This window comes from Arachis stenosperma, chromosome 10 (genome assembly GCF_014773155.1).
Source record: "Arachis stenosperma cultivar V10309 chromosome 10, arast.V10309.gnm1.PFL2, whole genome shotgun sequence".
Taxonomy (NCBI): Eukaryota; Viridiplantae; Streptophyta; class Magnoliopsida; order Fabales; family Fabaceae; genus Arachis; species Arachis stenosperma.
Window position 1 is genome coordinate 19,734,858 of NC_080386.1, and position 72,089 is coordinate 19,806,946.

The window sequence follows — 72,089 nt, forward strand, 5'->3', positions numbered from 1 at the left end:
TAAGTGCCACTTGGCATGATGATGTGGCAGATTAATGCCACATGTCACAAGATAATTGGTTGATGTATCAGGTCAGTGACACCTAGCACGCCACGTGTCACTTGACATGTAAAACAGGTATTTATAATCAAAATAGTCTTTGAAAGTCCAAACGTAAATCACTTTCATCCTTAAAGTTTTAAAAGTTAATCAAATTAGTCCTTATATAAATTTTTTTCTTCATAATATTAAATTTGAAATAGTTTTTTATACTATTAATTTTAATAGAAACATAGTTGACAAACAAAAAATTAGTAGTTGTATTTTTTTTCTTAAAAATTCTTTCAATAGAGTTATCTCCCTCCTTTAATTTGTCTTAAAATCTCTCTTATTCTTTTCTATTCTAAAATTTTTCTCTTACATTATTACATTTTGTTTATATATATATATATATATATATATATATATATATATATATATATATATATATATATATACTCAAAATTAAAATGTATGTATTTGCTAACCTAAACAAAGTTATATGCTCAAAATTAAAATTGATGTATGTTAACCTAAACAAAGTTATACTACTATTTTTTTTCTACTACATTTTTTTTTCATTACGGTATTACTTATATATAGGATCCAATTGTAATGATACTTAGAGTCAAAATTTAAGAAAATCCACAGATTTGACTCCAATTCTAAACTTTACAAAATATTAAAAATTTGTTGCTTAATTATTATTATTATTATTATTATTATTATTATTATTATTATTATTATTATTATATGCTAAATGAATTGCTTCTTAAGCATAATACGTGCAAAGATCATAATAATTTTGTGTGTGTTTTATATGTTTGAGATATATTATATAATTTTTCTTTTTATTTCATAAATCAATGAGATAATATGAAATAGGAAATATTATATCTATGCATAGAAGAGGCTACTCCGCACTGATACATTATATAAATAGATATGTTTCCTATTAAAATAAAATTCTGTGTTTTAAATGAAATATTTAAAAAACTATATTAGAATATTAAAATAAATATAGTAGTTATTTTAAATATTTTAATCTTTTAGATCTTACTAAATATGTAAACCCCGCAAAATTAGCGAATAATTAATCAATAAATTAATTTTTAATAAAAGAAATTAGAAATGTAAATTTTATAGCAAAATAGGATAGAGCTCATTAAAACAAGAATTTTGACACTAATTTCAAAGAATTCGGCTCAACATTGGGCCGAACGGATTGAACCGATCGAATCGAACCCAAACCTATGGCCCGTGGGCCCAACAACCCATCAAGTTAAATGAGCTTCAGCTCATTCTTCCACCCTTGCATGCAAAGAACGCTGAGTGCTCAGCCAAGGGGAAGAACATTCCCAACTTTCATAAACCCTTGATTCCATTTAAATTCACGTAATTTTTGATATGAAACTCCAATCGTCGCACCGTTTGTGGCCACGCGACCGTGGCGTCGAGCTCTACAAAGCCTAAAACATTGTGAGGTAAGAAAGTCATGTTTTCTTCCTTAATTTTCCCATTTACAGTTTCGACAATCATTGGACTTTGGTATTGAGATTTTGTGTAATTTCGGTGTTTAGGATCGAATTAACTTGGTAAACTTGGCGAGTCTTGTTCTAATTTTCCGTTGGTGTGGTGAGAACCCTTAAATCCTATTGGATTTTCTTGATTATATGTGTTTAGGTATTGAAAATTTAGTATATGGATGTGGTAATGTGAATTAGGTGGGTATATATATGAATTAGAGCTTAATTACAAATAATGTTGGATGCTTGGTGAAACTTTGGAGGTTAAATTTTGGTGGTTGCACTTGTGAGCTTACTTTGTGTGGGTTGTCTCGGGTAACACGTGGAAATCAAGCAAGGTATACTTTAGCTTTCGCGTATTTAATATATAATGTTCTGTGAAAACTTAGGTTAGACTATAGGATATGTTGGAACGTAAAGGAATGATTAATACTTAGTATCTTTGTGATGATTTGTAATATGAGTTGTGTATTTGATTGGGTGGCTATTGCTGTTGATAATATTAGAATGTGAATTGATGAATTGATTATTAATGGCTTGATGACATGAATGTATATGTTTAGGATGGGTGAATTATGATTTTGTTGATGTATTTGAGAGATTGATGCATGACATTGTTGATTTGAGATATGGTAAGATATGGTGGTTGTTGTGGTGTTGAGGAAAATGTGTTGTGTTGGGGATTTATGGGTATGGCAAGTTAAATTGAAGTTGGATTTTTAAGAAAGTAGAGGTTTTGAAGTTTTGTGTAACTTTGGTTTTTGACCAAAATTCAGCGAGCCATAACTTGATTTTCGGACCCTCAAATGATTTCAAATTTATTTTATATGAAAATTGGGTCCATGAAATTTACGTCGTTCGAAGAACGAAAGAAAAATGATTTAAAACGAAAAAGTGATGCGCGTCGGAAGTTTGGGTTTTAAAATTGAAATTCTGCAGCTTTTTAGACTTGGTTAAAATTTTTGACAAAATGTACGCCCACGCGTACGTGTGACTTGGGATTTGCGTACGCGACCACTCGCTCGCAACATGACCAACCCTTTCGGGTTAGGATTCACGCGTACGTGTGGCCCCTGTTTCAGCAATCTGGGTTATTGTGTTTTAAACCTAATTTCAAACTTCTAAACCTCTATTTTCGTTCTTTCAATCATAAATCATAGTAGTAAGCCTAGTAAAAAGATAGAGTTAGGAAAGAGTGGTAAATTGGGGGTGAAGTAAGGTTGAAAAATGATGAATTATGTATGAAAAATGCAGAGAAGAGAGAACTAAAGTATGTATGATGATATGATTGTAAAGGATGATTATGCATTGGTTATAGATGATTATGAATGAATTATAATGATAATGAAATTGAAATTGATTGTGATGTGCAGAGGTAAGACGCAGTGGTGTTAACCACTTACTCCGGGTAAGAGGCAAGATTGTTGGGTAAGATGCAGTGGTGTATCCACTTGCTCCGGTTAAGAGTTTGAAGCTCTTGCTAAGATGCAATGGTCGAATTTTGTCGTCGTTTGCTCTGGGTTGAGAACTATATGCCACCTGGGTGTGAGGCAGGGTGAAGTTATCCCCTGCTCCAAGTACGTGGATAAGATGCAAGGGTTGCAGCGTTGTCCCATTTGCTCCGTGTTTGGTGTACTGCCTACGGTTAGCTACCAGGACATGTCAGGCTGGCTAAGTAACCGACAGTTGATATCAATAGCCATAGGTAGACATACATCATAAGCATATTACTTGAATTGCTTGTTCATGCTCTAATTGGGAATGCCTATGTGACTTTCATATGCTTACTTGTATACGTGCTACTTGCCTTACTTATATCCTAATTGTGTTTGTTATTGTCTGCTTGCTTGTATGTGTGATTATACTGGTGATGGAGGTTTTGGAGGAAAGAGGATGATCGAGGGTTATGTTAAAGTATTTGGTTAAGTTCAGTAATCCTTAGAAAACCATCCTTATTTATGGTTTCAGTTTTAATTCTAAAGTTTTATAAACTGAATGTCGGCATTCTAGGATTGCCTCTGGCATTCCCAAGACCTTATATCTTATGTGCGTGGCACATTTATCATGTTGAGAACCTCCGGTTCTCATTCCATACTGTGTTGTCATTTTTCAGATGCAGGTCGAGAGGCACCTCGGTAGGCGTCTGGAGTTTTTGCAGCGAAGTGGTTTACTTTGGGGTTTCCTTTTGTTATTTTGATATTATTATGTATAAATTTATAGTTTCTCCTCTTGTGTATAAGAATGCTTTGTTTATGTACCTCTTAGAGGTTTTATGGAGAACTAGGGTTTATGTATGTGCATTTTGGGACTTGGGGCTATGTATATATATACGTAAATATTCTCCGGCCAGCCTTAACTTCGCAGGCTAAGTTAGGAGTTTGTTATTTTATACCCTTTATCTTCTACTCTTATCATTTGTACAATTATGTAGTGGACTTTAGATTTCTTCGTACGCAAGTAATCTCTTTCCTGAATGTTGCGCTTTTAATTTTGCGATTTTGTTTTACCCATCCTTCAAGACTCCTCGTATATTAAATCCTTCAAATTATTATACTATATATATATATATATATATATATATATATATTATTTTAGAGGTCGTAGCGCCTCGCCACCTCTGTTTTACATCCTAAGTGTGAAGCTCTATGTGGTAGGATGTTACAAAATAAATATAGTAATTATTTTAAAAAAATTATATTAAAATATTAAGATTCAAAAAGTGATCTCACAAATTAGTTTTTCAATTATTGAGTTCTACTATATAAATTAAACAATAATAAAAATTATTATTTTAAAAAATTTAAAACATTTAAATTTTAAAATAATTACTATATTAATAAGTGAAATTTAAAATATTAAATATAATTTGATAAACTCATTTAAATAAAAAATCACTATAAAAAATTACAATTTAAAAATATAAAATTTTAAAATACAAATGACAAAACAACTTTATAACAATTTATTATTTTTATTATTTTATGTAAAGAGATTTTTTTATTAAGTTTTAAAAAATAATATTAAAATTAATAGTATCAAAAAATATTTTAAATTTAATATTATAAAAAAATGTATATAAGTACTAATTTGATTAATTTTAAAATTTTAGGGATAAAAATGACTTACCTTTGAATTTTTAAAAATTATTTTGATTATAAATAACTTTTTTAATTGTCATGTGACACATGACGTGGTAGGTGTCACTGACCTGACACGTCAACCAATCATCTTGTGATATATGGTATTAACCTACCACGTTATCATCCAACTGACAGAAGGACTAATTTGACTTACGTTTTATCTTTCAGGAACTAATATAACTAAAACAATTATTTGAAAACTAATTTAAGAAATGAGTAATCTTTTAGGAACGAATTTGATTATTAATTCTTACTAAAAATGAACATTAAATATTATATTACACCAATCATATATATATAAAACTAATTAGCACATTAATTTTAATTTTTTTTCTACGGTTATTTTTAATCGACAAATCAAAAATTAATTTATAAGACATAATTTAAATCATCGATATTCATAGAAATGGATGAGTGAATTGACTATTTAACAATTCAAGTTGGTTACATTAATTTTAATTTAACAAATTGTAAATTTCAATTTTATCATATGGATGACACACGTATTTTTTTTTTGGAGTCATGAAACACGGATTATTAAACTTGTTGCATTATATTTTTGAGCCCCTGTCCCAAGAGACTTCGTTTTATTATATTATTATTATTATCATTTGTTTGGCACATTTGACAATCGTTGGGCCAAAAGATCCATAGCTCATATTAGTTAGTTAATTAGTATACAAGCCCTCTCTTACAAAGAAAAGAAATAACGCTAAAGCCCTCTCTCATAGGCTCAAGCTCTCAAATGTAAAATGTGGGGGTTTAGTTTTAGTACCTATTTCACTGGAGATGTTAAAAATATTTTTTCATGAAGATTTTATTTAAACGTATGATTTATTTATTTAGCTAACTTTAAATAAACACAATATTTTTATAATATATTAAAATTAAATTCTATAATTTACTATCTAATAATCAAAATAAAATATCTTCACATGAAGATAATTATATAATTTTTTTGAAGTATGTAACTTAGTTTTAACTTAGACAAATATAAAATATTTAAATATAGCAACAAATATAAATTTATTTAGTTATATGTTATGAGCTTTTTTTTCACATCAATGAAATCGATTAAGAAAAAGAGAATCAAACATGAGTTCTTAAATTAAGTCCTAGTTGTTTAAAAAACATTGAAATTGAGAAGAAAAATATGTTTCCAAGAGTTGATACTAGCTAGTTTAAGGTTGATGAGCGGATATTTTATACGCTTTTTGGGGGTAATTTCATGTAGATTTTAGTATGTTTTAATTAGTTTTTAGTATAATTTTATTAGTTTTTAGGCAAAATTTCATATTTCTGGACTTTACTATGAGTTTGTGTGTTTTTCTATAATTTCAGGTATTTTCTGGCTGAAATTAAGGGAGCTGAGCAAAAATCTGATTTAGGCTGAAAAAGGACTGCTGATGCTGTTGGATTCTGACCTCTCTGCACTCGGAATAGATTTTTTGGAGCTACAGAAGTCCAATTGGCACGCTCTCAATTGGGTTGGAAAGTAGACATCCCGGGCTTTCCAGCAATATATAATAGTCCATACTTTACGTGAAGATAGACGACGTAAACTGGCGTTTAACGCCAGTTCTATGCTGCAGTCCGGCGTTCAGTGCCAAAAACAGGCTGCAAGTTAGAGTTCAACGCCAGAAACAGGTTACAACCTGGCGTTCAACTCCAGAAACAGCCCAGGCACGTGAGAAGCTTAAGTCTCAACCCCAGCACACACCAAGTGGGCCCCATAAGTAGATTTTTGCACTATCCATCTTAGTTTACTCATTTTCTGTAAACCTAGGTCACTAGTTTAGTATTTAAACAACTTTTAGAGACTTATTTTATATCTCATGACATTTTTAGATCTGAACTTTGTACCTTTTGACGGCATGAGTCTCTAAACTCCATTGTTGGGGGTGAGGAGCTCTGCAGCGTCTCGATGAATTAATGCAATGATTTCTATTTTCCATTCAAACACGCTTGTTCCTATCTAAGATGTTCATTCGCGCTTCACTATGAAGAAGGTGATGATCCGTGACACTCATCACCTTCCTCAATCCATGAACGTGTGTCTGACAACCACCTCCGTTCTACATTAGATTGAATGAGTATCTCTTAGATGCCTTAATCAGAATCTTCGTGGTATAAGCTAGAATCCATTGGCAGCATCCTTGAGAATCCGGAAAGTCTAAACCTTGTCTGTGGTATTTCGAGTAGGATTTTGGGATTGGATGACTGTGACGAGCTTCAAACTCGCGAGTGTTGGGCGTAGTGACAGACGCAAAAGGATCAAGGGATCTTATTCCGACATGATCGAGAACCGACAGATGATTAGCCGTGTTGTGACAGAGCATTTGGACCATTTTCACTGAGAGGATGGGAAATAGCCATTGACAACGGTGATGCCCTACATACAGCTTGCATTGGAAGGAGCCTTGCATTTATGAAAGTGAGAAAGCATTATGTTACAGGAATTCATAGGACAAAGCATCTCCAAAACTCTAACATATTCTCCATTACTGCATAATAAGAATTATTTCATGCTCTTTTACTTTTTACAATTAAAACTAAAAATTATTATTGATATTATATCCTGACTAAGAATAATAAGATAACCATAGCTTGCTTCAAGCCAACAATCTCCGTGGGATTCGACCCTTACTCACGTAAGGTATTACTTGGACGACCCAGTGCACTTGCTGGTTAGTTGTGCGAAATTACATAGTGTGAAGTAATTTTCGTGCACCAAGTTTTTGGCGCCGTTGCCGGGGATTGTTTGAGTTTGAATAACTGACGGTGATTCTTGTTACTTAGATTAGGAAAAAATTTGTCTTTTTGTTTTAGAGTCACTAAGATTGCATCTGCTATTATTCCTTTTAAAAATTTTTCAAAAATATTATTTTTCTTTAATTGAATTTTCGTTTTTTTTATGAGTTTAGTGTCATGTTCTAAGTTTGGTGTCAATTGCATGCTTTTCTTTGTCTCTCAATTTTTCGAATTGCATGTTCTTGTTTTTCCTTGATCTTCAAATTGTTCTTGTCAATTTTTCTTGTTTGATCTTTGGTTTGTCTTGTTCTGTGTGTTTTCGTATTTTCCTTGTGCTTTTTCAAAATATTAGTTTTCAAAAATATTTTTTTTATACAATATTAAAACACGTTACATTTATAGCTCAGTTGGCTAGAGTGTTGGCTTATGTTCTTGGCAATTGAGTATCTTCCTTTTAAAACTTTTTTCAAAAATAATTTTTCTTTGATTAAATCTTGTGCCAAACTTTAAGTTTGGTGTTCTCTTGTTAATTTTCTTTAATTTTCAAAAATTTATATTTGCTTTTCTAAAAATTTTAAATTTGGTGTTCTTTCTTTTGTTCTTGTTGTTCTTGTGAGTCTTCAAAAGTGTTCTTGAGTCTTCTTTGTGTTTTGATCTTAAAATTTTTAAGTTTGGTGTTCCTTGTTGTTTTCCCTCCAAAATTTTCGAAAACAAGGAGCATTAGATCTAAAAATTTTAAGTCTTGGGTCTTTTGTATGTTTTTCTCTTTCATCATAAAATTCAAAATTCAAAAAAATAAATATATTTTTTTTCTAACCATTTTTAAAGCAATTATTTCGAGTTTTTTTTCTAAATTTTTTTTTTCAGATTTTATTTTTAAATTTTTAAATTTATAGCTTTTTCAAAAATATTCTAACCACTTTCTTTCTCCTCACTTTTTCGAAATTCTTCATAAAACATTTTCAAATTCTTTTTTTTTCTTTTTATTTTAGTTTTTATTTTATTTTATTTTATTATTTCGAAACCTCCTCTATAATAATAAAATAAATAAAATAAATTCACATTATCTTCCTTTCTCTATTATGGACCTAAGTGGAAATGAACAGTCCAGAAGGACTCTGGGGTCATATGCTAACCCCACTACTGCTTCATACGGGAGTAGTATCTGTATACCCTCCATCGGAGTCAGTAGCTTTGAGTTGAACCCTCAACTCATTATCATGGTGCAGCAAAGTTGCCAGTATTCCGGTCTTTCACAGGAAGAATCTACAGAGTTTCTGGCATAGTTTTTACAAATTGCTGACACAGTACATGATAAGGAAGTAGATCAGGATGTCTACAGATTGTTACTGTTTCTATTTGCTGTAAAAGACCAAGCTAAGAGGTGGTTAAATAACCAACCTAAGGACAGCATAAAGACATGGAAACAGCTGTCAAAAAATTTCTGAATCACTATTTTCCTCCAAAACAGATGACACAGCTAAGGCTGAGCATCCAAGGCTTTAAACAAGGAGATAATGAATCCCTTTATGATGCCTGGGAGAGATACAGAGAGATGCTAAGAAAATGCCCCTCTGAAATATTTTCAGAGTGGGTGCAGTTAGACATCTTCTATTATGGGCTTACAAAAAGAGCTCAGACTTCTCTAGACCACTCAGCTAGTGGATCTATACACATGAGAAAGACAATAGAAGAAGCTCAAGAGCTTATTGATACAGTTGCCAGAAATCAGCATCTGTACCTAAGTAGTGAATCTTCCATCATCGAAGAGGCTAAAACAGCAACTGCTGAACTCAGTCCTGCAGATCAAGCTACTGAATTCAATCAGCAATTAGATTTTCTAACAAAACAGTTAGCCGAATTCAAGGAGATATTGCAAGAAACAAGAATGGCTAATATGAATATGGAAGTGCAGTTGAAGCAAACAGAACAACAGTTATCAAAACAAATAACAGTTGAGTGCCAAGTAGTTCAATTAAGAAGTGGGAAAACATTAAATACCTCACTTCAAGGTAGCAGGAAGCCAAGAAATGAACAGACTACTACCCAAAATCCCTCTGAGGACAGTCAGAGCCTAGAGAGGAATAATTCTAGCGCTAAAACACCAGAAAATGGGTGAGAAGTTGGCATTAAACGCCCAACCCATGCTCAGTCCTGGCGTTCAACGCTAGAAACAGGCAAGGAATTGGTGTTGAACGCCCAAAGGAAGCACAGTTCTGGCGTTCAGACGCCAGAAATAGGTAAGGAGTTGGCATCTAACGCCACTCCAGCTTCCACCCCTGGCATTCGAACGCCAATGGGAGATCAGACACATACAAGTGCTGATAGCAACCCCTCTAAAAAGGCTTCTCAACCCACATCTATAGGCAATAAACCTACAGCAACTAAGGTTGAGGAATACAAAGCCAAAATGCCTTATCCTCAGAAACTCCGCCAAGCAGAATAGGATAAGCAATTTGCCCGCTTTGCAGACTATCTCAAGACTCTTGAAATAAAGATTCCGTTTGCAGAAGAACTTGAGCAAATACCTTCTTATGCTAAGTTCATGAAAGAGATCTTAAGTCATAAGAAGGATTGGAGGGAAACTGAAAAAGTTTACCTCACTGAAGAATGCAGTGCAGTCATTCTGAAAAGCTTACCTGAGAAGCTTAAAGATCCCGGAAGCTTTATGATACCATGCACATTAGAAGGTACTTGTACCAAGCAAGCTCTATGTGATCTTGGGGCAAATATCAACCTAATACCTGCATCTACTTGGGTTGACTGATGAAGTCAAACCAACCCGGATATGTCTCCAACTTGCTGATGGTTCTATTAAACACCCATCAGGCATGATTGAAGACATGATTGTCAAGGTTGGGCCATTTGCCTTTCCCACTGACTTTGTGGTGCTGGAAATGGAGGAGCACAAGAGTACAACTCTCATTCTAGAAAGACCTTTCCTAGTAACTAGTCGAACCCTTATTGATGTCCAAAAAGGGGAAGTAACCCTGAGAGTCAATAAGGATGAGTTTAAGTTGAATGTTGTCAAAGCTATGCAGCATCCAGACACCCCAAATGACTGCATGAGCATTGATATTATTGACTCTCTGGTAAAAGAGATCAATATGACTGAGAGTCTTGAATCAGAGCTAGAGGATATCTTTAAAGATGTTCAGCCTGATCTGGAGGAACCAGATAGAATAATAGAACCTTTGAAAATCCCTCAGGAAGATGAGAAACCTCCCAAACCTGAGCTCAAACCATTACCACCATCCCTGAAATATGCATTTCTGGGAGAAGGTGATACCTTTCCTGTAATCATAAGCTCTACCTTAGAGCCACATGAAGAGGAAGCACTAATTCAAGTGCTAAGGACACACAAGACAGCTCTTGGGTGGTCCATCAGTGATCTTAAGGGCATTAGCCCAGCCAGATGCATGCATAAGATCCTATTGAAGGGTGACACTAAGCTAGTGGTTCAACCACAGAGGCGGCTGAATCCAGCCATGAAGGAGGTGATACAGAAGGAGGTCACTAAATTACTAGAGGCTAGGATTATTTATCCCATTTCTGATAGCCCCTAGGTAAGCCCTGTCCAAGTCGTCCATAAGAAGGGTGGTATGACAGTGGTTCATAATGAAAAAAATGAACTGGTTTCTACAAGAACAGTTACAGGGTGGCGTATGTGTATTGATTACAGAAGGCTCAATACAACTACTAGAAAGGATCATTTTTCTTTACCATTCATAGACCAAATGTTAGAAAGACTGGCAGGTCATGAATACTACTGCTTCCTGGATGGATATTCAGGTTATAATCAAATTGTAGTAAACCCCCAGGATCAAGAAAAAACAGCATTCACATGTCCATCCGGAGTATTTGCATACAGAAGGATACCATTTGGCCTGTGCAATGCACCTGCAATATTTCAAAGGTGCATGCTCTCTATTTTCTCTGATATGGTGGAAAATTTTCTGGAAGTCTTCATGGATGACTTTTCAGTATTTGGAGACTCGTTCAGCTCCTGTCTTGACCATCTAGCACTTGTTCTAAAGAGGTGCCAAGAGACTAACCTGGTTTTAAACTGGGAGAAATGTCACTTTATGGTGACTGAAGAAATTGTCCTTGGGCACAAAATTTCGAACAAGGGAATAGAAGTGGATCAAGCTAAGGTAGAGGTAATTGAAAAATTACCACCACCTGCCAATGTTAAGGCAATCAGAAGCTTTCTGGGGCATGCAGGATTCTATAGGAGGTTTATAAAAGATTTTTCAAAAATCACCAAACCCCTTAGTAATGTGCTAGCTGCTGACACGCCATTTATCTTTGATAAGGAGTGTCTGCAGGCGTTTGAGACTCTGAAAGCGTCACAGCACCAGTCATCTCTGCACCAGACTGGACATTATCATTTGAACTAATGTGTGATGCCAGTGACCATGCCATTGGTGCAGTGTTGGGACAAATGCATGACAAGCTTCTGCACGTCATTTACTATGCCAGTCGTGTTTTAAATGACGCACAGAAGAACTACACAACCACAGAAAAAGAGTTACTTGCAGTGGTTTACGTCATTGACAAGTTTAGATCCTATTTAGTAGGATCAAAAGTGCTTGTGTACACTGACCATGCTGCTCTTAAATATCTACTCACAAAGCAGGATTCAAAACCCAGACTCATCAGATGGGTGTTGCTTCTGCAAGAGTTTGATATAAAAATAAGAGACAGAAAAGGGACAGAGAACCAAGTAGCAGATCACCTGTCCCGAATAGAACCAGTAGAAGGGGTGTCCCTCCCTCTTACTGAGATCTCTGAAAATTTTTCAAATGAGAAACTCTTTGCCATCCAGGAAGTGCCATGGTTTGCAGACATTGCAAACTACAAAGCAGTGAGATACATTCCCAAAGAGTACAGTAGGCAGCAATAAAAAAAATTGATTACTGATGCAAAGTACTATCTTTGGGATGAACTATATCTCTTCAAGAGATGTGCAGACGGAGTAATCCATAGATGTGTGCCTAAAGAAGAAGCATAGAAGATCCTCTGGCACTGCCATGGATCATAGTATGGAGGACATTTTGGAAGTGAGCGAACAGCCACAAGAGTTCTCCAATATGGCTTCTACTGGCCTACTCTCTATAAAGACTCCCGAGTGTTTGTACTTAATTGTGACAGTTGCCAAAGATCTGGCAATCTGCCTCACAGTTATGCCATGCCTCAACAAGGGATCTTGGAGATTGAATTGTTTGATGTATGGGGCATTGACTTCATGGGGCCTTTCCCACCATCATACTCAAATACTTATATTCTGGTGGCGGTGGATTATGTATCCAAATGGGTAGAAGCTATTGTAACACCCACTAATGATACTAAGACAGTGCTAAAATTCCTCCAGAAATACATCTTCAGCAGATTTGATATCCCTAGAGTACTAATCAGTGATGGGGGCACTCATTTCTGCAATAAATAGCTTTACTCTGCTTTGGTTCAATATGGAGTTAGCCACAGGGTGGCCACTCCATATCATCCACAGACAAATGGGCAAGCTGAAGTCTCTAATAAAGAACTTAAAAGAATTCTGGAATGGACTGTGATTAACCGTAGAAAGGATTGGACAAGAAGCTTGGATGATGCTCTGTGGGCAAACAGAACAGCATTCAAGACTCCTATAGGGACCTCTCCATACCAGCTTGTGTATGAAAAAGCCTGTCACTTGCCAGTGGAACTGGAACATAAGGCCTACTAGGCAGCCAGATTCCTAAACCTTGATGCCAAGTTAGCCGGACAAAAATGATTGCTGCAGTTAAATGAGCTAGAGGAGTTCAGACTCAATGCTTTCGAGAATGCAAAAATTTACAAAGAGAAAGCAAAAAGATGGCATGATAAGAAACTGTCATCCAGAGTCTTTGAGCCAGGATAGAAAGTTCTGCTGTTTAATTCTAGGCTCAGATTATTCCCTGAAAAATTGAAATCCTGGTGGAGAGGTCCATATGTGATTACAAGTGTATCACCATATGGATACGTGGAGCTTTAGGATAATGATTCTAACAAAAAGTTCATTGTTAATAGACAAAGAGTTAAACATTATCTTGAAAGTAATTTTGAGCAAGAATGCTCAAAATTGAGACTTGATTAAAGCTCAGTAATAGTCCAGCTAAAGACAATAAAGAAGTGCTTGCTGGGAGGCAACCCAGCCATTTACAAAGCTTATTTATTAATTAATTGATTTTTACAGGTTTATGTCAATTATCTTCAAGGTAAAATAGCAATTGCTTGAGTTCACAAAGTTACAAAAGGATTCGCAGGATAAAACAGCAAAAAGGAAGCTCACTGGTGCGAAAAAGCCAATAAGAGCTGTTTTGGGCGTTGAATGCCCAAAAGAAGCATCTACTGGGCGTTCAACGCCAGTAAGGATAGCCATCTGGGCGTTGAACGCCAGAAAGAAGCACCTTCTGGGCGTTTAACGCTAGATTTACAGCGTCCTGGGCGTTTAGAAAAACGCCCAGTGACAAAGGAGTTCCTGGCGTTCAACGCCAGCTAGAAGCAACAGCTGGGCGTTGAACGCCCAGGAGAAGCTGCAAATGGGCGTTAAACGCCCAAAACATGCTAGGATTGTGGGGAGAAGGTAAATTCGTTTTCAATTCACATTTTTCCAAATTTTTATGTTCCAATTCATGATTTCTTGCATAAACATGTTACAAACTCTCATCCTTCAATTCCAAAAATTTTAATCCTAATTTCTAAAATCCCTTTTTCAAAAGACATCAAATGTATCTTAATTCATAAACACAAATCCTTTTCAAATCCTCTCGAACTTCTTCTCAAATCTTTTTCAAAACTCGTTTATCTTTTCAAATTAATCCCAAATTTTTTTTCTAAAATTCAGATTTATCTTTTTCAAATATCTTCTATATCTTTTCAATTTTCAATTGTATCTTTTTCCTATCATATTTATCTTTTACAAATCATATCTTCTATCTTATCTTTCTTCAAAATTTTCGAAAACCCACCCCTCCCTTTAAATCCACATTCGGCCTCTCTCCTCTCCTCAACAATTCGAAAACTAGCTCTCCTTCTATCCCTCTCCTTTCTTTTCTTTTGCTTGAGGACAAGCAAACCTCTAAGTTTGGTGTGTTTATCCGTGATCACTAAACCATACCCACTAAGATCATGGCTCCTAAAGGAAAACAACCCACTCCAAGAGGCAAGAAAGAGAGTATTCCAAAATCACTTTGGAATCAAAGGAAGTTCTTAACCAAAGAACATTCAGACCATTACTACAAAATAATGGGTCTAAGGTCAGTGACCCCGGAAGTTAAATTCGATATGAAAGAAGACGAATATCCGGAGATCCAAGAGCAAATTCAAAACATGAATTGGGAAATCCTAGCTAATCCTGAAACAAAGGTGGGAAGAAATATGGTTCAGGAATTCTACACTAATATGTGGCAAACAGACAGGCAGAGAATATCTGGAACTGCCCTCTATGACTATCGGACCTTGGTCAGAGGAAAGATTGTTCACATCTACCCTGACAAAATCAGGGAGATCTTTAAGCTACCTTAGCTGAAAGATGATTCAGACTCCTTTAATAGGACAATGATGAGAACAAATAAGGGTCTGGACAAGATTCTAGAGGACATATGCATGCCTGGAACCAGGTGGACCACCAGCACCAAGGGCGTCCCAAATCAACTCAAGAGAGAAGATCTCAAACCAGTCGCCATAGGCTGGCTGGACTTTATTGGGCATTCTATACTGCCCACTAGCAACCACTCTGAAGTCACCATTAAAAGAGTAGTGATGATCCACTACATTATGTTAGGAAGAGAAGTGGAAGTTCATCAGCTAATTTCGTGTGAACTTTACATAATTGCAAACAAGAACTCCAAAGATGCCAAATTGGCTTATCCTAGCTTAATATCTATGCTATGTAAAGATGCTGGAGTGAAGATGGGAATAACTGAGTATATCTCAGTTGAGCGACCAATCACCAAAATATCAATGAAAAAACAACAAGTGCAGGATGACCCCATCAAGAGGAGAGCACAGGAATTCCTCTCAGAAATCCCTCAAATTGAATACTGGGAGCATCTTGAAGCATCTGTTACCAAGTTGCAAGAAGCTATGGACCAAATAAAGGAAGAACAGAATAATCAAAATAGCATGCTTTGCAAATTGCTTGGGGAACAAGAAGAGCAAAGGCGTGACTTGAAGGAACTGAAGCATCAGAAATTATCTCTTGAAGGACCAAGCACCCCACAGACTAGAGGAACATCCACTTCCCAAAATAAAGGTTGTTGAGTCCTAATCTTAGCTTTACTTCTGTGATAGTTGTTCTTATAGGAATTTACCTTAAAAGTTATATAGGAGTAGTAGTAATTAGTATATCTATTTTGATTTTATTTCTAATTAAGCTATAAGTTATTTTTCTCATCATCATCAAACATGAATAAAATAGTAGATTTTTAGAATAAAGAGGCAATATTTTTTTCGAGTTCTTAATAAGGAAAATTCTAATTATTTATATGTGGTGGAATACTTTTTATCTTCTGAATGAATGCCTGAACAGTGCATATTTTTTATATTGAATTTTATGAATGTTAAAATTGTTGGCTCCTAAAAGAATGATGAACAAGAGAAATGTTATTGATGATCTGAAAAATCATGAAATTGATTCTTGAAGCAAGAAAAAGTAGTGAAAAAAAAAGTAAAAGAGGTAGAAAAAGCCAATAGCCCTTTAAACCAAAAGGCAAGGGTGAAAAGGATCCAAGGCTTTGAGCATCAATGGATAGGAGGGCCCAAGGAAATAAATCCAGGCCTAAGCGGCTAAATCAAGCTGTCCCTAACCATGTGCTTGTGGCATGCAGGTCCAAGTGAAAAGCTTGAGACTGAGTGGTTAAAGTCGTGATCCAAGGCAAAGGAGTGTGCTTAAGAACTCTGGACACCTCTAATTAGGGACTTTAGCAAAGCTAAGTCATAATCTGAAAAGGTTCACCCGATTATGTGTCTGTGGCATTTATGTATCCGGTGGTAATACTGGAAAACAAAGTGCTTAGGGCCATGACCAAGACTCATAAAGTAACTGTGTTCAAGAATCAACATACTACAATAGGAGAATCAATAATACTATCTGAATTTTGAGTTCCTATGGATGCCAATCATTCTGAATTTCAAAGGAGAAAGTGAGATGCCAAAACTGTTCAAAAGCAAAAAGCTACTAGTCCCGCTCATCTAATTAGAATCTGAGCTTCACTTGAAACTCTGAGATATTATTGCTTCTTAATTTTTTTTATCCTATTTTATTTATCTAGTTGCTTGGGGGCAAGCAACAGTTTAAGTTTGGTGTTGTGATGAGCGGATATTTTATACATTTTTTGGGGGTAATTTCATGTAGATTTTAGTATGTTTTAATTAGTTTTTAGTATAATTTTATTAGTTTTTAGGCAAAATTCATATTTCTAGACTTTACTATGAGTTTGTGTATTTTTTTATAATTTCAGGTATTTTCTGGCTGAAATTGAGGGAGCTAAGCAAAAATCTGATTTAGGCTGAAAAAGGACTGCTGATGCTGTTGGATTCTGACCTCCCTGCACTCGGAATAGATTTTTTGGAGCTACAGGAGTCCAGTTGGCGCACTCTCAATTGGGTTGGAAAGTAGACATCCAGGGCTTTCCAGCAATATATAATAGTCCATACTTTGCACGAAGATAGACGACGTAAACTGGCGTTTAACGCCAGTTCCATGCTGCAGTCTGGCGTTCAGCGCCAGAAATAGGTTGCAAGTTAGAGTTTAACGCCAGAAACAGGTTACAACCTGGCGTGCTGTGATTAGAGTATTTGGACCATTTTCACTGAGAGGATGGGAAGTAGCCATTGACAACGGTGATGCCCTACATACAGCTTGCCATGGAAGGAGCCTTGCATTTATGAAAGTGAGAAAGCATTGCGTTACAGGAATTCAAAGGACAAAGCATCTCCAAAACTCCAACATATTCTCCATTACTGCATGCATAATAAGTAATTATTTCATGCTCTTTTACTTTTTACAATTAAAACTAAAAATTATTATTAATATTATATCCTGACTAAGAATAATAAGATAACCATAGCTTGCTTCAAGCCAACAATCTCTGTAGGATTCGACCCTTACTCACGTAAGGTATTACTTGGACGACCCAGTGCACTTGCTGGGTAATTGTGCGGAATTAGATAGTGTGAAGTAATTTTCGTGCACCAAAGGTCAATCCTCGCACGCTACTCATTTTTCGATTTTGATTTTTGAACACGTAAATTATTAAGTTGTGCAAGTAAAAAATGTCTAAAAAATAAGATGTCTACATATATACATGATGAATACTCCAATCGTAGAAAAAAAATGTTTCTAATGAAAATAATTTCTAAAAAAAAAAATTAGAGCGCTAAATATAATTATTTCTAATCTTAATTGTCATCGAATAATCTTGAAATATAACACTAATTATATACACACTTGCACACCATTAATTACTTCATACTTTTTATCTTATGTTACATTATTATATTGATACATTGTTTATGGCTAAGTTGGAGACTTTACTAATAACAAAATCAAACTCATGCAACAAACAAACCAATCCCAATGAAGCTAATAAGAACACTGTGACAGGACCAATCATCCACAGCATCAAAGGAACACTAACACAAAAAAAATCTATTCCCAATTAGAGCCAATGTGAACCCTCTTTCTAGAATTGTTTGTGTGTAATTCCAAGACAAAAATTCTCCATTAGTGTTCATAAGAAAATTTGCATCAATTAAGAACCCTATGGCCAGCTGAATAAGAAGCTAAGAACAAGGCATAGTGATGCTGAGCCATATTTTAGTGTTGATTTTGAACCTAAGAATTTGCTGATGAAGACTGAGTGCCTTGCACTATAGGCATTGTTGGTTAGAGCTGCCAAAGCCATGTTTATTAGAATGGTTATGGAAGCTATGAATATGGCTTCCATCAGAGTGTTTCTCATGCTTTGCACTGTTAGCATGTTCTTCTTATCATCACCCTGTACCAATTAATAACATCATAATTATTATCCCAATCTAATAATCAAAATTTTATTATTATTATTAGGAGTTCAACTCAAGTAACTATGTTTGTTTCTTATAACAAAAAATTTATTTATCTCCAAAAATAATCAAGTGGTTAATTCACTCATCCACTTAAATAAATGCTAAAAGTTCGAATTTTACCTTATGCATGTGCAATTATTCATTGGCCAACGACAAACACTAAATTGAACTAAGATTCGCGACGAATTAATTCTTAATTTGGCGGATTGAAAGTTATCGGGAATAAAAAAATTTATCCAAAAAATTTCATAAAAAAAATTTCTCCAAAATTTTATTCAGACATTTAGTCCTTAAAAAATGTCAACAACTAGTTTTGAAGTAGACTTGAATTAAGTCATTCAATTCAATGTTTATTTTACCAATTAATTTAGTTTTAAACATTGATGGTTATTTTACATTAGGAAAAACCAAATTAATGCGAGAAAAATTTGTGATCGACTAAAATGATGTTCATTTTATATCTACTTCAAACATACATGCAATAATAATTATTGACACACAAATTAATAATAATACCTGGTTTAAGTTGAGACCCCAAGAAGTCCTCCTAAGCTTATTGAGTCCAAAAGTTGTACGTGAAGGTGATGAGCGGATAATTTATACGCTTTTTGGCATTGTTTTTAGGTAGTTTTTAGTAAGTTCAAGCTACTTTTAGGGATGTTTTCATTAGTTTTTATGATAAATTCATATTTCTGGACTTTACTATGAGTTTGTGTGTTTTTCTGTGATTTCAGGTAATTTCTGGCTGAAATTGAGGGACTTGAGCAAAATTCTGATAGGAGGCTGACAAAGGACTGCTGATGCTGTTGGAATCTGACCTCCCTGCACTCGAAATGAATTTTATGGAGCTACCAAACTTCAAATGGCGCGCTCTCAACGGTGTTGGAAAGTAGACATCCAGAGCTTTCCAGCAATATATAATAATCTATACTTTATTTGGGAATTGACGACGTAAACTGGCGCTCAACGCTAGTTCCATGTTGCTGTCTGGAGTAAAACGCCAGAAACACGTCACGACCCGGAGTTGAACGCCCAAAACACGTTACAACTTGGCGTTCAACTCCAAAAGAAGCCTCCGCTCATGGATAGATCAAGCTCAGCCCAAACACACACCAAGTGGGTCCCGGAAGTGAATTTATGCATCAATTACTTACCTTTGTAAACCATAGTAGCTAGTTTAGTATAAATAGAACATTTCACTATTGTATTCAGTGTCTTTTGACCACGTTACATCTTTGGTCTCAATTTTGTTTTATTCTTCATCTTAGGAGGCCATTGATCACGTTTTGGGGGCTGGCCATTCGGCCATGCCTGAACCTTTTACTTATGTATTTTCAACGGTGGAGTTTCTACACACCATTAAGGGTGTGGAGCTCTGCTGTACCTCGAGCTTTAATACAATTACTACTCTTTTCCTATAAATTTCATTTATTCCTGTTCTAAGATATTCCCTGCACTTCAACTTGATGAATGTGATGATCCGTGACACTCATCATCATTCTCACCTATGAACGCGCGTGACTGACAACCACTTCCGTTCTACCTTAGGCCGGGCGCATATCTCTTGGATTCCTTAATCAGAATCTTCGTGGTATAAGATAGAATTGATGGCGGCATTCATGGGAATCCGGAAAGTCTAACCTTGTCTGTGGTATTCCGAGTAGGATTCCGGGATTGAATGACTGTGACGAGCTTCAAACTCCTGAAGGCTGGGCGTTAGTGACAGACGCAAAAGAATCAATTGATTCTATTCCAACCTGATTGAGAACCGACAGATGATTAGCCGTGCTGTGACAGAGCATTTGGACTTTTTTCACTAAAAGGATGGGATGTAGCCATTGACAACGATGATGCCCTACATACAGCTTGCCATGGAAAGGAGTAAGAGGGATTGAAGGAAGAAGTAGAAAAGTAGAAAAAGAAAGGGCACAGTATCTCCATACGCTTATCTGAAATTCCCACTATTAATTTACATAAGTATTTCTATCCCTTTATTTTATTTATCTTTTAAATATCTAATCCAATTACATTTGACTCTACCTGACTGGGATTCACAAGATGACCATAGCTTGCTTCATACCAACAATCTCTGTGGGACCGACCCTTACTCACGTAAGGTTTATTACTTGGACAACCCAGTACACTTGCTGGTTAGTTGAACGGAATTGTGTCCACACATAGTAAAGAGCTATTATCTCGAATTAAATTTCATACAAGTACAAAAAGTACGAATCACAATTTCGTCCACCAAGTTTTTGGTGCCGTTGTCGGGGATTGTTCGAGTTTGGACAACTGACGGTTCATCTTGTTGCTCAGATTAGGAACAAGGAAAAAGGCACTCTTGTTGAAATTGATCCAGAACCTGAAAGGACTCTGAAGAGGAAACTAAGAGAAGCTAAATTACAACAATCCAGAAATAACCTTTCAGAAATTTTCGAACAAGAGAAGGAGATGGCAGCCGAACCCAACAACAATAATGCAAGGAGAATGCTTGGTGACTTCACAAAACCAACGTCCAAATTTGATGGAAGAAGCATCTCCATTCCTGCCATTGGAGTAAACAATTTTGAGCTTAAGTCTCAACTAGTTGCTTTAATGCAACAGAACTGCAAGTTTTATGGACTTCCATCTGAAGATCCTTACCAGTTTTTAACTGAGTTCTTGCAAATTTGTGAGACTGTTAAGACAAATGGAGTAGATCCTGAAGTCTACAAGCTCATGCTTTTCCCTTTTGCTGTAAGAGACAGAGCTAGAACATGGTTGGACTCACAACCTAAAGATAGCCTGGACTCCTGGGATAAGCTGGTCATGGCTTTCTTGGATAAATTCTTTCCTCCTCAAAAGCTGAGCAAGCTTAGAGTGGATGTTCAAACCTTCAAGCAAAAGGATGGTGAATCCCTCTATGAAGCTTGGGAAAGATACAAGCAGCTGACCAAAAGGTGTCCATCTGACATGTTTTCAGAATGGGCCATATTAGATAAATTCTATTATGGTCTATCTGAGTTTTCGAAAATGTCACTGGACCATTCTGCAGGTGGATCCATTCACCTAAAGAAAACACCTGCAGAAGCTCAAGAACTTATCGACATGGTTGCAAATAACCAATTCATGTAAACTTCTGAGAGGAATTCCGTGAATAATGGGACGCCTTAGAGGAAGGGAGTTCTTAAAATTGATGCTCTGAATGCCATATTGGCTCAGAACAAAGTGTTGACTCAGCAAGTCAACATGATTTCTCAAAGTTTGAATGGATGGCAAAATGCATCCAACAGTACTAAAGAGGCAGCTTCTGAAGAAGCTTATGATCCTGAGAACCCTGCAATGGCAGAGGTTAATTACATGGGTGAACCTTATGGAAACACCTATAACTCATCATGGAGAAATCACCCAAATTTCTCATGGAAGGATCAACAAAAGCCTCAACAAAGCTTTAATAATGGTGGAAGAAATAGGCTCAGTAATAACAAGCCTTTTCCATCATCTTCTCACCAACAGACAGAAAATTCTGAACAAAGCCCCTCTAATTTAGCAAACTTAGTCTCTGATCTGTCAAAAGCCACTTTCAGTTTCATGAGTGAAACAAGATCCTCCATCAGAAATCTGGAGGCACAAGTGGGCCAGCTGAGTAAGAAAGTCATTGAAACTCCTCCCAGTATTCTCCCAAGCAATACAGAAGAGAATCCAAAAGGAGAGTGCAAGGCCATTGATGTGATCAATATGGCCGAATGCACAAGGGAGGAGAATGACGAAAATCCTAGTGAGGAGGACCTCCTGGGACGTCTCTCAAGTAAGAAGGAGTTTCCTATTAAGGATCCAAAGGAATCTGAGGCTCATATAGAGACCATAGAGATTCTATTAAATCTCCTTCTGCCATTCATGAGCTCTGAAGACTATTCTTCCTCTGAAGAGGATGAAGATGTGACTGGAGAGCAAGTTGCTCAATATTTAGGAGCTATCATGAAGCTGAATGCCAAGTTGTTTGGTAATGAGACTTGGGAAAGTGAACCTCCCTTACTCATTAGTGAACTAGATACCTGGATTCAGCAAATTTTACCTCAAAAGAGACAAGATCCTGGCAAATTCCTAATACCTTGTACCATAGGCACCATGATCTTTGAAAAAGCTCTATGTGATCTGGGGTCAGGGATAAATCTTATGCCACTCTCTGTAATGGAGAAGCTGGGAATCATTGAGGTACAACCTGCCTTGTTCTCATTACAATTGGCAGACAAGTCATTAAGACAAGCTTATGGATTAGTAGAGGACGTGTTAGGAAAGGTTGAAGGCCTTTACATCCCTACTGGTTTCATAATCTTAGACACTAGGAAGAAAGAGAATGAGTGCATCATCCTTGGAAGACCTTTCCTAGCCACAGCAGGAGCTGTGATAGATGTCAACAGAGGTGAATTAGTCCTTCAATTGAATGGGGACTACCTTGTGTTTAAGGCACATGGCCATCCCTCTGTGACAAAGGAGAGTAAGCATGAAGAGCTTCTCTCAGTACAGAGTCAAACAGAACCCCACAGTCAAACTCTAAGTTTGGTGTTGGGAGACCACAACCAAACACTAAGTTTGGTGTTAAAACCCCATATCCAAACTCTAAGTTTGGTGTTGGGAGTTTTACAACATTGACCTGATCACCTTTGTGGCTCCATGAGAGCCCACTGTCAAGCTATTGACATTAAAGAAGTACTTATTAGGAGGCAACCCAATTTTTATTTATCTAATTTTTATTTTATTTTATTTTATTGTTATTTTGTGTTTTATTAGGTACACGATCATGTGGAGTCACGAAAAAAAATATAAAAATTAAAAACAGAATCAAAAACAGCAAAAGAAAAATCACACCCTGGAGGGAGGACATACTGGCGTTCAACGCCGGTAAAGAGCATCTGGCTGGCGTTCAACGCCAGAACAGAGCAGAATCTGGCGCTAAACGCCAGAAACAAGCAACATCCGGGCGTTTGAACGCCAGGAATGTGCCTTGAGGAAAGCTGGCACTGAACGCCAGTAACAAGCATGGAACTGGCGTTCAACGCCAGAAACATGCTACACATGGGCGTTGAACGCCCAGAGTGTTGATGAGCGGATAATTTGTACGCTTTTTGGCACTGTTTTTAGTATGTTTTTAGTATATTTTAGTTAGTTTTAGTATATTTTTATTAGTTTTTAGTTAAAATTCACTTTTCTGGACTTTACTATGAGTTTGTGTGTTTTTCTGTGATTTCAGGTATTTTCTGGCTGAAATTGAGGGACTTGAGCAAAAATCTGATTCAGAGACTGAAAAGGACTGCAGATGCTGTTGGATTCTGACCTCCCTGCACTCGAAGTGGATTTTCTGGAGCTACAGAAGCCCAATTGGCACGCTCTCAACAGCGTTGGAAAGTAGACATTCTGGGCTTTCCAGAAATATATGATAGTCCATACTTTGCCCAAGATTTGATGGCCCAAACTGGCGTTCAAAGTCACCTTCAGAATTCCCAGCGTTAAACGCCGGAACTGGCACCAAAGTGGGAGTTAAACGCCCAAACTGGCACAAAAGCTGGCGTTTAACTCCAAGAAGAGTCTCTACACAAAAATGCCTCATTGCTCAGCCCAAGCACACACCAAGTGGGCCCGGAAGTGGATTTTTATGTCTTTTACTCATCTTTGTAATTCTTAAGCTACTAGTTCCCTATAAGTAGGACCTTTTACTATTGTATTTTCATCTTGGTTCTTCTGGTTCCCTCTTTGGGGCCGAAGCCAATGATCACTCTTGTTCTTATGTATTTTCAACGGTGGAGTTTCTACACACCATAGATTAGGGTGTGGAGCTCTGCTGTACCTTGAGTATTAATGCAATTACTATTGTTCTTCTATTCAATTCAGCTTGTTCTTGTTCCAAGATATCACTTGTTCTTCAACTTGATGAATGTGATGATCCGTGACACTCATCATCATTCTCACCTATGAACGTGTGCCTGACAACCACCTCGTTCTACCTTAGATTGGGTGGATATCTCTTGGATTCCTGATACACGACGCATGGTTGCTGCTCGCCTGACAACCGAGCGCTCGCCTGACAACCGAGCCATCCATTCCGTGAGATCAGAGTCTTCGTGGCATAAGCTAGAATTGATGGTGACATTCAAGAGAATTCGGAAGGTCTAAACCTTGTCTGTGGTATTCTAAGTAGGATTCAATGATTGAATGACTGTGACGAGCTTCAAACTCGCGATTGTGGGGCGTTAGTGACAGACGCAAAAGAATCACTGGATTCTATTCCGACATGATCGAGAACCGACAGCTGGATAGCCGTGCCGTGACAGGGTGCGTTGAACATTTCCACTGAGAGGATGGGAGGTAGCCACTGACAACGGTGAAACCCTACATACAGCTTGCCATGGAAAGGAGTAAGAAGGATTGGATGAAGACAGTAGGAAAGCAGAGAGACGGAAGGGACAAAGCATCTTCATACGCTTATCTGAAGTTCTCACCAATGAATTGCATAAGTATCTCTATCCTTATCTTTATGTTTTATTCATATATCATCCATAACCATTTGAGTCTGCCTGACTAAGATTTACAAGGTGACCATAGCTTGCTTCATACCAACAATCTCCGTGGGATCGACCCTTACTCGCGTAAGGTTTATTACTTGGACGACCCAATGCACTTGCTGGTTAGTTGTGCGAAGTTGTGTTTATGCCATGGTATTGAGCACCAAGTCTTTGGGGCCAGTACTAGGGATTATTTGAGTTGTGAAAAGTAGTGATCACAATTTCGTGCACCAAGTTTTTGGCGCCGTTGCCGGGGAATGTTTCGAGTATGGACAACTGACGGCTCATCTTGTTGCTTAGATTAGGTATTTTATTTTTTTTCAGAATTTCTTTAATAATGAATTCTAGAGTTTCATGATGATCTGTTGAAGTCTGGATGGCTGTGAAGCCATGTCTAATCTTATTGGACCGAGGTTTCAACCTATCATCACAAGAGCTTGTTGATTTCTATCAATCTTGCTGTTGGAGCAATGATCTGCTGAGGCTTGGCTGGCCATTGACCATGTCTAGTGTTTTGGACCGGAGCTTTCTTTGAAAGCTTGGCTGGCTGTGAAGCCATGTCTAATTCCTGGACTGGAGTCTTAGACTAGCATTGCAATGATTCCTGGAATTCTCATTAAGAATTCTGAAACCTTTATTTTCTTTTTTTTTCATATAATTTTCAAAAAAGCACAAAAAAATTACAAAATCATAAAAACCAAAAAAATATTTTATGTTTCTTGTTTGAGTCTAGTGTCTTATTTTAAGTTTGGTGTCTTGCATGCATTGTTTATTTGATCTTGGATCTATTTTCAAGTCAATAATATAGAGAACTGAAGATTCAGTACATGCAGCAGAGGAATTATACAGAAAAAGTTGGGCGTTCAAAACGCCCAGTAAAGAAGGAAAACTGGCGTTTAAACGCCAGCTAGGATACCTGGCTGGGCGTTTAACGCCCAAAAGGGTAGCATTTTGGGCGTTAAACGCCAAAATGGATACCATTCTGAGCGTTTAACGCCAGGATGGCACAAGAGGGAAGATTCTGTTTTTAATTCAAATTTTTTTCAAGTTTTCAAAATTTTTCAAAATCAAATCTTTTTCAAATCATATATTTTCAATCAAATCTTTTTCAAAATCAATTTCTTTCCATTTTCAAAGATACTTGCTAACAATTAATGATTTGATTGAACATTTCAAGTATGTTGCCTTTTCTGTTGAGAAAGGTTTAATGTTTGAATCATATCTTTTCTTGTTAGGCAAGTCATTAATTTTTAAAATCAAATCTTTTTAAATTGTTTTTCAAATCATATCTTTTTAATCACATCTTTTTCAAAATAGTTTTCAATCATATCTTTTTGATTTCTAATTTCAAAATCTTTTTCAAAAGTCACTTGATTTTTTTTCGAATCTTAGTTTTCGAAAATCAATTACTATTTTTCAAAATGTTTTTAAAATCTTTTACTTAATTTTCGAAAATTTCTTCCCCTCTTCTCACATCCTTCTATTTATGGACTAACACTATTCCTCAATGCACAATTTGAACTCCATCTTTCTTGATAAGTTTGAATTCTCTACTTCTTCCTTCTATTTTTCTTTTCCTCTGACACCTCAAGGAATCTCTATACTGTGACATAGAGGATTCCACATTTTCTTGTTCTCTTCTCTTTCATATAAGCAGGAACAAAGACAAGGGCATTCTTGTTGAAGCTGACCCTGAACCTGAAAGGACCTTAAAGCGAAAGCTAAGAGAAGCTAAGGCACAACTCTCTATAGAGGACCTAACAGAAATCTTCAAACAAGAAGAAAACATGGCAGCCAAAAACAACAGCAATGCCAACAATGCAAGGAAGGTGCTGGGTGACTTTACTGCACCTACTCCTGACTTCTATGGGAGAAGCATCTCTATCCCTGCCATTGGAGCAAACAACTTTGAGCTTAAGCCTCAATTAGTTTCTCTAATGCAACAGAATTGCAAGTTCCATGGACTTCCATTGGAAGATCCTCATCAATTCTTAGCTGAATTCTTGCAAATCTGTGACACTGTCAAGACTAATGGGGTTGACCCTGAGGTCTACAGACTTATGCTATTCCCATTTGCTGTAAGAGACAGAGCTAGGATATGGCTGGATTCACAACCTAAAGAAAGCCTGAACTCTTGGGAAAAGCTAGTCAATGCCTTCTTGGCAAAGTTCTTTCCACCTCAAAAATTGAGTAAGCTTAGAGTGGAAGTCCAAACCTTCAGACAGAAGGAAGGAGAATCCCTCTATGAAGCTTGGGAAAGATACAAACAATTGATCAGAAAGTGTCCCTCTGACATGCTTTCTGAATGGAGCATCATAGGTATCTTCTATGATGGTCTGTCTGAACTGTCCAAGATGTCTTTGGATAGCTCTGCTGGAGGATCTCTTCATCTGAAGAAGACGCCTACAGAAGCTCAAGAACTAATTGAAATGGTTGCAAATAACCAATTCATGTACACTTCTGAAAGGAATCCTGTGAACAATGGGACTAATCAGAAGAAAGGAGTTCTTGAGATTGATACTCTGAATGCCATATTGGCTCAGAATAAAATATTGACTCAGCAAGTCAATTTGATTTCTCAAAGTCTGTCTGGAATGCAAAATGCACCAGGCAGTACTAAGGATGCTTCATCTGAAGAAGAAGCTTATGATCCTGAGAACCCTTCAATGGAAGAGGTGAATTACATGGGGGAACCCTATGGAAACACCTATAATTCTTCATGGAGAAATCATCCAAATCTCTCATGGAAGGATCAACAGAGACCTCAACAAGGTTTCAATAACAATAATGGTGGAAGAAACAGGTTTAGCAATGGCAAGTCGTTTCCATCATCTTCTCAGTAACAGACAGAGAATTCTAAGCAGAACCACTCTGACTTAGCAACCATGGTCTCTGACCTAATCAAAACCACTCAAAGTTTCATGACTGAAACAAGGTCCTCCATTAGGAATTTGGAGGCACAAGTGGGACAGCTGAGCAAGAAAATTACTGAACTCCCTCCTAGTACTCTTCCAAGCAATACAGAAGAGAATCCAAAAGGAGAATGTAAGGCCATCAACATGGCCAAACTTGGAGAGGAGGAAGAGGCAGTGAACGCCACTGAGCAAGGCCTCCATGGACGTCCACTGGCCTCCAATGAGTTCCCTAATGAGGAACCATGGGAATCTGAGGCTCACACTGAGACCATAGAGATTCCATTGGACTTACTTCTGCCATTCATGAGCTCTGATGAGTATTCTTCCTCTGAAGAGGATGAATATGTCACTGAAGAGCAAGTTGCTAAATATCTTGGAGCAATCATGAAGCTAAATGACAAGTTATTTGGTAATGAGACTTGGGAGAACAAACCTCCTTTGCTCACCAAAGAACTGGAAGACTTGTCTAGGCAGAGATTACCTCAAAAGAGACAAGATCCTAGGAAGTTTTCAATACCTTGTACCATAGGCACCATGACCTTTAAGAAGGGTCTGTGTGACTTAGGGTCAAGTGTAAACCTCATGCCTCTCTCTGTAATGGAGAAGCTAGGGATCTTTGAGGTACAAGCTGCAAGAATCTCACTAGAGATGGCAGACAATTCAAGAAAACAAGCTTATGGACTTGTAGAGGATGTTTTGGTAAAGATTGAAGACCATTACATCACTGCTGATTTCATAGTCCTAGAGACTGAGAAGTGCATGGATGAATCCATCATCCTTGGCAGACCCTTCCTAGCCACAGCAAAGGCTGTGATTGATGTTGACAGAGGTGAATTGATCATTCAAGTGAATGAAGAATCCTTTGTGTTTAAGGCCCAAGGATATCCCTCTGTCACCATGGAAAGGAAGCCTGAAGAGCTTCTCTCAAAACAGAGTCAAACAGAGCCCCCACAGTCAAACTCTAAGTTTGGTGTTGGGAGGCCACAACCAAATTCTAAGTTTGGTGTTGAACCCCCACATTCAAACTCTAAGTTTGGTGTTGGGAGGTTCCAACATTGCTCTGAGTATCTGTGAGGCTCATTGAGAGCCCTCTGTCAAGCTACTGACATTAAAGAAGCGCTTGTTGGGAGGCAACCCAATGTTATATTTTATCTATTTTCCTTTGTTATTTTATGTTTTCTATAGGTTGATGATCATGAGAAGTCACAAAATCAATTGAAAAAGTAAAAACAGAATGAAAAACAGAAAGAAAAATAGCACACCCTGGAGGAGAACTTGCTGGCGTCTAAACGCCAGTGAAGCTAGCAAATGGGCGTTTAACGCCCAGTCTGGCACCATTCTGGGCGTTTAACGCCAGAAAAGGGCACCAGACTGGCGTTAAACGCCAGAAAAGGGCAAGAAGCTGGCGTTAAACGCCAGAAATGGGCACCAGCCCGGCGTTTAACGCCAGAATTGGCACAGAAAGGCATTTTTGCACGCCACTTGGTGCAGGGTTGAATTTTCCTTGACACCTCAGGATCTGTGGACCCCACAGGATCTCCACCTACCCCACCACCCTCTTTCTTCTTCTTCACTCATTCACCAATCACCTCTACCACTCTTCTCCAAAAACCCCTCACCTATCAAATCCCACTATTCTCTGCACCACTCACATCCATCCTTCATAAAACCCTACCTACCTCACCATTCAAATTTAAACAACTTTCCCTCCCAAACCCACCCTTACATGACCGAACCCTACCCCTCTCTCCATCCCTATATAAACCCATCTTCACTCCCTCATTTTCACACACCCTAAACACCACTTCTTCCCCTCTGGCCGAACCACAAACAAATCTCCATCTCCTCTATTTCTTCTTCTTCTACTCTCTTCTTTCTTCTTTTGCTCGAGGACGAGCAAACCTTTTAAGTTTGGTGTGGTAAAAGCATTGCTTTTTGTTTTTCCATAACCATTTATGGCATCCAAGGCCGGAGAAACCTCTAGAAAGAGGAAAGTGAAGGCAAAAGCTTCCACCTCCGAGTCATGGGAGATGGAGAGATTCATCTCAAGGGTGCATCAAGACCACTTCTATGAAGTTGTGGCCTTGAAGAAGGTGATCCCCGAGGTCCCTTTCAAACTCAAAAAGAGTGAATATCCGGAGATCCGACATGAAATCCGAAGAAGAGGTTGGGAAGTTCTTACCAACCCCATTCAACAAGTCGGAATCTTAATGGTTCAAGAGTTCTATGCCAATGCATGGATCACCAAGAACCATGATCAAAAAGTGAACCCGGACCCAAAGAATTGGCTTACTATGGTTCGGGGGAAATACTTAGATTTTAGTCCGGAAAATGTAAGGTTGGCATTCAACTTGCCCATGATGTAAGGAGATGAACACCCTTACACTAGAAGGGTCAACTTTGATCAAAGGTTGGACCAAGTCCTCACAGTCATTTGTGAAGAGGGCGCCCAATGGAAGAGAGATTCAAGAGGGAAGCCGGTTCAATTGAGAAGGCATGACCTCAAGCCCGTGGCTAGGGGATGGTTGGAGTTCATCCAACGCTCAAATCATTCCCACTAGCAACCGGTCCGAAGTTGCTATAGACCGGGCCATCATGATCCATAGTATCATGATTGGAGAAGAAGTAGAAGTTCATGAGGTTATAGCCCAAGAACTCTATAAGGTGGCGGACAAGTCCTCTACCTTGGCAAGGTTAGCCTTTCCTCATCTCATTTGTCACCTCTGTTATTCAGTAGGAGTTGACATAGAAGGAGACATCCCCATTGATGAGGACAAGCCCATCACTAGAAAGGATGGAGCAAACAAGAGACCCCTCTCATCATGAAATCCCTGAGATGCCAAGGGATGCACTTTCCTCCACAAGACTATTGGAGAAACTGAACACCTCCCTAGGAGAATTGAGTTCCAACATGGGACAACTAAGGTGGAGCACCAAGAACATTCCATCCTCCTCCATGAAATTAGAGAAGATCAAAGAATCATGAGAGGAGCAACAAAGGCAAGGAAGAGACATTGAGGAGCTCAAGCACTCCATAAGACCTTCAAGAGGAAGAACAAGCCGCCATCACTAAGGTGGACCCGTTCTTTAATCTCCTTGTCCTTCATTTCCCTGTTTTTCGAATTTTTATGCTTATGTTTATCTATGTTTGTGTCTTATGATCATTAGTGTCTTAGTGTCTATGCCTTAAAGTTATGAATGTCCTATGAATCCGTCACCTTTCTTAAATGAAAAATGTCTTAATTGAAAAAGAGAAGAATTGCATGAATTTCCAGATTTTATAACAGATTAATTATTTTGATGTGGTGGCAATACTTTTGTCTTCTGAATGTATGCTTAAACAGTGCATATGTCTTTTGAATTTGTGGTTCATGAATGTTAAAATTGTTGGCTCTTGAAAGAATGATGAAAAAGGAGACATGTTACTGAGGATCTGAAAAATCATAAAAATGATTCTTGAAGCAAGAAAAAGCAGTGAATACAAAAAAAAAAAGAGGAAAAAAAAGAGAAAAAGAAAGAAAAAGAAAGAAATAAAGTTGTGATCCAAGGCAAAAAGAGTGTGCTTAAGAACCCTGGACACCTCTAATTGGGGACTCTAGCAAAGTTGAGTCACAATCTGAAAAGGTTCACCCAATTATGTGTCTGTGGCATGTATGCATCCGGTGGTAATACTGGAAGACAGAGTGCTTTGGGCCACGGCCAAGACTCATAAAGTAGCTGTGTTCAAGAATCATCATACTTAACTAGGAGAATCAATAACACTATCTGGATTCTGAGTTCCTATAGAAGCCAATCATTCTGAATTTCAAAGGATAGAGTGAGATGCCAAAACTGTTCAGAGGCAAAAAGCTAAAAGCCCCGCTCATCTAATTAATACTGATCTTCATAGATGTTTTTGGAATTCATTGTATATTCTCTTCTCTTTATCTTATTTGATTTTCAGTTGCTTGGGGACAAGCAACAATTTAAGTTTGGTGTTGTGATGAGCGGATAATTTGTACGCTTTTTGGCACTGTTTTTAGTATATTTTTTAGTATATTTTAGTTAGTTTTTAGTATATTTTTATTAGTTTTTAGTTAAAATTCACTTTTCTGGACTTTACTATGAGTTTGTGTGTTTTTCTGTGATTTCAGGTATTTTCTGGCTGAAATTGAGGGACTTGAGCAAAAATCTGATTCAGAGACTGAAAAGGACTGCAGATGCTGTTGGATTCTGACCTCCCTGCACTCGAAGTGGATTTTCTGGAGCTACAGAAGCCCAATCGGCGCGCTCTCAACAGCGTTGGAAATTAGACATTCTGGGCTTTCCAGCAATATATGATAGTCCATACTTTGCTCAAGATTTGATGGCCCAAACTGGCGTTCAAAGTCACCTTCAGAATTCCCAGCGTTAAACGCCGGAACTGGCACCAAAGTGGGAGTTAAACGCCCAAACTGGCACAAAAGCTGGCGTTTAAGTTCAAGAAGAGTCTCTACACGAAAATGCCTCATTGCTCAGCCCAAGCACACACCAAGTGGGCCCGGAAGTGGATTTTTATGTCTTTTACTCATATTTGTAATTCTTAAGCTACTAGTTCCCCTATAAGTAGGACCTTTTACTATTGTATTTTCATCTTGGTTCTTCTGGTTCCCTCTTTGGGGCCGAAGCCAATGATCACTCTTGTTCTTATGTATTTTCAACGGTGGAGTTTCTACACACCATAGATTAACGTGTGGAGCTCTGCTGTACCTCGAGTATTAATGCAATTACTATTGTTCTTCTATTCAATTCAGCTTGTTCTTGTTCCAAGATATCACTTGTTCTTCAACTTGATGAATGTGATAATCTGTGACACTCATCATCATTCTCACCTATGAACGTGTGCCTGACAACCACCTCGTTCTACCTTAGATTGGGTGGATATCTCTTGGATTCCTGATACACGACGCATGGTTGCTGCTCGCCTGACAACCGAGCCATCCATTCCGTGAGATCAGAGTCTTCGTGGCATAAGCTAGAATTGATGGTGACATTCAAGAGAATTCGGAAGGTCTAAACCTTGTCTGTGGTATTCTGAGTAGGATTCAATGATTGAATGACTGTGACGAGCTTCAAACTCGCGATTGTGGGGCGTTAGTGACAGACGCAAAAGAATCACTGGATTCTATTCGGACATGATCGAGAACCGACAGCTGGATTGCCGTGCCGTGACAGGGTGCGTTGAACATTTCCACTGAGAGGACGGGAGGTAGCCACTGACAACGGTGAAACCCTACATACAGCTTGCCATGGAAAGGAGTAAGAAGGATTGGATGAAGACAGTAGGAAAGCAGAGAGACGGAAGGGACAAAGCATCTTCATACGCTTATCTGAAGTTCTCACCAATGAATTGCATAAGTATCTCTATCCTTATCTTTATGTTTTATTCATATATCATCCATAACCATTTGAGTCTGCCTGACTAAGATTTACAAGGTGACCATAGCTTGCTTCATACCAACAATCTCCGTGGGATCGACCCTTACTCGCGTAAGGTTTATTACTTGGACGACCCAGTGCACTTGCTGGTTAGTTGTGCGAAGTTGTGTTTATGCCATGGTATTGAGCACCAAGTCTTTGGGGCCAGTACTAGAGATTATTTGAGTTGTGAAAAGTAGTGATCACAATTTCGTGCACCAAGTGTGCATCATCTCGGCGTTTAAACGCCAGAATGGTGTGCAAAGGCATTTTACATGCCTAATTGGTGCAGGGATGTAAATCCTTGACACCTCAGGATCTGTGGACCCACAGGATCATCTCAAGATCTGTGGATCCCACAAGATCCCCACCTAACATATTCCCACCTTACCTCCTAATCCTATAACACTCTTTCCCAAAACACACTTCCCAACAACTTCAATCTCTCTTTCCAATTACCCCCTTCACCACTCACATCCATCCACTCTTCCCCATAAACCCCACCCACCTTCAAAATTCAAAAACACTTTCCCACCCAAACCCACCCTAAATGACCGAAACTACACCCTCTCCCCTCCCTATATATACCCTTCCATTCTACTTCATTTTCACACAACACAAACCCCCTCTTCTACACCTTGGCCGAAACACCTTCCCTCACTCTCCTCCATATTCTCTTCTTCTACTTCTTCTCTTCTTTCTTCTCTTGCTCGAGGGCGAGCAATATTTTAAGTTTGGTGTGGTCAAAGCATAATCTTTTTGTGTTTCCATTACCATCAATGGCACCTAAGGCCGGAGAATCCTCTAGAAAAGGAAAAGGGAAGACAAAAGCTTCCACCTCCGAGTCATGGGAGATGGAAAGATTCATCTCCAAAAGCCATCAAGACCACTTCTATGATGTTGTAGCAAAGAAGAGGGTGATCCCTGAGGTCCCTTTCAAGCTCAAGAAAAATGAGTATCCAGAGATCCGACATGAGATCCGAAGAAGAGGTTGGGAAGTCCTAACCAACCCCATGCAACAAGTCAGAATCTTAATGGTTCAAGAATTCTATGCCAATGCATGGATCACTAAGAACCATGATCAAAGTATGAACCCGAGTCCAAAGAATTATCTCACAATGGTTCGGGGGAAATACTTAGATTTTAGTCCGAAAAATGTGAGGTTGGCATTCCACTTGCCCATGATGCAAGGAGATGAACGCCCCTACACTAGAAGGGTCAACTTTGATCAAAGGTTGGACCAAGTCCTCATGGACATATGTGTGAAAGGAGCTCAATGGAAAAGAGACTCCAAAGGCAAGCCAGTTCAACTGAGAAGACTGGACCTCAAGCCTGTAGCTAGAGGATGGTTGGAGTTCATTCAACGCTCCATCATTCCCACTAGCAACCGATCTGAAGTTACTGTGGATTGGGCCATCATGATTCATAGCATCATGATTGGAGAGGAAGTAGAAGTTCATGAAGTCATCTCCAATGAAATCTACAAAATAGCCGATAAGTCCTCCAACACGGCAAGGCTAGCTTTTCCTCATCTTATTTGCCATCTATGTTACTCAGCTGGAGTTATCATAGAAGGAGACATCCTCATTGAAGAGGATAAGCCCATCACCAAGAAGAGGATGGAGCAAGCAAGAGAGACCCTCCACGGATATCAAGAGATGCATGAGGAAGCTCATCATCAAGAAATCCCTGAGATGCCTCAAGGGATGCACTTTCCTCCCAACAACTATTGGGAACAACTCAACACTTCCTTAGAAGATTTGAGCTACAATGTGGAACAATTAAGGGTGGAACATCATGAGCACTCCATCATTCTTCATGAAATAAGAGAAGATCAAAGAGCAATGAGGGAGGAGCAACAAAGGCAAAGAAAGGACATAGAAGAGCTTAAGGACATTGTTGGTCCTTCAAGAAGAAGACGCCACTAAGGTGGATTCATTCCTTGTTCTTATTTCTTTCTGCTTTTCGGTTTTTATGTTGTGTTCATTTATGTTTTGTGTCTCTACTTCATGATCATTAGTGTTTAGTAACTATGTCTTAAAGTTATGAATAATTTCATTAATCCTTCACCTTTCTTAAATGAAAAATGTTTTTAATTCAAAAGAACAAGAAGTACATGAATTTTGAATTTATCCTTGAATTTAGTTTAATTATATTGATGTGGTGACAATACTTTTTGTTTTCTGAATGAATGCTTGAACAGTGCATAATTTTGATCTTGTTGTTTATGAATGTTAAAACTGTCGGCTCTTGAAAGAATGATGAACAAAGAGAAATATTATTGACAATCTGAAAAATCATGAAATTGATTATTGAAGCAAGAAAAAGCAGTGAAAAAGCAAAACCTTGTGAAAAAAAAATAGAAAGAAAAAGAAAGCAAGCAGAAAAAGCCAATAGCCCTTAAAACCAAAAGGCAAGGGTAAAAAGGATCCAAGGCTTTGAGCATCAATGGATAGGAGGGCCCAAGGAAATAAAATCCAGGCCTAAGCGGCTAAATCAAAGCTGTCCCTAACCATGTGCTTGTGGCATGCAGGTCCAAGTGAAAAGCTTGAGACTGAGTGGTTAAAGTCGTGATCCAAAGCAAAAAAAGTGTGCTTAAGAGCTATGGACACCTCTAACTGGGGACTCTAGCAAAGCTGAGTCACAATCTGAAAAGGTTCACCCAGTCATGTGTCTGTGGCATTTATGTATCCAGGGGTAACACTGGAAAACAAAGTGCTTAGGGCCACGGCCAATACTCATAAAAGTGGCTGTGTTCAAGAATCAACATACTTAACTAGGAAAGTCAATAACACTATCCGAAATTCTAAGTTCCTAGATAAGCCAATCATTCTGAACTTCAAAGGAAAAAGTGAGATGCCAACACTGTTCAGAAGCAAAAAGCTACAAGTCCCGCTCATCTAATTAGAATTAATATTCATTGATATTTTGGAATTTATAGTACTTTCTCTTCTTTTTATCCTATTTGATTTTCAGTTGCTTGGGGACAAGCAACAATTTATGTTTGGTGTTGTGATAAGCGGATAATTTATACGTTTTTTGGCATTACTTTTAGGTAGTTTTTAGTAAGTTCAAGCTACTTTTAGGGATGTTTTCATTAGTTTTTATGATAAATTCACATTTCTGGACTTTACTATGAGTTTGTGTGTTTTTCTGTGATTTCAGGTAATTTCTGGCTGAAATTGAGGGACTTGAGCAAAACTCTGATAGGAGGCTGACAAAGGACTGTTTATGCTGTTGGAATCTGACCTCCCTGCACTCGAAATAGATTTTCTGGAGCTACAGAACTCCAAATGGCGCGCTCTTAATGGCGTTGGAAATTAGACATCCAGAGCTTTCCAGCAATATATAATAGTCCATACTTTATTCGGGAATTGATGACGTAAACTGGCGCTCAACGCCAGTTCCATGTTGCTGTCTGGAGTAAAACGCCAGAAACACGTCACGACCCGGAGTTGAACGCCCAAAACACGTTACAACTTGGCGTTCAAATCTAAAAGAAGCCTCAGCTCGTGGATAGATCAAGTTCAGCCCAAACACATACCAAGTGGGCCCCGGAAGTGAATTTATGCATCAATTACTTACCTCTGTAAACCCTAGTAGCTAGTTTAGTACAAATAGAACATTTCACTATTGTATTCAGTGTCTTTTGATCACATTACATCTTTGGTCTTAGTTTTGTTTTATTCTTCATCTTAGGAGGCCATTGATCACGTTTTGGGGGCTGGCCATTCGGCCATGCCTGAACCTTTTACTTATGTATTTTCAACGGTGGAGTTTCTACACACCATAGATTAAGGGTGTGGAGCTCTGCTGTACCTCGAGCTTTAATACAATTACTACTCTTTTCCTATAAATTTCATTTATTCCTGTTCTAAGATATTCGTTGCACTTCAACTTGATGAATGTGATGATCTGTGACACTCATCATCATTCTCACCTATGAACGCACGTGACTGACAACCACTTCCATTCTACATTAGGCTGGGCGCATATCTCTTGGATTCCTTAATCAGAATCTTCGTGGTATGAGCTAGAATTGATGGCGGCATTCATGGGAATCCGGAAAGTCTAACCTTGTCTGTGGTATTCCAAGTAGGATTCCGAGATTGAATGACTGTGACGAGCTTCAAACTCCTGAAGGCTGGGCGTTAGTGACAGACGCAAAAGAATCAAGGGATTCTATTCCAACCTGATTGAGAACCGACAGATGATTAGCCGTGCTGTGACAGAGCATTTGGACCTTTTTCACTGAGAGGATGGGATGTAGCCATTGACAACGGTGATGCCCTACATATAGCTTGCCATGGAAAGGAGTAAGAGGGATTGAAGGAAGAAGTAGGAAAGTAGAAAAAGAAAGGGCACAGTATCTCCATACGCTTATCTGAAATTCCCACTATTAATTTACATAAGTATTTCTATCCCTTTATTTTATTTATCTTTTAAATATCTAATCCAATTACATTTGACTCTATGATGAGCGGATATTTTATACGCCTTTTAGGGGTAATTTCATGTAGATTTTAGTATGTTTTAATTAGTTTTTAATAGAATTTTATTAGTTTTTAAGCAAAAATCATATTTCTAGACTTTACTATGAGTGTGTGTATTTTTCTGTGATTTCAGGTATTTTCTGACTGAAATTGAGCAAGCTGAGCAAAAATCTGAGTTAGGCTGAAAAAGGACTGCTGATGCTGTTGGATCCTGACCTCCCTGCACTCGAAATAGATTTTCTGGAGCTACAGGAGTCCAATTGGCGCGCTCTCAACGGCGTTGGAAAGTAGACATCCAGGGCTTTCCAGCAATATATAATAGTCCATACTTTGCGCGAAGATAGACGACGTAACTTGGCGTTGAACGCCAAGTTCATGCTGCTGTCTGGAGTTAAACGCCAGAAAAATGTCATGATCCGGAGTTGAACGCCCAAAACACGTCATAACCTGGAGTTTAACGCCAAGAAAGGCCTCTACTCGTGGATAGCTTTAGTCTCAGCCCCAGCACACACCAAGTGGGCCCCAGAAGTGGATTTCTGCACCAATTATCTTTGTTTACTCATTTTCTGTAAACCTAGGTTACTAGTTTACTATTTAAACAACTTTTAGAGACTTATCTTGGACCTCATGACATTTTCAGATCTGAATTACATACTTTTTGACGGCATGAGTCTCTAAACTCCATTGTTGGGGGTGAGGAGCTCTGCAGCGTCTCGATGAATTAATACAATTCCGTTATTTTCCATTCAAACACGCTTGTTCTTATCTAAGATGTTCATTCGCGCTTAATTATGGAGAAGGTGATGATTCGTGACACTCATCACCTTCCCCAATCCATGAACGTGTGCCTGACAACCACCTCCGTTCTACATCAGACTGAATGAGTATCTCTTAGATTCATTACGCAGAATCTTCGTGGTATAAGCCGGATTGATGGCGGCATTCATGAGAATCCGGAAAGTCTAAACCTTGTCTGTGGTATTTCGAGTAGGATTCTGGGATTGAATGACTGTGATGAGCTTCAAACTCCTGAAGGCTGGGCGTTAGTGACAGACGCAAAAGAATCAATGGATTCTATTCCAACCTGATTGAGAACCGACAGATGATTAGCCGTGCTGTGACAGAGCATAGGAACGTTTTCACTGAGAGGATGGGAGGTAGCCATTGACAACGGTGACACCCTACATAGAGCTTGCCATGGAAGGAACCTTGCGTGTGGGAAGAGGATTTCAAGGAAAAGTAGAAATTCAAAGGACAAAGCATCTCCAAAACTCCAACATGTTTCTCATTACTGCACAACAAGTAACACTGTTATTCTCTTTTATTTTTATAATCAAATCTGGTAATTTCACTTTTAATCCTATTGGCCTCCTGACTAAGATCAATAAAATAAACATTGATTGCTTCAAGCCAATAATCTCCGTGGAATCGACCCTTACTCACGTAAGGTATTACTTGGACGACCCAGTGCACTTGCTGGTTAGTTGTGCGAATCACAAATTCGTGCACCAAGTTTTTGGCGCCGTTGCCGGGGATTATTTGAGTTTGAACAACTAAAGGTTTATTTTATTTCTTAGATTAGGAATAATTTATTTTTATTATTTTTATTGCTATAGAGTCATCAAATTCTGATAGGATAGTTTCTTTTTCAGAAATTTCTTTTCAAAATATTATTTTTCTTTATTAATTGTTAATTTTTCGTGAGTTTAGTGTCTTGTTCTAAGTTTGGTGTTAATTGCATATTTTATATTTTCTCTAAAAAAAAAATTTCGTGTTAGTGTTCTAGGTTCTTCCTTGATCTTCAAGTTGTTCTTGCTTATTTTTCTTGTTTGATCTTGAGTTTTTCTTGCTTTGTGTCTTTTCTTGTTTCACTTGTGTTCTTTTTAAAGCATTAATTGAAATATCTAGAACAAGTGTTATATTTATTCCCAATTGGCTAGAGTATTGGCTTATATTCTTGATAATTGGGTATACACTTTGGAACCTTTTTCAAAAATAATTTTTCTTGATTTAATCTTGTGCCAAACTTTAAGTTTGGTGTTTTCTTGTTAATCTTTCATAATTTTCGAAAATTTTATTAAAGTTTTCTAAAAATTTTAAGTTTGGTGTTCTTTCTTGTGTTCTTGGTGTTCTTGTGAATCTTCAAAGTGTTCTTGAGTTTTTCTTGTATCTTGATCTTAAAATTTTTAAGTTTGGTGTTCCTTGGTGTTTTCCCTCCAAAAATTTTCGAAAATAAGGAACATTAGATCTAAAAATTTTAAGTCTTGTGTCTTTTGTGTGTTTTTCTCTTTCATCATAAAATTCAAAATTCAAAAAAAAAAAATTTATTTTCTAACTAATTTTGAACTACTTTTTTCGAAATTTTTACATAAAAATTCAATTTTCAATTTCAAAATATTTCCACTTTCTTTTATTTATTTCGTTTTTATTTTATTAATTTTTATAAAATAAATAATATCAACATATATACCATTTCTTTTATTCCAACATGGAATTAAGTGGGAATGAACAGTCCAAGAGGACTCTGGGGTCATATGCTAACCCCACTACTGCTTCATATGGGAGTAGTATCTGTATACCCTCCATTGGAGTTAGTAGCTTTGAGTTGAATCCTCAGCTCATTATCATGGTGCAGCAAAACTGTCAGTATTCCGGTCATCCACATGAAGAACCTACAGAATTTCTGGCACAATTTTTGCAAATTGCTGACACAGTACATGATAAGGAAGTGGATCAGGATGTCTACAGATTATTACTGTTTCCATTTGCTGTAAAAGATCAAGCTAAGAGGTGGTTAAATAACCAGCCTAAGAACAGCATAAAAACATGGAAGCAGCTGTCAGAAAAATTCCTGAATCACTATTTCCCTCCAAAACGGATGACACAGCTAAGGCTAAGCATCCAAGGCTTCAAACAAGGAGATAATGAATCTCTTTATGATGCCTGGGAGAGATACAGAGAGATGCTAAGAAAATGCCCCTCTGAAATGTTTTCAGAATGGGTGCAATTAGACATCTTCTACTATGGGCTTACAGAAAAAGCTCAGATTTCTTTGGACCACTCAGCTGGTGGATCTATACATATGAGAAAAACAATTGAAGAGGCTCAAGAGCTTATTAATACAGTTGCCAGAAATCAATATCTGTACCTAAGCAGTGAATCTTCCATGAAAGAAGAAGCTAAAACAGTAACTGCTGAACTCAGTCCGGTGGATCAGGCTAATGAATTCAATCAACAATTAGACTTTCTAACTCAGCAGCTAGCCGAATTCAAGGAAATATTACAGGAAACAAGAATGGCTAACAGGAACATAGAAGTACAATTAAAGCAGACAGAAAAGCAACTGTCAAAACAAATAATAGAAGAATGCCAAGCAGTTCAATTAAGAAGTGGGAAAACATTAAATACCTCACTTCAAGGCAGCAGGAAACCAAGAAATGAACAGGTGGATACTCAAAATCCCTCTGAGGACAATCAGAGCCCAGAGAGGAATAAAGCTGGCGCTGAACGCCCAGACCATGCTCATTCCTGGCGTTCAACGCCAGAAACAAGCATGAATCTGGCGTTGAACGCCCAAAGGGAGCATGGTTCTGGCGTTCAAACGCCAGTAACAAACAAGGAAGTGGCGTCTAACGCCACTCCAGCTCCCACCACTGGCATTCAAATACCAGTGGGGAATCAGTCACATACAAGTGCTGATAACAACTCTTCTAAAAAGGCTTGCCAACCCACTTCTGTAGGTAATAAACCTGCAGCAACTAAGGTTGAGGAATACAAAGCCAAAATGCCTTATCCTCAAAAACTCCGCCAAGCGGAACAGGATAAGCAATTTGCCCGCTTTGCAGACTATCTCAGGACTCTTGAAATAAAGATTCCGTTTGCAGAAGCACTTGAGCAAATACCCTCTTATGCTAAGTTCATGAAAGAGATCTTAAGTCATAAGAAGGATTGGAGGGAAACTGAAAAAGTTTACCTCACTGAAGAATGCAGTGCAGTCATTCTGAAAAGCTTACCTGAGAAGCTTAAAGATCCTGGGAGCTTTATGATACCATGCACATTAGAGGGTACTTGCACCAAGCAAGCTTTATGTGATCTTGGGGCAAGTATCAACCTAATACCTGCATCTACTATCAGAAAGCTTGGTTTAACTGAAGAAATCAAACCAACCAGGATATGTCTTCAACTTGCTGATGGCTCCATTAAATACCCATCAGGTGTGATTGAGGACATGATTGTCAAGGTTGGGCCATTTGCCTTTCCTACTGACTTTGTGGTGCTGGAAATGGAGGAGCACAAGAGTGCAACTCTCATTCTAGGAAGACCTTTCCTAGCAACTGGCCGAACCCTCATTGACGTCCAAAAAGGGGAAGTAACCTTAAGAGTCAATGAGGAGGAGTTCAAGTTGAATGTTGTCAAAGCCATGCAACATCCAGACACCCCAAATGACTGCATGAGTGTTGATATTATTGACTCTCTGGTAAGAGAGGTCAATATGGCTGAGAGTCTCGAATCAGAGCTAGAGGACATCCTTAAAGACGTCCAGCCTGATCTGGAGGAGTCAGAGAAAATAGTAGAACCTCTGAAAATCCCTCAGGAAGAGGAGAAACCTCCTAAACCCGAGCTCAAACCATTACCACCTTCCCTAAAATATGCATTCTTGGGAGAAGGTGATACCTTTCCTGTAATCATAAGCTCTACCTTAGAGCCACAGGAAGAGGAAGCACTGATTCAAGTGCTAAGGACACACAAGACAGCTCTTGGGTGGTCCATCAGTGATCTTAAGGGCATTAGCCCAGCTAGATGCATGCACAAGATCCTACTGGAGGGTGACGCCAAGCCAGTGGTTCAACCACAAAGGCGGCTGAACCCAGCCATGAAGGAAGTAGTGCAGAAAGAGGTCACTAAATTACTAGAGGCTGGGATTATTTATCCTATTTCTGACAGCCCCTGGGTGAGCCCTGTCCAAGTCGTCCCTAAGAAAGGTGGCATGACAGTGGTTCATAATGAAAAAAATGAACTGGTTCCTACAAGAACAGTTACTGGGTGGCGCATGTGTATTGATTACAGAAGGCTCAATACAGCCACCAGAAAGGATAATTTTCCTTTACCATTCATAGACCAGATGCTAGAAAGACTAGCAGGTCATGAATACTACTGCTTCCTGGATGGATATTCAGGTTATAATCAAATTGCAGTAGATCCCCAGGATCAGGAGAAAACGGCATTCACATGCCCATCTGGAGTATTTGCATACAGAAGGATGCCATTTGGGCTATGCAATGCACCTGCAACCTTTCAGAGGTGCATGCTCTCAATCTTCTCTGATATGGTGGAAAAATTTCTGGAAGTCTTTATGGATGACTTTTCAGTGTTTGGAGACTCATTCAGCTCCTGCCTTAACCATTTAGCACTTGTTTTAAAGAGATGCCAAGAGACCAACCTGGTTTTAAACTGGGAAAAGTGTCACTTTATGGTGACTGAAGGAATTGTCCTTGGGCACAAAATCTCAAACAAGGGAATAGAGGTGGATCAAGCTAAAGTGGAAGTAATTGAAAAATTACCACCACCCACCAATGTTAAGGCAATCAGAAGCTTTCTGGGGCATGCAGGATTCTACAGGAGGTTTATAAAGGATTTTTCAAAAATCGCCAAACCTCTGAGCAACCTGCTAGCTGCTGACACGCCATTTATCTTTGATAAAGAGTGTCTGCAGGCATTTGAGACTCTGAAAGCTAAATTGGTTACAGCACCAATCATCTCTGCACCAGACTGGACTTTACCATTTGAGTTGATGTGTGATGCCAGTGACCATGCCATTGGTGCAGTGTTGGGACAAAGGCATGACAAGCTTCTGCACGTCATTTATTATGCTAGCCGTGTTCTAAATGACGCACAGAAGAACTACACAACCACAGAAAAAGAGCTACTTGCAGTGGTTTACGCCATTGACAAATTCAGATCCTATTTAGTAGGATCAAAAGTGATTGTGTACACTGATCATGCTGCTCTTAAATATCTACTCACAAAGCAGGATTCAAAACCCAGACTCATCAGATGGGTGTTGCTTCTGCAAGAGTTTGATATAGAAATAAGAGACAGAAAAGGGACAGAGAATCAAGTGGCAGATCACCTGTCCCGAATAGAACCAGTGGAAGGGGCGTCCCTCCCTCTCACTGAGATCTCTGAAACCTTTTCGGATGAGTAACTGTTTGCCATCCAGGAAGTGCCATGGTTTGCAGACATTGCAAACTACAAGGCAGTGAAATTCATACCCAAAGAGTACAGTAGGGTGCAATCAAAGAAATTAATCACAGATGCAAAGTACTATCTTTGGGATGAGCCATATCTCTTCAAGAGATGTGCAGACGGAGTAATCCGTAGATGTGTGCCTAAAGAAGAAGCACAGAAGATCCTTTGGCATTGCCATGGATCATAGTATGGAGGACATTTTGGAAGTGAACGAACAGCCACAAGAGTCCTCCAAAGTGGCTTCTACTGGCCTACTCTCTATAAAGACTCCCGAGCGTTTGTGCTTAATTGTGACAGTTGCCAAAGATCCGGCAATCTACCTCACAGTTATGCCATGCCTCAACAAGGGATCTTGGAGATTGAGTTGTTTGATGTATGGGGTATTGACTTCATGGGACCCTTCCCACCATCATACTCAAACACTTATATTCTGGTGGCAGTGGATTATGTATCCAAATGGGTGGAGGCTATTGCAACACCCACCAATGACACTAAAACAGTGTTAAAATTCCTCCAGAAACACATCTTCAGCAGATTTGGTATCCCTAGAGTGTTAATTAGTGATGGGGGCACTCATTTCTGCAATAAACAGCTTTATGCTGCTCTGGTTCGTTATGGAGTTAGCCACAGGGTAGCTACTCCATATCATCCACAAACTAATGGGCAAGCTGAAGTCTCAAATAGAGAACTCAAAAGAATCCTGGAACGGACTGTAATTAACCATAGAAGGGATTGGGCAAGAAGCTTGGATGATGCTCTGTGGGCATACAGAACAGCATTCAAGACCCCTATAGGGACCTCTCCATACCAGCTTGTGTATGGAAAGGCTTGTCACTTGCCAGTGGAACTGGAACACAAAGCCTATTGGGCAACCAGATCCCTAAACCTTGATGCCAAGTTAGCCGGAGAAAAACGATTGCTCCAGTTAAATGAGCTAGAGGAATTTAGACTCAATGCTTTCGAAAATGCAAAGATTTACAAAGAGAAAGTGAAAAGATGGCATGATAAGAAATTGTCATCCAGAGTCTTTGAGCCGGGGCAGAAAGTTCTGTTATTTAATTCTAGGCTCAAATTATTCCCCGGGAAATTAAAATCCCGGTGGAGAGGTCCATATGTCATTACAAACGTATCACCATATGGATACATAGAGCTTCAGGATAATGACTCTAACAAAAAGTTCATTGTTAATGGACAAAGAGTCAAACATTATCTTGAAGGCAATTTTGAGCAAGAATGCTCAAAACTGAGGCTTGATTAAAACTCAGTAATAGTCCAGCTAATGACATTAAAGAAGCGCTTGCTGGGAGGCAACCCAGCCAATCACAAAATTTAATTTTATTCGTATTAATTAGTTAATTGATTTTTACAGGTATATGTCAAGGTATCTTCAAGGTAAAATAGCAATTGGTTGGATTCACTGAGTTATAAGGGAAATTGGAAGCTCACTGGCGTGAAAAAGCCAGTAAGAAACATTTTGGGCGTTGAACGCCCAAAAGAAGCACCCACTGGGCGTTCAACGCCAGTAAGGGTAGCCTTCTGGGCGTTAAACGCCAGAAAGGAGCATCTTCTGGGCGTTAAACGCCAGAAAGAAGCACCTTCTGGGCGTTTAACGCCAGAGTGTTAGCATCCTGGGCGTTCAGAAAAACGCCCAGTGACAAAGGACTTCCTGGCGTTCAACGCCAGAAAGAAGCATCAGCTGGGCGTTGAACGCCCAGGAGAAGCAGCATTTGGGCGTTAAACGCCCAAAACATGCATCGTTTGGGTGTTTAACGCCAGGATGGTGGGGAGGAGGTAAAATTCGTTTTTCTTTACAATTTTTCTAAATCTTTTTTGTTTCAATTCATGATTTCTTGCATAAACATGTTTCAAAATGTCATTCTTCAAAATCAAATTAGTTTTCTAAGAACCCTAATTTCTAAAATCCCTTTTTCAAAAATATCAAATGTATCTTAATTCATAAACACAAATCTTTTTCCAATCCAATTCTTTTTCAAATATTTTTAATTTCTTCTCATATCTTTTTCAACTCATCTTATCTTTTTTCGAAACTGCCTCTCCTTCTATTCCTCTCCTTTCCTTTCTTTTGCTTGAGGACAAGCAAACCTCTAAGTTTGGTGTGATTTGCCATGATCACTGAGTTAAAACTCATTAAGATCATGGCACCTAAGGGAACAGGAAGAGCAAGGATGTGAACTTAAGGGAGCTAAAGCGTCAGAAATTAATTCTTGAAGGCACCCCACAGACTAGAGGAACATCCACTTCCCAAAATACAGGTTGTTAAGTTCTAATTCTAGCTTTAACTCTGTGATAGTATTATTATAGGATTTTACCTTAGAAGTTATATATAGTAGTAGTAATTAGTATATCTATTTTGATTTTATTTCCAATTAAGCTATAATTTATTTTTCTCATCATCATCAGGCATGAATAAAGTAGTAGATTTTTTTAGAATAAAGAAGTAATCTATATTTTTTGAGTTCTTAATAATAAAAATTATAATTAATTACATGTGGTGGCAATACTTTTTGTTTTCTGAATGAATGCTTGAACAGTGCATAAATTTTATCTTGAATTTTATGAATATTGGCTCCTGAAAGAATGAGGAACATGAAAAATATTATTGATGATCTGAAAAATCATGAAATTGATTCTTGAAGCAAGAAAAAGCAGTGAAAAAGAAAGCTTGCAAAAAAAAAAAAAAAAAGAAGGAGCAGTAGAAAAAGCCAATAGCCCTTAAAACCAAAAGGCAAGGGTAAAAAGGATCCAAGGCTTTGAGCATTAATGGATAGGAGGGCCCAAGGAAATAAAATCCAGGCCTAAGCGGCTAAACCAAGCTGTCCCTAACCATGTGCTTGTGGCATGCAGGTCCAAGTTACAAACTTGAGACTGAGTGGTTAAAGTCGTGATCCAAGGCAAACAGAGTGTGCTTAAGAGCTCTGGATACCTCTGACTGGGGACTTTAGCAAAGCTAAGTCACAATCTGAAAAGGTTCACCTAGTCATGTGTCTGTGGCATTTGTGTATCTGGTGGTAATACTGGAAAACAAAGTGCTTAGGGCCACGGCCAAGACTCATAAAATAACTGTGTTCAAGAATCAACATACTACACTAGGAGAGTCAATAATACTATCTGAATTCTGAGTTCCTAAGGATGCCAATCATTCTGAAATTCAAAAGATACAGGGAGATGCCAAAACTGTTCAGAAACAAAAAGCTACAAGCCCCGCTCATCTAATAAGAATCTGAGCTTCATTTAAAACTCTAAAATATTATTACTTCTTAATTTCTGTTAGAACTTATTTTATTCATCTAGTTGCTTGAGGACAAGCAACAGTTTAAGTTTGGTGTTGTGATGAGCGGATATTTTATACGCTTTTTAGGGGTAATTTCATGTAGATTTTAGTATGTTTTAATTAGTTTTTAATAGAATTTTATTAGTTTTTAAGCAAAAATCATATTTCTGGACTTTACTATGAGTGTGTGTATTTTTCTGTGATTTCAGGTATTTTCTGACTGAAATTGAGCAAGCTGAGCAAAAATCTGAGTTAGGCTGAAAAAGGACTGCTGATGCTGTTGGATCCTGACCTCCCTGCACTCGAAATAGATTTTCTGGAGCTACAGGAGTCCAATTGGCGCGCTCTCAACGGCGTTGGAAAGTAGACATCCAGGGCTTTCCAGCAATATATAATAGTCCATACTTTGCGCGAAGATAGACGACGTAACATGGCATTGAACGCCAAGTTCATGCTGCTGTCTGGAGTTAAACGCCAGAAAAACGTCATGATCCGGAGTTGAACGCCCAAAACACGTCATAACCTGGAGTTTAACGCCAAGAAAGGCCTCTACTCGTGGATAGCTTTAGTCTCAGCCCCAGCACACACCAAGTGGGCCCCAGAAGTGGATTTCTGCACCAATTATCTTTGTTTACTCATTTTCTGTAAACCTAGGTTACTAGTTTACTATTTAAACAACTTTTAGAGACTTATCTTGGACCTCATGACATTTTCAGATCTCAATTACATACTTTTTGATGGCATGAGTCTCTAAACTCCATTGTTGGGGGTGAGGAGCTCTGCAGCGTCTCGATGAATTAATACAATTCCGTTATTTTCCATTCAAACACGCTTGTTCTTATCTAAGATGTTCATTCGCGCTTAATTATGGAGAAGGTGATGATCCGTGACACTCATCACCTTCCCCAATCCATGAACGTGTGCCTGACAACCACCTCCGTTCTACATCAGACTGAATGAGTATCTCTTAGATTCATTACGCAGAATCTTCGTGGTATAAGCCGGATTGATGGCGGCATTCATGAGAATCCGGAAAGTCTAAACCTTGTCTGTGGTATTTCGAGTAGGATTCTGGGATTGAATGACTGTGATGAGCTTCAAACTCCTGAAGGCTGGGCGTTAGTGACAGACGCAAAAGAATCAATGGATTCTATTCCAACCTGATTGAGAACCGACAGATGATTAGCCGTGCTGTGACAGAGCATAGGAACATTTTCACTGAGAGGATGGGAGGTAGCCATTGACAACGGTGACACCCTACATAGAGCTTGCCATTGAAGGAACCTTGCGTGTGGGAAGAGGATTTCAAGGAAAAGTAGAAATTCAAAGGACAAAGCATCTCCAAAACTCCAACATGTTTCTCATTACTGCACAACAAGTAACACTGTTATTCTCTTTTATTTTTATAATCAAATCTGGTAATTTCACTTTTAATCCTATTGGCCTCCTGACTAAGATTAATAAAATAAACATTGATTGCTTCAAGCCAATAATCTCCGTGGGATCGACCCTTACTCACGTAAGGTATTACTTGGACGACCCAGTGCACTTGCTGGTTAGTTGTGCGAATCACAAATTCGTGCACCACTCTACCTGTCTGGGATTCACAAGATGACCATAGCTTGCTTCATACCAACAATCTCTGTGGGACCGACCCTTACTCACGTAAGGTTTATTACTTGGACGACCCAGTACACTTGCTGATTAGTTGAACGGAGTTGTGTCCACACATAGTAAAGAGCTATTATCTCGAATTAAATTTCATACAAATACAAAGAGTACGAATCATAATTTCGTCCACTAGAAAGTTTGTTCTTGATGCTATGGCAGAGATAGGCATGGTACCCTATTGTTATGAAGAGGCTCAAAGGAACCAATATGGTGTCCAAATAAACTGCTATTCTCATCATCTTTCATTCTGATTAACCATGAATTCGAAATTGAAAATGCATTCTTATAATAATGGGGATTTAGTGGGAATATCCCAACAATGCACCACACTTCCGTAAACAATGCCATAAATGAAAAAGCATTATATATATATATATATATATATATATATATATATATATATATATATATATATATATATATATATATATATATATATATATATATATATATATATATAAAGTGGGAGTAAATATGGTAATGTGATCATTGTTCTATTTAATTATTGCTAGTGCTATTTATTGTTCATAATGCACTAGTAGAAATAGTAATAATGGACACCAAACTTGGCATGGGGTGTGAGTCACACTTTCTTTTATATGTAGTTAAGATATAAAATATGACAACGTATAGGAGCTAATGGAATATTTGTACAATGTGTACAATGGAGGTTTAGGGAGTATTAGAGATATAACCGTTAGGTAGTGTTTGTTTTGAGATATTGAGACAGAGACTGGGAGACTGAAATTCAGTATCATGCATGTTTGTTGGTTTAGAAACTGGTACTAAAATTTCTGCCTTTGTCTCTAAAATTTCAATATTTTAATACTTCCGAAAAATGGTGACACAGGGGACTAAAATTTTTAGAGATGGAGACTGAAACTTTAATAATATTTTATACCTAAAATATCTTTATTTCAATTAATTAATTCCAATTTTACCATTTGTACAAATTAAATTGAAATTTCATTCTTGTTTTAATTTCTGTCTTCCACTTTGTACCAAACAGAATACTAAAATTTATTTCAATCTCAGTCTCTTAGTCTCTGTCTCTCAGTCTCAGTCTTTCTGTCTCTGTCTCTCCACCAAACGCTATCTTAGTGTTACCTTTTTCCATCGGCTGAAACTTTTGGGATGATTAGTATCATGATATGGTATTAGAATTCTAGATCTGAAAGGTCAAGAGTTCGATCCTTCACTACGCCAAATTGACTATATAGTCACACTTATTTTATGACACTTATTTTAAATGTCTCCATTTAATAATATTGTGACACTTATGCAACTAATTTTTTAGCCGTCAGTAAAAATCTCTCTCCTCCTTCGTTTATGTTTTATTAATTCCAAATTCATTTGAAGATGAGAAGCTAACGAAGCAAAGCGAAGAGAAGAGAAAGTAGCGTCACAGCCTTCAATAGTTCGTATTCACCGTTCGCCCACCGTTCACCGATCGCCATTACCGCCATTCGCCGGTCACTATTCACTGTTTTCTGTCCCCTGGCCGTCCCTTCCCCTCCCCTCTTTTATGAGTGCAAACCCTAATTTCCCTTCCAGCGGCTTTTTCTTCTCTTTAAACTCAAAACCGATAGTGAGTATTTGAATATTCTTCTATTTTTTCCCTCTGTAATTTCTTTGTTTTTGCTTATTAGCGTTTGTTGTGCTGAAGTTGTTGCAATTGTTTATTTTTGGTGCTCTATTTTGCTGCAATTTATCATAATGATTATATGCTCATTGATATTTGCAGTTTTGATTTTGAAATCTCTTATTTCTTTTTAATTTTACTAGCACTCAACATGTTCGATGAAATGCTTCAACTAGATTTCTTTGAATTCTCTGATTCTTATTTCTTCTTTTAATAATTATTGTAAAATTGTAAAAGTTTAAATCAATGCAATGATAGTATGGTTGAAGTAAATGCCTATTTTCTAATATATAGGTGAGTGATGCTATGGGACAATGATGTTGTTGTTGTTATCATTTTAGGTACCGGAAACAATACTTGCTATGTTGAGCAAATTGATGGCATTCCTAAATTACAAGGTGGTGTCTCCTCTTCTACAAAAATGGTTAGTAAGAGTAGCATTCTTTCTTCATTACTTTAAGTTATATTTGGATTAACATATTTTAAGTAAAACGTAGGTTATAATAGAAGCTTCCTAGACGTCTCTAGAAATAAATTAAAATAGAAAATCATGCTCTTACTTGTGCTTCTTCAAGTAGGCAGTTACATTTCTCTTTAACGTTAATTAATCAAAACTAAAAGGAAGACAAATCTGTTGTGGCAATAACAGTGCAGTGTGTGTTTGATGATGTGGTTCTTTGGTTAAAGCTTGTTTACTTTTCAATTAATTTACTTTTGTGCTAACGTTATTTACTTTTGATCCTGATGCTCAGTTATTATTTGGACTTTGTATTACAGGTGCTTGTTAACTACGCAAGGTCATCTAAGGAAGCTGACGAGGTTTCCAAGGAGGTATCAGACCTCTCATTTTATAGCATTTTGTCAATATTATTATGTGCAATGTTGCTATTTTGTTATATAGTTTTTAACCCGTTGATTTCATGTTAACTGTGATTAAGCATATTTTTTAACAAGCATAATTCAAAACCTTATGCAATTACTTTCATTTCATACATGTTCTTCATAATTCTTTGGCAATAATGCACAAAACTCAATAATGTATAAGATTAGATATCTTAATTCTCAATCTACTTATTAGTGTTAACGTGTTATCAGTAAATTTCTAATGTGAAAATTCACCTTTCTATTCTTTTTTTGTTTGATATTTGTCATTTTCCTTTCCACTAGAACAAAGGACGGTGAAATTTTTGTAGTGATAAGGATGCAGATGTACAATTCTATCAATTGCTAATAGCCTAATAGACTTTATTAATAACCTACTAAAACTTCTATCAATTGGTGACATAGGGCACCGATAATGGGAGGCTCGGATTGGAGACTGACAAAGACCAATCCTTGAAGACAAGAGACTTCTTAAGCGGTAGTGCTCAATTTTTTATTCACTATCTTATACTTTCAAATTTCTGAAGCATTCAGAGTTGTGCATGTACCCTAAAACTTGGACAGGTATTTCTCTAAACCCTTATGAATGAGCTTTACTATCTAAATTTCGGAGGCACAATTTGGACAGGTATTTCTCTAAAACTTGGGTTTTAGACATCAACTAATTAAGCCAAGTTTATTTTTCATTTAAACTTTTTAGACTTTACATGATTAGGCTTCCTATTTTTTTGATACTTCATAGCATTTAGTATTTGTCTGGTTACAAAGTTTTATTTTGATAATAAATCAATGTTATCATGATTTATACAACGAATATAACTTCTATTACCTTTTTCTATTTTTAGTGACCTTGTCTTTTTACTTTTAATAAGTTCATTCCTAATTTATTATAGTACTCTATTTTCCTTCCTCCTCATTTTAGTTTGAAATAATTCGTGAATAATACCTGGGTAAACTAATAAGCTATGCTAAAGTGTTTCTTACTGCATCTAACCTTACCTTCCGTGTTTTTCTTATCTATTAATGCTTTCAATTTTTAAGATGTGGGCATTCACAACTTTCCTGAGGTAAAAGTTTTTCTCTCTTTTTTAGTGGAATTGTTATTCTCCTTCTCTGAATACTGTGCTACTTTTCCTTATGCGTATTCATGAAGCTGTTACTACTTTCTCTTTCTTTTCTCTTCAACTTTGATCGAGTTTGCATTGTTTCTTATTCCTTATTAACATGTATATTTGTTGACTAATTAGAATAATAATAATAAAGAAAGATGATTACTTTGACAAGAAAGACTATTGATTCAAGATAGTTTCCCTTTTGTTATTGACTCTGTAGGATATCTTGAGAGGCAGTAGAAGTGAAGCATGAATTGATTGAATTGCAAAAGCATATTGATATTTTTGCATCTTTAGTAATTTTTCTTGCTTTAATTTCTTATTTTCTTAGGTTAATCACAGTTTCTTCTTCTAATATCATCACTTTTAAGTATCATTTGCTATTAAATTCTTGCTCTTAGATTATTTTCATAATTTAATTTCTGCTTAAGCTGCTCTTTCTATTAGGATTATTCCAAAGTTATTTTCTTTATATAAGTATCAGTTTTTATGATCTGGTCTTGAAATTTTTGAAATTCTTTTATCTGGTTTTCCTATTTATTTTCTATCATGAGGTGTGATTGTTGTTCATTCATGCAAGCTAATATTAGATTTAGTGGTTCTCATAGTTTCTGCAGCCATTGATGGAATTATCTTCCTGTTTGGGACAACCACTTTGTAACTGTTACTATTAAGCATTGTGACATTTTGTGACTTTTATGCAATTTCATTGATAATAAGTGTTTTTTAAAGTGGTCTTCTACAATAAATTACGTTGAGTATTGGATTTCATCTGCTTTGCTTTGTTATTGTGAGCTATCTTCTTGCTGGATCCCTTATTGGACCAAGAGGTTTAAAATTTATTAGTGAACTTATCTTAGATGTGTCTACTGAGGAGGATGAATCTACACTGATGATGTCAACAAGTTCAAGATAGCTATACCCCCAGGTGAATTCAATTCAATTCCAACTTTAGCATTTCTTCATTTTCATGTGCTTATAATAGATCATTCTATGTGTGTTTATTAGATTGGCAAGTAGGAACAGGAGAGCCCAATGGGTTTAAATTGATTACCGCTTTCTACCCGCAAGAGGCTTCCAATTCCAATGGTATTCATTCTGCCACATCATCCTATCATTGAACTTCTTCTTAAGAGTAAATGTCGGAACCAATTTATTTCAGTGAGCATTGCCATCACGGGTGGGTCCAGATTTTACTAAGATGGAATCGTTTGGTAAAGTGAAAGAATTTGCCGAGACTCTGGTCTGATATTTTTTTACACTTCACTTCAGATTTCTTTTTTTGTTGTTTATTTTCTTTATTTTTTTATTTTTTATTTCTTCTTTGTTCCATGTAATGCTAAATTTCTCACTGTGAATATGAATTGAACAGATTGGTGGGTTGGACAAAAGCTGGCAAAGACCACCAGGTGTGGCTGCCAAACTCATAGATTGTAAATCATCAAAGGGTGCTTACTTCTACTTTTAATTCCACCTATTTCATTATGATATATATGAGTTTTTGTCAAGATTGTGTTATGAAGCATCAATTTACATTTCTTCTAGCTCCATTTCACATTGTCCTATGATATGATATGTGCTAATGTGAGAGAATAACTTTACCTAGTTGTGAATATTGAAGCTTCAGCAATGAAGCCTAACTCAACTCAAACAATGACTTCAGGGTTTTATTACATAGAGTATTCGCTACAAAATCCGGGTGAGAGTCGCAGAACCTTATATTCTGCTATTGGAATTGCATCAAATGGTTGGTATAACAGACTCTACACGGTAACAGGACAGGTTTGAATTTTGATGGCCACATAATGAGAAACATTGTTACTTTTATGTGTTGATTTCTGACTATCATACTTCTGCATGATATTTTAGGAGGTCTTCTTCAAATTGCTATTCTTTCCAAGGTATGATGTTGAGTATATATGTTATGGTCTTCAATAGAATTAAGCATTTATGGTTGAGTTGAGACGGATTCTGAACATCATTTTCCACTTGATTTACAGATATTTGGAGCCAAATTGTCTGAAGGTGTTTTGGTTGACTCATTTCTCTCCATGTCATCAATAGCAGTGGTATATTTTTTCTATTTCTCCAAACCAAAAATTACTGTATATACCCCCTCTATTAAATCAATTAACTAGTCCCACCCCTACAACTTTATCCCAAATCCCAAACCTGAAAACGCTATAAGTTCATTTAATTGTAAATTTTTATGAGCTTGGGGTTATGCCATGTATTTCAAACAAATTCAAATGTGCATTAGTCTTGGTGGTAATCTTTCTTTGGATATTTCTAATTTTCTATTTCATGTTCTATTGCAAGTCCTTTTATTCGTGAATACATTCTAATCATTGTATTCTCTCATTTGCAGAGGACAAGAGTTACTTTGAAGCAATTGTTGAAGTTGGATACTATGTAAAACTTGTAGAATTTAACTTTTGAAATATGTTGTTTCAATTTTTGTAGAGTTTAAATTTGTTGAAATATAATGCCATTTATTATTTTGTTGGTAGACACATAAAATATTATTTATAATAGAAATAATTTTTGTAATAATTAATAAAAGAAAGCATTGATGTTGGAGAGATTATTACAGTTAAAAACAGTTACTAAATACAGGAAAAAATGTCACAGTAATTAATAATTTAGTGACGGTTTTAAATGGAAAAAGTTTCACTAAACACATTGTGACGATTTAAATAGTCAGTAAATGTATCTAAAAATGGTCATAGAAACTGGTAACTTAATGGCGGTTTCAAATTGTCGCTAAAAATTTTATGACGGTTTAAAACAGTCACGAAATAGAAAAAAACGGTCACATCATTTATTAATTTAACGACAGTTTCAAAATGTCGCAAAATACAGTATAAAAAACACTTTTACAAGTGTTACAAATTAGTGACGGTTTTATACTTTAAAAACCGTCACAAACAATTTAGCGACACTCCTTACCAACGGTGGTCTAAAACCGTCACTATATCAGCTGGCTACGCTCAAATCTGTGACGCTTTTTTTAACTGTCGCAAAACCATTTAGTGGTAGTTAAAATCGTCACCAAGCATTAAAAAAAAACCGTCGCCAAAATGCTGTTTTGTTGTAGTGCTTGGTGAACCCCAAAGTACTCAAATGGTTATTCTGGATAGTATGGGTAATAATTTTCTAATTTTTAAGTAAGTATAAAAATTATTTTTTTAATTAATTAATATTAACTAATTTTTATTATAAAAATATTTTTTATTAACACTTATTCTTTTTAAATATTTTGGGTTTAAAATTTAAAATAAAATTATTTTAAAAAAATTAATTACCTAAATTTTTTATATTTTAAAGATCTCTAATTAGATTAAAGTAAGTATCTATACCACAATCAATTTATCATTCCTCACAAGTATATATGTCACACTTGATTGGTAACTGGATGGATATATTATGATAGATATTAGATAATACAGCACAAAGTCTAATATTTTTTATTTTTTTATTTGTGCTGATTTGAATAAATAACTTAATTTAATTTTTTTTAAATTAAGTTTAAAATATAAAGACGTATATTAAGAATAATTTATAAATAAATTATTTTGTATTTAATTTTTATTTTAAAAATATTTATTTTAAAAGAAATAATAAAAAATTTATTTTTTTATTTTTCTATAAACATTTAAATAATTTTTAAAAAAATTATAAATTAATTTAAAAATTATACTAAATATTAATACTATAATTTTTTTAAATAAATTAAAAAATTACTTATAAACCATTAAAAACTCATGGAATAGTTAGCCATCCAATTAATAACTGTTGTCCACTCCAGCAGTGGCTTCATTAATATAGAAGCATATTGGCTCGCTCAATTTGCCACACTTATCAAAAATGTAACTCACTTGATTACGATCTCCAGCCTAGTTTTCATTCAATACTTTTTAATAGACAATCGAACTACTACTATATTTATGTTTTGATGGACATGTTTACTAAAACAAATACTACCTTAGATAACATAAAATTTACATTTTACTTTAACACACTTATATTTTTACATCTTTATATAAACCCAAAGGTTAATATTGTGAAAATTAGTAAAGCTAATTTTAGAAAATATATAAATAAATAATTACTAAATAAAATAAGAGGTAATAAACAATCTTAGTTTATAACCTTAGAATTTTAATGGTTGAAAAAGAGAAAAATTATATACCTCTAATTGACGGATGGTTCGTATTGAAGAGACTCACCTATAAATTGAGTTTTTTTTTTTAATTCATTTCAATCAAGTCATCCAGATAGAAAAACATAATATTTCTTTGAGTAGTTTTCTCCTATATATGATAAAGAGAAGTATGTTCTCCTTTTATCAAGAGAGAGTGTTATTATAGTCTCCTTGTGATAGAGAGAAGTTGTAATTCTCAAAAAAAGTTATTTAATTGTTCCCATATTTTATACAAATTTATAATTTTTTCATCTCTATATTTTACTGTGTCATTTGTCTGGTACCTAACAAATATGAGTGAATTACATCTTTTTTAATCCATATACAAAATAGTTTATGCAAGATTATCAAGATTTATAGAGTATATATTTGTGGAAAAAAATTAAAATTTACAAGTAAAATTAGGTTAAAGAAGCAGAAAATAATTAAAAATTCTTTTGTTTTTATTTTCTTTTAAAAGGTATTATTAGCTTCTAAAAAATAAATAATTTACTTATTTTAATTAAAGTATCTTTTTTTAAAAAATATGTCTATGTCTAAAATCTAATAAAAATACTTTTAAATTTTTTTTAAATATATTTTTCACTTGTAAAAGAAATAATCCAAACAAACTCTATTTGTGAACTATTATAAAAGTTGTACGCATAAATAAGGACAACGATAATTCTGGTATATTAAATGAGGGTGGTTTCACAACTTATACCTGTAAAAGCAGTTTGAAGCAAGTCATTATACAGGGGTGGCAATGGTAGGATAGGGTAGGATTTGGATCCAACCATAATTTTATCGGTGGGTTGAGATTTTTATATAAACTTAACTTTATTCGACTCACAGATTGAGAATATCCAACCCTAACTTTACCATTTTTAATCCGTGGATACTCGATTCTATCCGCAAGTTACCTAAAAGATGCAATATTATTATATAACTTGATGATAATTTAAAATAGAACTTACTTTTATGTTAAAAAATGTATTAAATTATCAATTAATGATCTTCTTTTAATGGCTAAAGATCTTTTATATTTAGTGAGAGATCTTTGATTCACATCCACTTAAAATATATTTTTATATAAGTATATAATATATACATATATAGGGTGCAGGTTGGTCGGATAGAGTTGAGATTCAATCCGCACCTTACCCGACCCACACGAAAACCTTACCTATACCCTACCCTATCCTACCCACTACAGATCGGATTGGTAACTCTATCTGATTGGGTTGGGTACCCGTGAGTAGGTACATTTTGTCACCTGTATCATTATAATACATGATGCGACCTACATTAAGGAATTTAATTTATTAAAAAAAATAAATATATAGTATTGTCATATTCAGTGTTAAATAGTTTGACATTAGCTACCATCAATTATTCTATGTGTGTATGTGACTGGTTTAGTTATAAGTAATTTGTATTCTGCAATTTTAAGTTACACAATACAAAGTATAAATATATTTTTGTAATATTTAGTAAGTGTCTCGTTTAAAAAAAAATTAATTTGCAATAAAATAAAATAAATTTTAAAATATTCACTTTTTTGCTATTTTAAGGAAAATTAAAATTTTTAAAGAGTAAAAATAATAACTTCCTCATATAGCGCTGGTTTCACTAAATTTATGTAACTTAATTGTAAAACGCAAAACTGCATCATTTTTCAAAGTGTTTTAATACATTTTACAGGAGTTAAAAAACTGCCGCTAATTAAAATAGTCCCTATAATTTATTGTTTTTTGTGGAGTTCACATACAATTTATCAGTAGTGGTGATAATTCAAAAGCATGTATCTCAACACGATACTACCAAAAATGATGTGAGATCAAATTCGATTCGCATATCCACAATGTTTATTCAAATTCGATCCGAAAATTATAAATATGAATTCGATCTGCAAAGCTATCAGATGGGATCAGATCGACACACTAATAAAATCGAATTGCGAATTTTATGTAGGTATCCGCAAATTCGCGGATCCACAAAAATAAATAAATAAATATTCTTTTTATATTCTATTCTTCTTCAGCTGCTGAAGCGATGTGGAGAAGCCATCTGGCTGACGCGTGTGGCATTGTTCCCCATATAGAGACATTGGCTGTTCGGAGGCACATGATGCGCAGTTAATATCGTAGAAAGAGATTAATTAGGTGAGAGGTTTTTCATACCTAATAATGATGATTATGATGTTGGACTCTTTTGTGCATAACTAATATAAGATTTTTGGTATATTGTGTAGTGGGCTTTTTGTTCGTTTATTGCACTGTTAGTGTCAGAGAGGTAAAATTTTGGTTAGTTGGAGAAAATAAAAAGGTTTTTGGTGAACATGATTCTTAATTATTGATAGAAATATATATATAATGATGATTGTGATGTTGAATTTTTTTGTGCATAACTAGTATAAGATTTTTGGTATATTGTGTAGGGGGCTTTTTGTTCGTTTATTGTACTGTTAGTGTCAGGGAATTAAAATTTTGGTTAGTTAGAAAAAATAAAAAGGTTTTTTGTGAACATGATTCTTAATTATTAAAAGATATATATATATATATATATATATATATATATATATATATATATATATATAGTAATTGTTAATTTAGTAAGGAAAATTATAAATAAAATTTAGAATATTGTTTCACATCCAATAACTACAAATTTGATAAGTTAAAAGGTTCAATAGAAATAATTTTTTATGTAATTATCTTTAGTTTTTTATTTAAAACATAATGTATTTTCTTATTATTTTGGTGTAGAGTTTAAGGATATTAATTAAGATTTTTTATTTAGGATTAATGTATATAATTTAGACTTTGTAGCTTAGGATTTTAGATTTAGGATTAGGATTATTGTATATGATTTACGATTTGGGAATTAGAATTTAGGATTTAGAATTTATAAATTACGGTATTTATGGAGTTTAGAGTTTATTAGATTATGATCTAGTATTTATGTTGTTACGGTTTAGGTTTTAATTTAAGAAGTTGAGGATTTTAGATTTAAAGTTAAGAGTTTAATGAATATGATTGAATGTTTAGGATTTAGGATTCAAGATTCAAAGAAATTAGTGTTGAGAGAGTTTAAAATTTATACTTTAGGATTGAAGTTTGAAGGTGAGAGAGGAAATTTATTGTTTAAGGACGAAATTTAAAAATTGAATAGATTTAAAATTTTAAATATTTAAAAATTATGACCTTAATTTAAAAAAGAATTATTTCAATTAAAATGTAAGTAGATATTCATTAAACCAACTAAGAATGATTATAAAGTATCTAACGAAAATATAAAAATATATTTAATTTATTGCGTTAATTAGTTTCATTAATATATAATTGGATAAAGTTTGCATTAATTAAATTAAACGAATTTATAGTCAGTATTGTGCAGTTAATGTTGTTAAAAATGGTGCGGGTGAAATATTTTTAACTGTGACTATAGTCTCCGTTGGGTATAAATTATTTTTATAATTAAGTTTAATTATTATTTTTTATCTTTCCCATAAGTTATTTTTGATAATATTAATGTATAATTTGTAAATATCAGAAATCGATTAATGATTTTATTAAATATCAAGGTTATAAAAATAATAAAAAAATAGAAATAAAATACAATAAAAAAATAAAATAAATTAAACCTTTAAACCCTACAAATTTCGATAATCATCGTGTTTGTCGTGCAGGGGCGGACTAGGCAGGATTTGATTATGAAGTTGTTATTAAAGAATAGGTGTAAATGGTTGCAAGACTTTCCCATTCGTTTGTTGCTGCAGATTTAGGGTAAGGTTAAGGTTGGGGGAGTGATTGGAGTGTTGGGTATTTTTGTTATTTTTTTATAAAAATCTAAACGGCACCGTTTTAGCTCATGCTATTACTCTTCTTTTTATTTTTGAATTCTCATTTTCTTTTGATGCCCAAAAAGCTATATGATTCGCAGACTTCCTGAAAATTTTGTCATTCTTTTTCAAATAAGTGCTCCAAATAATAACAATGAAACTAAATTGACTAACATTCTATCACGTAACCTTACAGCCATTCAACTCTATATCAGCCAGTTCCACAATAATGACACAGTAGCGCCTTTCCTTTCTTCCAACAGCCCAACATCATTGAAAATACTCATGTAGCATAGAGGAACTTGACATATTCCCGATAAGAAACTCAACTATTCCCACACAGCAAGCTTCTCTTCGCTTATATGCACACCATACACCAAGGTAACCGCAGAAATAGAAATTATTCTTTGTTACTTTCCTGTTGTATAGACAACATTGTCTCTTCTTTATAACAATTACTCAACCTAAACATGATATCATCCCATGTTATTAATAAACCTCCAGAAGCACACCTTCCGATCCAACAAATTCTAAACCCACCGCATCATTACCCCAAAATTGTACTAAATCAAATTTTGTAATCACCTCGTGCACCACTATATTCTCATCGTCTAAATCTGAATGCTGCACTCCATCACCCTTCATCAGATATATGCTAACATGCTGCCTACCAATGCCGTGCAAACTAGCGTGGATCTTATTAACGACACTTGGTGGAATGTTTTCCTCTGCTGTACAATTCGAACGATTCTTCGCACCTCCGCCATTCTCCTTTCTGGCTTTATTCTGCTCGTCGGGTGTATGAGATGATTCACGCTCCTCCCTGTCCTCTACGCCATCAAACTGAGCACGAACACCATGAACGGTTGGAGCAGTTGGAGATTGTACTGGAGCGACAACGAGAGACCGAACGAGCTCCAAAAGGGAAGTCCGACGACGATGGGATTCAGAAGGACCAATAGACAACCTTTAAGCCGACCTCTGAGGTCGGAGAGCTCATGTCGATTGGGAAGATATTCCCAATCCGGGGTGAAGATCCTTTCACGGAAGAGATTTCACATCTGACGCGTCAGATGGAATTCGTAGCAAAACTTTCTCAACAACGTTAACTAAAGCGGCAACGAAGTGGTTTGACATTTTTCAACCTAAGTCTATAACTTGTTTCGCCGACCTTGCTAGGAGTTCTTTTACTCGATTATTCATCCAGAAAGATAAGATCAAACACGCTCCAAGCCTTTTAGGGTTCAAGTAGGAGGTCGGACAAACCCTTCTAGCTTTTGTTGAAAGCTTCAGCAAGACCTGCTTAGAGATTCCAAATTTGCCTACCGAAGCTGCCATCATGGGAAGTAGCTGATGGCCTCAAAGAAGTATGTTCTCTTAATCCATGTTGAAGAGGTACTCGACCCCCTGTATGAAGTACAAGAATGACCGAAAAAGTACATCATGGTGGAGATGAGTGGCCGGCTAAGAGAGCCTGTCCCAAAACACGTGTTCGTGGTGTTCTGGACGGAAAAGGCATTTTTTTGTACAAATTAAAGCAATTCCGCCGGTATTGTGTCGGACGTCATGTGAGTTTATTACGTTTACTTAATCTTCAATTCTAATATATGATTTACTTTTATCTAATTTATTTGGAAAAGTATATGGAACCAACTAATAATCAGCCAAGAATAGAACAACATAATTAATTATAATTAATTTTATTAATTTATAATTTAATTTGTTTTTTAAATTATTGTTGACCACGTTCAAAACATAAGGGAAGATACGCTAGTGATAGGAGAGAATCACGGAACAGTTCATTAGTTAGTTCCATATAATTAATTATATTTTATTAATGCGTAACACATGAAACATAGAAATCATATCCAAAACCATCCAATTTACAAGAAAAAGAAACATCCGTGTGTCTATCAGTAGCAACATCCCGTTAAAGTCACCGGTGCCTCTGATTTACTAGTTGGCTGATTCTTGGCTTATATAGAGTTGGTTCCCTAGCATTGTTGAATTTATTTATACTTGTAGTTATCAATTCTCTCGTTCTTAAATTAATTATATTTTTATTTAACAATAGTTATAACTCACTTATTTTTTGGTCTTCATAATTACATTACATTACATGTAGTAGTGTTATTTTCCAATAAATACTTGTAGTATATAATAGTATAATGGATATAAACTAATTAAGAAATTATTGAAATTTAAAAATAATAGTTATTTTATTATAAAAACAAGATAAAAATATGTATGATAGCGTAAGAATAACAACATGATTATTATTCTTGGACCATATTATTTCATAGTTGGTTGATATTCTTAAAATATTATTGAAAAAATGTATTTTTAATTTTAATTTTAAACTTTTTATTAATTTTATTTTTTATTTTTGTAGCCACTAGTATAAAACACATACTGAAAGATAAATACACGTTGAAAATAAATTAAACCACACATATATTTATACACAAATACAATAGTGGCTGATTTTAGTTGCTAATTTCTATGTAAAAAAATTATTTGTTGATAAGAATATGCTCCCAATATATGAAGAAATATTTGCTTAAACAAAAAACAAATAAATAAAGGGGGATGCAGCATTAAGAGAAAATAAGAAATATCTACAAACTTATTACTGTGGGTGACGAGAACATAATTGGACAACTGAAGCACGCAATAGGATTCGGTGTTCACCTCAGGGTCGTTTCAGCGTCCATCATAATCCTGCAGTGTTGACTGTCACCAAAGAGAGAGAGAGAGAGAGAGAGAGTAGAGAAGTGGAAATAAATTTCCACGTGAATAAAATTTTGGCTTTATTTATTTATTTATTTATTTATTTATTTATTTATTTATTTATTTATTTATTTTCTTTTTGAGTAGAACTAAATGTTTAGGCTCATTTTTTTGTTATGGAAAAGATATTGGGATAGTGCAATGAGATGGAGATATACAAAAAAATTGCACTGGTATGGTGTCAGAAAAAAATGCAAGCTACGTTTTATGCTTTTTTTCTTTTTTTTTTCAGCAATTTAAATAAACGCAAGCTGCGTTTTATTGTTTTAAAGGTTTTCAAAAAAATTTTTAATTTTGGTTGAGCCGAAACGCAACCTGTGTTTAGTGAGGGTTGTATATTTTTTTTTAAATAATAAAACCCAGCTTGCGTTTTTATCAGTTTGGAAGCCTTTTTTTTCGAACAAAGAAAACGCAGGTTACGTTTTTTGTGCGTCAGAAATTTTTTTCAGAAAGCCAAAAACGCAGGCTGCGTTTGTTAAAAAAATATATTTTAAGCAAGAGTCCAGCCTATAAATACGAAGCAGGATCCATTCAAAATGCTTCATTCCACTTCTACTCCTCCTTTTCTTCTTTCTTTCATATATGTAACAGTTCTGAATGTTTTGGGGTGTCAAAAAAATCGAGATAGGTGGGGTTGAAGTTATGAAAGGTATTGCAAATTTGCGAGTGTATTATAACGGTGATATTATACCAAACACACGTGAAGGAGTGACTTTTGTTTATGAATGTCCGTTGTCATTTGCTATACCGTGCACCATGAGTTTTGTGGAGTTGCAAAATGGTCTTTGTGATAACATACAAAATAACATTTCGAAAAGGGCGACCAACATTTTATACAGAAATCCTGTACAAGTATTTGGTGGGCTGATACAGTTTCAAATAATGCCCATCACGGACGATGCTAGTATGTAGCAGATGTTCTGTATTTATCAACAAACCCGATTTTACATGCCGACGATAGAGCTGTACGTTGAGTTCGAACAGCATTCAAGCCTGAATGTAGTCGGCGAGGAGGTCGATGTTGATGATTGCGGGGACCTAGATTGGGAAGAAGATAACAACGATAGTGAAGAGGAGTTTGAAGCCAACTATGAAGTCGATGATGAAAACGATGACGGAGACTTGGCAGGCAATTCGTCGATGCAGAATGAAGTGGAATTGATTGTAAGCTAGCACCTGTTTGATGTTCTATCTTTTATGCGGACTCTGGATCTCGAAGCCATGCATTTCCCGAAATTTCCTGAGTATGCGAATATGTGTATGTTATGATTATTAATTCAAGTTACCACTAGTGTGCATTTTATTTGCCTTGTCTGACTGATGGTGGTGCGCATGTCATAAGTGAAGGCAACACTATGGCAGAAGATGGTGAGTTTAGTGTCGGAATGGAATTCGCCTCTAGAGAGTCAGTAAAAATTTGTCGCAACAACAATAACAACAACAACAACAGTAATAATAATAATAATAACAACAACAACAACAACAACAACAACAACAACAACAACAACAACAACAACAATAATAATAGTAAAATACAATACCGTCGCGCAAGTAGAATACCAACATCGAAGAGCTCATTGCGCGGTAAAGGGGCCATGAACGACATACGCTCCCACGCCCAAACAAAAAGCAGAATAAGTGGCCCATCCATTTTTTTACAGTTGTATCATAATGCACGACACAACGATCTGTATAAATGTTCCAGACTAGCTGCCCCCCAACTGTATTTCGAAATTCGATGAAAATCTTGAAGTAGAGGCAAAAATTTTGAGTTCAAATACGTGGTAGACTTATCTGGAAACACCACTGTACCAAGCATGCAGAAAATGTGAGCCCTAATGTACTGCTCAATAGACTCTTGCGTGTCACACGGTTCAATGTCTTTGCACCGCCGGACTCATGCAAGATTTACCTTGCCCAAGACATGATCGTTCGGACCCGGCTGCCGACCAAAACAAACAATGCAATTATCCACCAAAAACTGGTAACTGCTATCTGATCTACCCGTGACGGGTTCTCTGTTAACCTGGAGGCCAAGTATATGTATCACGTCCTCCAGCGTCACCGTCACCTCGCCCACTGGAAGGTGGAACGTGTGGGTTTCTGGTCTCCATCGTTCCATTAAGGCACTTAAGAGTGCAAAATGACCTCTCATTCGCCTATTCGCGAAACATGTTGAAACCCAGTTAATGCTAGTGTCGCAGCAGCTCTCTCATTAAAGGTATCCGGCGGATCAAATTTTTTAGACAACAAATTTCTGATCGCCTGCAAAACGAAAGATAATATTTATTCCAATTAACAACAACAACAACAACAACAACAACAACAACAACAACAACAACAACAACAATAATAATAATATGGTTACTGCTAAGGATAATAATAACAATAATCATAATAACTACTATTATTATTATTACTGCTAATAATAATAATAATAATAATACAGTTACTACTAATGATAATAATAACAATAATCATAATAACTACTATTACTACTACTACTACTACTACTACTACTACTACTACTACTACTACTACTACTAATAATAATAATAATAATAATAATAATAATAATAATAATAATAATAATGATAATAACAATAATAATAATAATAACAATAATAATAATAATATTGCAACTAACAATAATAATAATACCGATAATAATAATAAAAATAACAATAAAACAGTTCAAATAAAATCAAATAAAATAAAAATAAATATATTTATTTATCACAAATTTTGAAAAAAAAACTTACCCATGGAAGATTATCCAAATACTCAATAATATGTTCTTCAAGTGACGTAAAATCGCGAACCATTTTATTTTTTTATGAACTATCTTAATCCCTAAATCTTCTACTCTTCTTCTTCTTCCCCCACTTTTTCCAACTTCTCAGCGCACCACCCTCCCCTCTTGCAATGCAATGTCCCGCATAATGGAACCCACCATCATCTTTTTTTTGCCCCTCTTTGTTGCTTCTCCTCATGCAATTTTTATTATAAATGCACACTCAACATCTTCCTTCGAAACGTGTCACGCATGCAGCATAGCTCCCTGACAATCGCATCCTGCGATTAATGTCTGCCTGCTGACAAACGCAACCTGCGTTTGTGGAGCTCCAAGCAGTCAACACACAGTAGGTGTCTGTCTCCAAGCAGGGAGCTACGACAGGTTGAGAAGCTTGGCTGTCCGATACTGACAAACGCAACTTGCATTTTATTGTTGCAGCTTTTGTTTTTTTCTATCTCAGCCAAAACGTAACATGCATTTTTCAGGTTACTGGCTGTGGCAGATCCACATCTCAAGATTACACGACATGCACCCGTTAAGCTGCATATTACCATTTTTCCCTCCATTAATAAAATAATTTCTGTAAAAAATGAGCTTATCCACAGGGGTATCGTATTTTGTTTATTAATTACGTCATTGTAAGTAATATTTAATTCACTACTACCATAAATACTTTAATTTCTAAACGAACCCTTTACTACCAACACTAAAAAATTAATGATATCATTTTCAAAGTTGCTCATGATCACTATTTCCGAAACTTGTCGTTATCAATTAGGTATTGGACTTATTAAAATTATTTTTTTATTATTATTAAGTATCAAGACCAACTATTACGTTTAAAACACAGGGAAAAAAATTATTTACTCTAGGCAAAAGATCAAAGTTAAACATTTAAGTGGCTAATAATAAAAAAGTTGTATTCATCCCGTTAAAGCTAAAGTTATTGTTAATGTTGATACTGACACGAAAAAACTTAATAGGAGATTTTCACGGTTTACTTTACTTGACGTGGCTATATATCCAGTGTTTGGCTTTTAGATAAAAAAAGAGAAGTCCTCTTTTACAGTAAGTTGTACCCACCAGAAATTTTTTTGTGAAAAGCAATAACCATGGACATTGGAAAGTACAAGCTTTATGCTGTTTGGAGGGGACGAATTCCTGGTATCTATACATCTTGGGAGGACTATAAAGAACAAGTTAACGGGTTCAAAGATGCCAAGTTCAAGGGTTTCCGCCTCCAGAGAGATGCCCAACATTGGTTGGGAGTGGTAGATCCACCATTGCCACCTCCCCCACTTCCGGAGATTCATTCTCGAGTTTATCCTCCGATGGGTCTATTGTAGCAACCGTTCTCTCTATCCATACAGTTCAACAGCATGCAAGTTGGCCCAACATTGGGAGAGTCATTATAGTAGGCAGTCGTTCCTTGTTCTCAGACACCACTAGGTAGGGGCCAAGTTTTGGTATGGTTACACCTCGTGGTTTTTTTTTTTGGAAATTCCCATTGCTTATGATGATGAATGACTTTGGGTGTTTGTGATGGTCATCGTGGTCCAGGACCGAATATTGTTCCGGATACATGTTCGAATCAGTTTGTATTGGTTGAAGACATGGAAGTGTATCTCATTCGTGTGTGTTGTCAGCTGAAGTTTGAATATCCGGTCTTTAGCAGGAGAGAGTTTTTTTCCGACAATGGAGAGTTGCTTCATGGCTATTGGGTCACACTGCAATCCTAACAACGCGACATTAACTGGATCGTTATGGGTGGGTTCTCACCGGATGAGGGGAACACAAGGCAGGACGCGTCGTTCAAAATGTTGAGGAAGGTGTTACCTTTGGTTGGAAAGGAAATCCATGACTACAACTACAGGATCGTGGCAGACTTGAGAGTTTGGGTGGAGGAACTGGAATGGCAATTATCAAAACCAACATACCAGCGAATCCAGGATCTCGAACAGGAGAATCAAAAGCTTAAGTCTGATCTTGAGAAGTTTAACGAGTTATTCGAGACTTGAATGGAGGGATGACTATGGTAGCAAGTTTCTATTTTGACATTTTACCAGTTTAGTGTTAAGTTGGTCCTTTACTATTGTCATGTTTAGTAGTTACTCCTGTTTATGTTTTTCTGTTGTTAACGTCGACGGTGACTCTTGTAATGTCGTGAACGGTGATCTTGCTGTCAGTTTATTCTGCTTTCCACTAACCTACAAGGATGGTTCATTAACTAATTATGAAAATGTTAACGTTGATTACTTATTTTACGGTGGTTCGGTCTGTAACTTACATTTATTCTAATTTAATTTATTTAAGTTGACTATTCATAGGAATAGTAAAGCTAGGCATGCTGCTGCAAAAATAGGGATGTAAGAGTACGTGCCCTATTAATTAATGTATTTAACTTACCGAGTAAGTAGACAGTCAAATCAACTATTTCGTAATTACAAAATTTTCTAAAACTGATGACGTTAGGGGTTTAGGCAATGGAACTCCTTGTTATAGACGCAGTTGTTGAGTTATTTTTTTAATTATTTGAACTAGTTTTCTAACCATAAACTAAGGTATAGTCTGCTGCCAATGCTATAGGGTTTCATTTACCTATTTGATGAGAAGGGAGGAGGTGTTTGTCCTATCTTGTCAAATAGATATGAAGAGGTGTGTAGATATGGTGGGAAAAATTTCTGTCTGGTTGGATAAAGAGAAAGGAAACCCGTCGTTGCAGTTGACATTAGAAATAGGAATGAGTAAGTTTACTCGTCTTGTGCATTGTCCCACGAAGTAAATACGCCGACACACTGCTCCCTTTGGTCCATTAGGCCCGAACACCAGAGAAGCCCAACTATAACAAATCAAAAGATGGGGTTTACTATGCATTCTAAGATGCAATTTGGGCCGAAGTTGAACACAAAAGGTGAATACACTTATCAGTCGCAGATGTTTGAGTAGCCACACGTGTGTGATATTTATGGACTGCAATATAAAAGGGAATCGTATCAAGCACACTTCTTTCCTCACCTATTGTACCCCCATCTATTGTTGCCTTGATCGTACTGTACATGATGGAGTTACCAAAAGATGAGAGCATCGAGAATGCAGTAAAGCGTCGAAGGAGAACAACAAAGGAGGAATCGATGGAGCGGGTGACCACCGTCGATGATGCAGTCAGCAGTGTCGATGATCAGACAAAGATTTGAGCACGTTTTTGTGTTTCAGCAAAAGTTTTTTTATCATATATTTAGTATGAGTTGCACACGGAAATGATGACATGCTTCCCTTATATTGTCATTATTTAGAAATAGTTAACCGAAGATGACATGATTTTGGGGATCCTGAAGACACAAGCAAACCAAATACAGGCCCTAACCGCAGTCGTGGCACAGCATGGTCGGGTGCTGGAACTTCTCACATCTTTAAATATACCTGCGGCTGGTGACAAGAAACCAATCATAGACTTGAACCTAAACTTGGATGCCAATGGAGGAGTGGATATTTACGCAGGCGATGCAACACAACAATCGCGGATGAAAGAGGTAGCTAACACCGAGACGCTCCCAAGTGAAGCTCCGACGCGCCAAGAGTGTCCTCCACCAAAACCAAATGACGTTGTCCAATGTATGTCGGCGCCACCGGCTACAAGGATGGGCAAGGTCAATAAGGGAGCAGTGACGAACGGACTTTTGACGGTTTAGAAATTCACAAATAAATCCTCGTTGAAAGTATAGCTTCTAAACCAACAAGAATCCTTTCGTACAAAAACTTGTTTGTCACTTACGCAAACTCAATAAAAATAAACCGAAGTATTTAAACCTCGGGTCGTCTCTCAAGAAATTGCAGGGAGGTGTAGTTATTATTAGTTATGGGATTGTATCTTTTTGGGATTTTGGATTAAGGAGCAAGAAAATAAAATGGCAAGGAAACAAAATAATAATTAAGAAAAGTCTTAGCAAGGATTGATAATTAGAATTTCTATCCTTATTATCAATGTCAGTTGTAAATGGTAATTGCCTTTTACTATCACTTGGCTAACCTCTAACAATTGAAGGTAAGTCAAGTAAGAACATTAACTTGAATTCATAAGGCCTAATTAAAGACTAGAGTAGTGAATCTCAAGCCAACTAGCTAGTTTCAATCACCAACCAACAAGAGATTCTGACAATTCAAGAGTCTCTAATCACTCAATCTAAGCTAAGAACATAAGAAGCTAATTTAAAATCCTACCAAGCATTTTATCAAACACTTGGAAGGCAAAAAATAAAAACATTAAATAGAAAGAAGCATATAAACCTGAAATACCTCAAATTGCATTAATAAAAGAAATCAAATCTAACATGAGAATTCATAAATTAAAGTGATAGAATAAATAAAAGTAGAAGAGAAACTAAAGTAAAGGAACATTGAACCTGGAATTGGGAAGAAATAAACCTAAAACTAATAGAAATCCTAAATCCTAAAACCTAGAGAGAGGAGAGAGCCTCTCTCTCTAGAAACTACATCTAAAACCTAAAATTGTGTGAATGAAAAGTTGTTTGATGAATGAATCTGATTCCCCCACTCTGCAACTTCTATTCTATGTTTTTTAGGCCAAAAACTAGGTCAAAAACAGCCCAGAAATCGCCCCCAGTGATTTTTGAAATGTCCAGCACGTGGCTCTGTCACGCGTGGATTGAACTTTTGCCAGGTCACGCGTACACGTGATCTACGCATGCACATCACCTAACAGCCAGGAAACTATGACAAATTATATATCGTTGCGAAGCCACAGATGTTAGCTTTCCAACGCAACTGAAATTGCCTCATTTGGATCTTTGTAGCTCAATTTATGATCGATTGAGGGCGAAGAGGTCAGACTGGACAGCTCAGCAATTCCTTCAATTTCTTGTATTCCTTCCACTTTTGCATGCTTCCTTTCTATCCTCTAAGTCATTCCTGCCCTATAAACCCTAAAATCACTTAATACGTATATCAAGGCATCGAATGGTAATGAGAGAGGATTAAAATAAGCTAAATTAAGACTAAAGAAACATGTTTTCAATCATAGCACAAAATCAGGAAGGAAAATGTAAAACATGCGATTTCTATGAATAAATGTGAGATTAGTAGATAAAATTCACTCAATTAAGCACAAGATGTACCACGAAATAGTGGTGCATCAAGCAGTTAGTACTCACCCTCCAGCATCACAACTCAACTTAAAGGTTTGTAGTCCTCCAACCACATTTTTTTTTCAGCTTATTGTTGCCTTATTTTTTTAAAGAAATTATCAGTCGTTTATATATATATGTATATAATTTCATATATATGTATATAGTTTCCTTAATGTTAGGGAAAGCTATCCTTTAAAGATGAAGGAGAATCTTCACACAAACTCATTAGAAACATAAGGTCCACTGATCCTGGCTCTCCATGGACATTTTACACACATAGGAGTGTGGACATTAGGCCGGAGGAGACTCTAAAGGTACAGAAAACACTGCATGGAAACCCTCCATAGCTATTGTGTTATATGTTTAGCATCTACTTTCTCACATTTCTGATTTCTGTGGAAAGAAAGATTTGTTTTTGGTCCAGACAAATTTTTTTTTCGTATTGGTCCAAACTATAAATGTATGGGTTCATTTATCCTACCGAATATTTACCTCACTTTTTTTGGGCCGGCATACGTGGCAATTCGGATTGCATTTTTTTAAAACTATGTAGACCAATATTTGCATGCACAATTTG

At 36.4% G+C, this 72,089-nt stretch overlaps 2 pseudogenes; one reads left to right on the forward strand and one right to left on the reverse strand.

Moving 5' to 3' along the window:
* Positions 1 to 17,952: 17,952 nt before the first annotated feature.
* LOC130956833 (uncharacterized) lies at positions 17,953 to 49,354 on the reverse strand (annotated as a pseudogene).
* Positions 49,355 to 51,061: 1,707 nt separating this feature from the next.
* On the forward strand, positions 51,062 to 55,170 carry LOC130956834 (psbP domain-containing protein 3, chloroplastic-like; annotated as a pseudogene).
* The last annotated feature ends 16,919 nt before the right edge of the window (positions 55,171 to 72,089 follow it).